The sequence below is a fragment of the Vanacampus margaritifer genome, chromosome 19 (assembly GCF_051991255.1).
Source record: "Vanacampus margaritifer isolate UIUO_Vmar chromosome 19, RoL_Vmar_1.0, whole genome shotgun sequence".
Taxonomy (NCBI): domain Eukaryota; kingdom Metazoa; phylum Chordata; class Actinopteri; order Syngnathiformes; family Syngnathidae; genus Vanacampus; species Vanacampus margaritifer.
In genome coordinates this window covers 3,869,993-3,942,081 of record NC_135450.1, presented here as the reverse complement: position 1 = coordinate 3,942,081, position 72,089 = coordinate 3,869,993, and the positions used below count along the sequence as shown (strand labels likewise).

The 72,089-nt window shown below is 38.4% G+C and overlaps 2 protein-coding genes across 2 annotated transcripts in view; one reads left to right on the top strand and one right to left on the bottom strand.

Annotated features, from left to right (window-relative positions):
- Positions 1–500, top strand: part of opn5 (opsin 5) — a 26,186-nt gene extending 25,686 nt beyond the window's left edge. The window contains exon 7 of the mRNA XM_077553663.1: positions 1–500. This exon is cut by the window's left edge and continues 3,602 nt beyond it. The gene's annotated coding sequence lies outside the window, so the exon portion shown is untranslated.
- Positions 501–17,793: 17,293 nt separating this feature from the next.
- ptchd4 (patched domain containing 4) lies at positions 17,794–58,036 on the bottom strand. Its single transcript, XM_077552116.1, has 3 exons — positions 57,176–58,036; positions 42,984–43,479; positions 17,794–19,880 (listed from the first exon to the last, which is right to left on the bottom strand). Exons 1-3 carry the CDS (start codon positions 57,773–57,775, stop codon positions 18,211–18,213), a joined length of 2,766 nt encoding a protein of 921 aa, XP_077408242.1. The 5' UTR covers positions 57,776–58,036; the 3' UTR covers positions 17,794–18,210.
- Positions 58,037–72,089: the final 14,053 nt, after the last annotated feature.

Genomic DNA, 72,089 nt, shown 5'->3' with positions numbered 1-72,089 from the left:
AACGTCATTTAACATCTTTGGCAGTAAAAGAGTTAACACCTGACTGCCACTGAGCCTCTTGTCGTATTGCTGTTTGCTTTGATTTCAACAAAACATAAGCAACAATTTCTGAGTTGTCATATATACAGTGGTACATGATTAATGTTAAATATTTTTGTTTTATGTGGTAGCTATGTAGGAATGATACTGCACTTTTCTGTGACATCATGTCACAATGAATATGAATTACAAGAAAATTCCTTGATGTCATTAACTCTGTTGTGCTTTGACCTGTATTTAAGTTTCAGTAACACCATCTGATTATTACGCAAAATATGCAAAACCTGCTTAAATTTAGAGTGATAGTTAAAATCACTCTAACAACAGACGAAGCAGCCTCCTACTTTCTGATGTCACTGTAGCTCATCAGTGTCCTTTATCATTTTAGAAGTTTTTATCGCAAAGTAAATTGTGAAAATGTTACATGTTTTTACGAAATAAAGAAATTATTTACTGACTAATGCTTGAGTGTCAGCATTTTCTTTCTCATTGTCTCAGTTATTCACCACCATAAATTTTCACTCTGTAAAAAAATTATAATAGGACCACTTATTTTTTGTGCTTTTCTTACACAACCCAGGGGTATGGTAGCCATCAGGAAGTTTGAGAGTTTTCTGGACGGCCGGTCTATTCCAGGGCAAAAATCGTCATTGTTATTATACACAGGTGCGTGTTATTCACAGGATTTCACCATATACTATTGTGTACTAATAGACAGTGGTGGCAAATCCAGGTCCAGAAAAAAAAAACCTTGAAACAGTTTGGCTTTAGCCCCTGACACTAGCTAGCTAGCTCCCCAGCAGGTAAACAAGCACCATGGGAGCTAGCTAGGGAGCTAACTAGCTAGCACCTGGGGCTAAAGCCAAAATGTGGCAGGGTTTTTACTTTCTGGACCTGGATTTGCTACCTCTGCTAATAGAGCACAGATGTCTCCCAGGTTTCAACAGTCCGATTCTTGTTGTGCACATTCAGATATATTCAACTTCTATGTCAACTAATGGTTGGAAATGCATTGCTGTGTGAAAAATCATTTTCTTTATTAAATATTTTGTTAAGTTCTCGGATGCGCATTGATAGTAAAGTGACGCAGCTTTACTGCAAGCCAGAGCCGCTGGCACTCTGCTGCAAGCGAGCCAAAAGCATGATTATGGACTATGTGTTACACTTAAGAGCTATTTTCTGGAGTTGCTGAATAAAATACGCCTCTCATCTAAAGATCAACTGGCTTGGGCTCACTCCAACTGACAAGACCGCATCCATTCGGCTCTTGGCTCTCACAGAGTTGTCTTCACACGAGGCGTCCAGCGTGTCAACAGCTGCTACCGGCACTTTCGACGAAAATAAGCCAAACTTGCCACACCCGCAGCACTATTCGGGTGAGATCGGGCCAGTGTGGAGAATTTCTCCACCAATGCAGTTTTATTTTTTATTAGCAGCCTCGTACATTTTTTTCAGTATGCCATAGGGGAGAGAGTCCACAGGGCTCCACTTGGGCTTTTGTCAATTCTAGTGCCTTCCACCAGGCAGTCACGGTGGCGGAAATCATTGGGTTTTTAAAACAATTATGACGCTTAATCGATGTTGTAATAAAGAGTAAATCTCGAAGTCTGAGGTTATTACAATCCTTCTGTTCTAGTTCCAACCAACAGTTAGTGTCTCTGTTGGGTTGTGCCCATAGAACGATATATTGTAGCTGGTTAGCTATATAGTAGTACATAAAATTTGGTGCCTCTAGACCACCTTTGGATTTACTTTTCTGAAGAGTAGATAGACTAATCTGGGCCATTTCAAATATACACTGACCATAAAAACCTGGAGCACATCAGGTCCGCCCAAAGGTTGAATTCTCGTCAAGCCCGGTGGGCGACTTTACTAACCCGATTCGACTTCATGATTACGTACTGCCCCGGGTCCCGCAATGCCAAACCGGATGCATTGTCCCGAATGTTTGGGCCCCCGGAGGACAACCTGACGCCCAAACCCATTGTTCCAGCCGACCGGGTTGTCGGGGCCCTGCAATGGGAGGTCGAGCAGAAGATGGTTTGCGCCTCGAAGGACGGGTACGTTCCTGAAGGTTGCCCAACCTGGAAACTATTTGTTCCAACCCCAATCCACTCAGAGGTTCTACAATGGGGTCATTCGTCCAGGCTTGCTTGTCACCCAGGAGGCAGCCGTCTCATCGCATGAAGATTTTGGTGGCCAGGACTTCTAAAGGACGTACGCAATTTCCTCGCAGCATGTACAGTGTGTGCCCGCTGTAAGCCGTCCCACCTAACTCCGGCGGGCCTGCTCAAACCACTGCCCATACCCTCGTGCCCTTGGTCCCACGTGGCTTTGGACTTTGTAACCGGCCTCTCGCTATCCCAAGGGAAGACGGTCATCCTGAACGTAGTCGATAAGTTCTCCAAGATAGCCCACTTAGTCGCTTTAACAAATAAGCCCACAGCTCTGGAGACAGCCAAGATCCTGGTGAGGGAGATGTTCCGGCTCCATGTCATCCCGCTGGACCTGGTCTCGGACCGCGGTCCCCAATTTTTCTCCAGAGTATGGAAGGCCTTCTGCAAGTCTATGGGAGCCACAGTCAGCCTATCTTCAAGTTACCACTCCCAGACAAACGGGCAGGTACTGGAGGCAGCCCTGCGGTGTGTCTGTCAGTAACATCCTGCCTCATGGTCCACACATCTGCCGTTGGTAAAATATTCCCACAACTCCCTGGTCTGCTCCACCACTGGATTGTCGCTCTTCCATGTTGCCAACGGCTATCAGAGAAGCGTCAGTGCCTTCGGGGTTGGGGGATAATGTTGTGATTCCTTGTCTATGTCACCCGCTTAACTTTTTGATTTGCTTTCCTCACTTGCCTTGACGACGGCGCTGAGCAGAGCCGCCGCACCTGCGGCGTGTTATTAGTTGGCTTTATAAGCCGAGCAGCTGCGGACAGGTGACGTTGAAGTATTCTCCTTGCTGCTTACGACGACTTCTAAGTCCTGGTCTTGCCAAGTATACTCGCTTCGTATTGTTACCCGTTTAGTTTAGTATTTTCCGCAACAGCTTAGACCTCTTGCGCGCTCTTTGATACTTTGATTAGCACGTTTTTAGTTAATCTTATTGTATATTGTTACCTTTTGTGCTAGTGTCCATGGCTCGTCACGTGCGCTTTCGTTTAACTTTTTTTACGTTTTACTATGATACATTGTCCCGTGTGTTTTTGCCACGCTCCTTATTTTATGTAATGAATCTTGTCGAACTTTTTCTGTAAATATAATTGTGGTCTGCTCTCTGTGATCCAACACACGCGCACACACAAACACCTGACAGCATATATTTGTGGGGACGGGGATCAAGTAGTATTTTACAGTTTTTAAAATTTGCAAATTTCACAAGTTACTTCATGTTAAAAATTAATTATATATATATATATATATATAATGTTAACCGTGTTTATTATTATTGTTATTTTCATTATTTTTATTATTATTAATCAGCCAATTCATTACTTTTTTCCTACCAAATTTTGGAGATCACATTGGCCTTAAAAAAAAAAAGAAAAAGAAAAGAAACATCAGTCAATCCTTAGGGTTTCTTTTGACCAGATTTTCAATAGGCAATATCAACAACAACAAAATGTGTCTGCTGATTTTAGCCCTCCCTGACCCCCAAACAAATCCCCTGCCCTTCCTCTGAAACTAGAAAGGCAGAATGTTTGTCACACATTAAAACATACAAATTCAGATTAATGATTAATTTTTAATTTTAGTTGCAGGTCGACCGTTATTGTTTTCACACTGGCGGGCACAATGTTGCTTTCATTAAGCTCTGCATTGCCTCACAGAACTACCCTTAATGACAATTTGCAGCAATGTCTCCACAAATCTGCAGAGTGTGAGATTAGAAATCAGTGGCTGGAGAATGTTAAAACACATAATTAAATCGGATGAAAAGCAATGTTGTTTGTTTAGAAATTAATCCAGCTGGATATCATTTTAGGTTTAGTTGTGCCATATTTTCTTTGCAGGTAAAAGATCAGTGGTAGAAACCTGGGATTAGCATACAAAATCTGCTAGCAAGTAGGTTAGGTTTACAGTCTATTACCATGGTGACTAAAAAAAAATCAAAATCTAAAATTGTCTAATCTGTTGGCAACAAATTATTGCATGCAGTTCCCCACCTCATCCAGTAGATGTCGTCGCTTATCTTTCATTCAATAACAAATTCACGTCCGTATACTGCACGCAACAAACATTATGACCACTTGTGTAATATTATCATACACAAACACGTGTATCAAATATTGGGTTAGATAGCATTGCTCACTTTGATTGATATAGTTGGAAATATATGTCTTCTATATATGTCATCAAACAGGGGTGACGGTTTAACTCAACGTAACTCAGTTTCTACAGCACTTTATCAACAACCACAGTTGTAACATAGAATTGTACAAACAAACATAAGACACAATCATTAAAATATTTCAATATTAAATAAATAAATAACTCCGTTGATTATTTATTCTATCAAATACTCTGGATATCGAGCAATAGGCTACTTGGATCATTGACATATAATCTGTTCGACTCAATAGAAAAAAAATGTTTACATGTTTACAGTTTCAAGATGGGATGTAAAAATAAACAAACATGATGTGGTTGGATAAGTGTGCACACCCTCTTATAACTGGGTATGTGGCTGTGTTCCTAATTACTGCGTTCAAGTTCATGTTAAATGGGAGACACATGCCACCATTCAAAGTTCCTCTGATTAAACCCAAATAAAGTTCAGTTGTTCCAGAAGGCTTTTCCTGATTTATTTTTTCTTTTGGCAGAAGTACTGACTACTATTTAGAAGTATTTATAATTCCCTCTGCAGAACTGCAACGGTGTCTCATTAAACATGGAGTTTTGCTGATAACTTATTGACCTCTGTAAGAGAATCCAAAAAGCAGTACAGTAAACCCTCCCTCCATTGTCTGTTTCAGGTTTGTCTTCTTGCTATTTTTCCAGATTATTATTTTTAGCATTACTATTATTATTTTGTACTGTTAACAATTTTGTTGTGGTTCGTGTTAATTTTGGGTTTAATTTCACCGTTGACCACAAGATGGCAGCACAATTTTGTTTTTCACTGTGTAAAGATGAAAAAAGAAGGAGGAAATTGGCCAAGAGCATTTCAAGATCAGCCTGGTGTGTGCTGAAATCCTGTAATCCTGCTTTTTATGCCTACAAAAAGTGACAGCAGTAAATCATTTTCATAATATTCGTCTTTGGCCATTAATAATGATGTATATTATGAAATGATAAGTGAAGTTTAAAAATACATTGGATGTTTGCTGTTAAACTTGCTATTGCTTTTTCTCAATATATTATGATTTCAAAGATGTTTGTATTATTTTAAAAGTGTGTTTCAAGATAGGAAAAAAACAAGTGCTGGCTAGGAAATCCTCAAATAGGGTATTTCTACATCACAGATTTCACTTATTGTGCGAGTGGTCTGGAATCTTAACTTGATATTGTTATGACTGAACCAGCATTTAGCTGTTCTCCCCATCATCTGGCAGATAAATTCTTTATAATGCCAAACCAGAAAACAAACAAACAATTTGAGCATCAAATGCAAAACATTAATTTGAGAAATACTGTATACAGGTTCCGTTCTGTTCCTACACTGGCGATGTAACCTGAATTCCGACTTAAGTCGGATTTCACTGTTAAATTTGATATTTACATCAAAATACTTTGTACAGTAATTAAAAAAAAACATTTATGCGCGACCCATAAGACGCCAAAACTAATATTTAGTGTTTCTGCACGGACATTCATTGCTGACGGGCGGCAGAGCAGACCTAATTCAAGCTTAAACACAGAAATGTGACGCGCCTGATGTTGAGCCGACCGCCTGATGGACGTCTGTTGCTGGAGGTAACAACAGCACAACTTTAAAATGGCGTTATTACTGTGGGAAACGAAGGTGCTGTGGACAAGGCACGGACGCCGTAAAAGTAAAACGACGTAGGTCGCGTGCGACGTAGCTCGAGGACTCTCTGTAGTTTAATTTAGTTTATTAGGCAATACTTTTTGTGACCTTTTCTTTTTTTAAGTCTTAAATTCTATAAATACTCCATATATTGAAAACAAAAAAAACTAGTAATACTACAACTAATAAAGACTAAACAAAATTGAAGCATGTTTAAAAATAAGTCTAACAAACCTGTGTTATGTGTTGGTTTTCAGCTGTTTCTGATTTCTCCCTTGCAATTGCTGGGGAAACAGCTGGAGGGCGGATCTTGCCGACACACCTGCTGTCCATTAAGTCATCAGGCCAAACTAAAAGTTTGGCAGCAACAGAGTCGGGTTATTGATCCGTAACGCTACTCACCATACCTGACGTTTTGATACTTTGCTACCTTTCGAGCGGCAATCTTTCTTGGTGTGGTGGACACCACTAGTAATAATTAGACTAGTAGCGTTTTTCTTTAATCTACTTTGTATGCTACACTACTCTCTGTTTTATCCGCCCTCCGGCGTGATCTTGTGTTTTCTTGTTTTTGCCCACGACGCACACCTTTTTGTCGTCGTCGCCTTTTGTTGAGCAACCTTTTGTCCACGTGCTGTGCGCTTTTTGTTGGTTCATTAAAATTGAGTGACTTTCGCCCTGGCTGGGTCTGCTCTTTTCTTTTGGGGTCCAAAAAACACTACCCAATCGTGACAACCTGCTCTAAAAACGTATTTAAACTCACTGAAATGGAGACTCCTTAAACGTTTAAAAGCCTTTCTGCAGCTAATGTTAATCTTCCTAATGCCTGATTTGGCTGAGTAATTTATCAGGGTATACCCGATCAATAGACCTCTATTGGTCATTGGAGACGGAATATTTAATCTTAATGAAATTTTCTGAATGGCAGGCTATTTAACTGTAATCTTCCTAATGCCATTGTCCCCAATGTGAAATGCTGCTTAGACAAGGTAATGCCAACTCTGGACTATTGAAAGGGATATGAATAAACATAGTTTACTAGTTTTATTAGCCAAAAAAAGAATACAAAACTACAAATGTAAAGTCAGATATTAATACACTTTGGAAACATAATTCTTTAAGACGATGAAACTGTCTCAGGTAAGACGTGTGTTATCGCCAGCTTTTTTTGGCTTCATTGTAGATGCAAGTAGGACATCTAGTGGTAGATGCATATAACACACGGCATCCAAATGTACTAAAAACTCAAGACCACGTTCGTGTGTCTGTGCACTGTATATATTTAATATTTGTATATGATAATATTTAACAATTTCAAGTTAATTTATACATTTATTACATACATTTATACTCCTCAGATCTCGAAGAGGGTTTCAAGTTTATATCTCATCATCCTCTAAAGTTTTGGAGGTAAATAAGCATTGGTTGCTATCTTACTGATAGGCTGACTTCGGTGTGGTTTAATGTTGTGTGCGGAGCTATAAAGACATATTGAGCTACATATGGGATATTATTTTCTACAGAGCAATAGTAAGCTATACAGATACCTCTAGCATAGGTAGAGTAGTTTGATGTGTATATGCTCCAATACTAGTCACTGTTATGCATCACAAAACTTTCTACTAAGCATAAAACAAAGACTAAGGGTCTGACTTTGTGTTTGATTAAATGCATACTTTGAAAGACATCTTAAGCTAACAACAATACCCAGTATTTATCTCTCCTGTCAAAGAAGTAATCAATCTATGAGTATGTTTATTGCTATCTTTACTATTGTAGTTGTAATTTGTAGGGTGTTTGTGAAGAATTGCGTTGTACCAAGTAGAGAGGTGGGTCTGTTGTCGGAAGAGTTAAAAAAAAAAATATGAACAGATCATAGTAAGATGTCAGGAAGCTCTTCACCATAGCAAGTTACAGCCACAGTAGGTAATGGTAACGAGGCAGATCGAGTAAGAGACGTATCCTGGATCACATTAGATTGTACTAGATAATTGTTGTTGGTTTTATGTTTTTCAATCGTGTTCGAATTATTAAAAGATACTTTAAAGGTGGAGAAAGAGTGAAAGAAATAATCAAATGGAAGTAATTATCGTCGCAGCCCTCAGCAGGGAATCCAGTCGCCGTTCAAAAAGCGAAGAAAAGCTTTCACAGTCAACATGAGAAAAGAGAGGAAACATGCTAGAGTGATTACGTCCTTCTTATACTTCTATATTTGTCGGATGTGTGAAGAACAAAGCAGATGTTCTATGTAGCCTGCTAATTAGGGGGAAGAGCAGCTCTGATTAGGCGTATACACTCGTTTGCTGATCACATCTGCACCATGTACAGAGATCATTAAAAGGAAAGCACGTTAAAAAGGAAGAGCAGTGAGAAAGGGGAGGAGGAGGAGGTGAGAAGCAGAAAAGGTTGACAAGAGGAAGCACATATAATCCATTGCAGAGAGTCAGAGACGCAACATGATTAAGAAGCGACAGGAGACAAAAATATCCCAGGCCAAGGGATCCTGGTGCAATAACGTAGCAACGGATCACAACATGACAGCAGCAACTCCTGCTGTCACTCTGTCTGTACAGGAAGTTCAACATTTTCGGGAGATTATAAAAAATGACACAAGGACATCAGCATGTACTGTAAGATTTCCAGTGTCAAACAAGTGTCGATCAAAGTGATGGCACAGATACACACAGGGGTTATCTTAGCGCAAGCTAGCTGCTACAACAAGCATGACACGGATGGATGTAAAACTTAACCAAGAGTGGAAAAAACACCCTGTGTTCTGCTGTTGGCTAGTTTACAGCAAGGGATCCTGGAAATCAAAGTAAGTTATTTCCAAATTAAAAAGGTAAATCTTTCGTTCTGGATTGTATGAACTCAAGTTGATTCTCATTACATTGCAATTCACTGCTTTTAGAAACTGTCATTTGCAATAATATTGTCAGAACAAACAAACACAAATAAGGCCATCCCGTCTCTAAACATGAAAAACGACAGCACCACAACACCACTTAATCCCAGGGAGAAATGTCATCAATTCTCTTTCACTTGTTCTAATTAAAATCTCCTTCTGACCATTGATTGAGTCTGTTCTTACAACCATACTGGAACACTACACAATGTTGAACAAAGCTAAATTATTTCTTGTATATATTTTTTTCATTCAAAGAACAATGTTATTCTATATATGTACTTTGTCAATTGCTTCGGTTGTCTTAATGAAATTAAATGATCAAAAAGGTATGCCTTCTGGTGAGTGCTTTTCTACTTTGAACGCATTTTTGTAAAACTTGCTTTTATTTATTAAACAAACAATAATGTGCCTACAGAAAACATAATATGAGAACTCCAACCTTTTAAAACACAATATACTGTGTAAGACCCAAACAGAAAGACTGGTATCCACTTATGGTGTCAAATATAGATACTGTATGTAAACACAATAAGTTATATTGAACTGTAAACTTGTTATATTACCTTATTTTCGATGAATATTTCCTTATTTGATGTTGTTTTACATTTGTCACTTTGCATCTGTCAATGATGAGTGCAAGCCACAACTGGTCCTTATACGATGTCCTTGAAACAGGTAAGTCAAACATCAAAATTGTGTTAGCATAATTTTGGAGATTAAGATACGGTCCAGCTGTAAAAGAATAGCGGTTCAAGTGATTATATTCTCAATTTAACCAGGCTCAAACAGTAGTCTAGTTATACTAAGATAAAACGCTGGGGAGAACCGACAAAAAGCTGAGTGTAAAATGTACGTCTGGTATTGTGTACTGTGTACAAAGGTTTACTATGCATGTGGAATGGAATAAAGTGTTTTACATTGATATTATTCTTGTTTTAATTGGTATTTAATTATGTGGGTCTGTTTTTACTGCCAGAAACATGAATAGGCAGTTGAAACAACAGTTTGACCTACTTTCCATATTTTTCATAATATTGTATAATATATTATTCATAGTGATGGAGTTGAATAATCAAAGTTTTTAATGACACCAAATGTTGATGAAAGGTGACTGTTGATGGGGTGAAAAGCTCATTCCGATCATCATGTGCCCATATGGCTAACAAGTGACCTGAAGTAGGGGGTCCGAAATGGTCATTTTGTCCCGTTGCTATATTTGGAGCCTTCCTGTGCCCCCACTAAAGGCCTAAGTGCCTTTAAGCGCTCTAAATACAGAGTAGAGTCCCCAAATATGATGAGAAATAAGTTGAAAACCCACCAAAACAAAACATTTCCAGGATATGGACATCCAAAATGTCCAAAAATTAATTGCGTCATAAAAAACAAAAAAAAGAAGAAGCACTTTTAAAGGGTTAATATCGCTAAAAATATTACACCTATGCTCTTTGTAAGTGCTTCTGCAAGACAGAATACATACATAACAATTTCCAGGTCTGTACCTACCTTAAAACATAAGACAAATTTGGTCCAAAATATAATGTGCAATTCCAGCATCCCCAAAGTGGGCGTGGCACCCAAACTTTGAGGGGTCAAATTTCGGATTCTTTCTTTTGATAATCACTAATGAATTATAAATTGAAGAGGTGTCACTGGGGAGGTTCTGGTGATTTGTGTGAATTGACACTGAATGACCCTTCTATAGTCCACAATAATCTCCTTTGTTTTAGTTGTATTCAGGATCAAATTGTTGTCACTCCACCTCATCACGGTATGGAGATAAACCCCACCACAGTGCTACTGTCCGCTAATTTTATCATTCTGTTATAGTGGTGGATGGGAGCACTGTCATGAGTATTGAGGGTAAACATCAGGGTACTCAGCAGGCAGCCCTGGGGGGAGCCAGTGCTGAAGATAATGGCAGAGGAAAGATGGGGGCCTACTTTCATCCTCCGTCAGGTCCGTCAGGAAATCCAGAAAATCCAGACGCAGGTCAAGTGAGGCACTCCAAGGCCTGACAGTTTACTCACCAATCTGCTGGAGAGGATGGTGTTAAACGACAAGCTGAAGAGAAGCCTGGTGTTGCTCCCAGAGATATATCCCATTGCTCCCAGCAATGTAGAGCTGTAGCCACAGCGTCCCCTGCGGACTTGTTAGCTCTGGTGTGGGTCAAATCCAGTGGGCAGAAAGGAAATGATGTGGGAACCAGTTTTTCAAAGCATAGGGCTGATGGTGGAGGACTTCTGGCAGGGTGGGACCATAGCCTGGCTTGAGAACCAGTTTAACAATATTTCAATAATGATTAATATAATATATATAATTAACACTCCCAGCCATTTTCCCTGAAGCAACCCCCTTTGCTCACGGGTGTTTTACTGGATTTTGACTGATTTTGCAAGGCCAACAGAATATTGTGTTCTATTGCTATTAAAACATGGACCACCAAAACAAAGATGAGTCTCTTCTTTCATCAGGAAAAAATTTGTATCTGTTTCCGTTTTGAAGCAATTAGCATTAAAATATAGCTAAGTTTTCATCAATATACACAAACCTGGTGAAAACCTGGCAACTTGTTGCAACATGGCCCTGACTGATCTTTTATACTCTGCTGCCACTTGCTGGTCGTATTTTGTAATAACTACCATTGCTTTAAGCAACCTCTTCATGCCAGAAGCTGCATCAAAGCCTTATGTATGCTCTTGCTTAAAAAACAATTTAAAAAAAACAACAACAACGTATAAATACGTTTTGGGGAGTGAAGGGCAAAGTATAAAAACTTTAATTTACATGTTTTTGGGTTTGAATGAGTTCAAGCAAATTATGAAGGCAGGTTTGCTGGGGTCAAATTTGTTTTGATAAAGAAAATAAATCAAAACAATTTATCCTGATCAGCCATCTTTGTTGGTTACACACAGGAAAGCTTTGAGGTTGCAACTGGGACAATCTAAGTAGGATAAATTTGACTTTTTGGACATTATAAATTTTGTATGTTGAGTTTTCCTTGTGCCTTGTTTGCCATTTTGTTTTTTATTTTGTTTGGGTTGTCGAATTCTCACTGTTACGCTGTACTGTAATTCCTTTGGTTGGGAAAATAAGCCCAGATAGAGGACAAAATGGAGTCAATACACGCAAACAAACAAAATGTTGGCCATTGTGTCCTATTTAAATGTGAATGAACAACATTGACAATATGTGCAAGGAATAAGATCTAGTAACTGGTAACATTCCACTGTTTATTACTGGTCTACTGTGATCATCTTTTCTCCCATTTTCTTTTTTTTAAGAAAATCATGTCAAAAATCTTTCTATAGTATATATTTTCTTAGAAAATATACAAAATAGTATAGTACATTTATTTTACACATGTAATATCCTCTGGCTTTTGTTTAGGATCATACATGACTCATTTTCATATTTTCGCAGCTCATGGTGTTACACAATATGCATCGAAAGAACATACATACATCAGAAAAGATTTTGCAAAGAATATAAAACAAGTTCCATACATGCATACATACAATGCAGTGCCATGCAAACACAGTCAATTTGTCATCACCTTCCCACTTTTTTTCCCAAACACTTCATGCCTTCTTGCTATACATATATGACATGTCGTCCATCAAGTGCCGTTCAACTGCTGCTACTGCTCGGGGCAAAGTTTGACTGATGACAGGTAGAAGTGAGAATTCAACACTGACTTGTCAGAAGAACCTTTTCCATTGCCGAGCTGTCATTTGTAACTAGAAACCTATAGTTGTTAAATTTACAGACAACTTTCTATACCGTCACATATTTCACACAGTCCCGTGCAATGTTGATCCATCATGAGCAGAACACACACACACGCGCACACACACACGCACGCATAGATGACTGCCTATGTGTGAACCATTCTGTTTGTCATCAACACTGCAAGGAAAGCTCCTTCATGACGAAACCTGAAAAAAAAGTTGTAATTCTACCATGAGTGTCTGACATACATTTGACAGAATTATAACTAGTACGTACATTACCGTCTTTTTTTGGACGATCAGGTGCATTGTATGATTATGCGCAATATTAATGAACGGGCCTTTAAAGTGGAAGTCAACCTTAAACATTTCTTGACAATAATATGTTATATGTAACCTCACTAGTCTAAACATAACATTCTGATTAATATGACATTTGTGGAATATGAGTTATGAAACAAAATCCAGCCGTTTTTTATCCATCTCAGATGGCGGCCATTTTGCCACTTGCTGCCGACGGAAGATTACATCACAGTTACTTAGGGCTCGAGCAACGACCAATCGCAGCTCACCACACCAAAATGGCCGCCCCCTGAGATGGATCAAAATGGCTGGATTTTGCTGCTTAAATTAGATTCAACTAACGCAATATTAACCAGACTACTATATTTAGTGGGGTTGCATAGAACATATTATTGTCAAGATTTAAAAAAAAAAATGGGGGGGAGAGGGGTGTTTGACTACACTTCCCCTTAAAAAAACATATGTAAGGCGTACCAGTTTATAGAAAAAAAAGGTTTGAACATTGCTATATCCGCCAGTTGTGTTATTACTTTGGCTAAAACTCAATGCTGTATTGGTTGACAGTTCAAAAGCAATAAACATACATAAGGCGCACTGTCAATTTTCTTTCTTTTTCTTTTTTTAATTAAATGATTTTAAGCACTCCTTATGGTCTGAAAAATATGGTAATAATTGTTCCCAAAATTCATAGTGGGAGATCTAAATAATAAGAGTCAATTTTTCTTTCAATGAGACTCAGATGAGGAGCTAACATTGATGTGGCAAACATGCAGAATTATTTATTTACTAAACCAGCGTAACTTAAGACAACCTTTCACATTCCTCATCTTCAAGAAACTGTGAAGTTCCTTGCCTGCATTTTGATTCCAATATTATTTTATGCCACTATTAATTGCAAATTAAAAGAGTATTGAGGAGGTAGCTTACTAGTCCATCACAGTGGAAATACAAGTAAACAGTAAACAATTAAATAAAACAAAAGCAAAAAACAAATGCAGCCACACTTTTGCAATTGAGCAATCAAAGCTGTGTTTTGTTCCCTGTATCTTGTTTTATGCATCTTCTCTAGCAGGCTATATTGAGGAACCTTACCTATAGGCCTATACATGTTAACAAAAACTTTAAATTACATCATTTCCTCATCAGTTTCATGGACCATCAAGACCATTTGTGAGGAAATTGTATTTATAACTTTGCATTACCTGATTTTGGTGGTCGTGGGGGTAAGCATAATACAATAGTGACACAGCAAATAATTTGTCAGAATACTAGACAAATTAAGTTTTAGATGGAGTCTAAGCTTGTCTATTGTCTAGAATCTTAGCGCGTAAATGCGTATTTAGGCAGTTTGTTGCTTGGCTGTCTAATTTTAGAACATACTGGGCTACCGGAAACAAGCTTGGAAAGTCAACATTTACACAAAAGAGGCTAAAATGCTACAACTGTCTGCTGGGAACCTCAGAAGAGGGTACAACATTTGTAAAATTGTATGTGACTCCAATCAAATGACTATTTTTATTATTATTATTACTATACAATTCTGAAATCCATTGTTTGTTAAACAAAAATTGTTAATTGCAAATTAATTGTGAGTAATTATTTTCAATCAGTGAAAGTAAGAAACATGGCCAGGTTATTATCATTATTTATTAATGTATGTATTTATTAAATAAATGAATTTATTTTTTAACATATATATTTGGAAGTAATTTTGTGCAATGGAAATCTCCATAATTGTAGTTTATCATAAGATTCAAAGACATGACCTTATTGGCACTGCTTTTCTAAAGCCTGCTGCATAATTTGTGACACAACTTTTCTAACTGCTGAGTATCATCAGTTACTTAAAATTTCAGGGGGAAAAAACAATTCCTTTTCAGGGCCATATAAATAAGTTCAGTCATTGTAAGTCACACTCACAATGGTTTCATTAATAATGTCATAGTGTATATAGTTGATAGTTGTTTCAGTTTTATTGGTCCAAACTAAGAGCTAGTTTATGTTTACTTAGGTAAAATGCACAGCAAACTTTAATGAAGCAGAGTCAATTAGCAAATCTAATTTAAATTGGTACAAGTCACTGCAAGTCCTTTGTCCAAAACTTCACCAAACCTTAACTGACTAAAAATAAATTTGCCTCCCGCTAAAATATTTGTGTGCTACTTATACAAAAAAGTTTAAATGTTGAAGAAAACACTGTGGTAATTAAGTTAAGTATTTGATGAATAAAGCATTAAATGCACATGCAGTGATTTGGCTATACGTAATGTGTTTCTAATAAATATTTTATAAACCATCCAGCTGTGACCTCAAGACGTCAATTGAGAAAATATTTAAGGAAATAAAAAAGTCCTTCAATGGTGAAACATACATTCACGAGCCAATTCATAAGAAACAATGTATTTATTTATTTTAATGAAATATGTTGTGGGTGGGGAGGATAATTGGCATCTTTATTTTACAACTGAATTATTGATTTGGCAATGTGTGGCTTTATATATTTTTCGAATCAAGTTTGTGATAAGGTATTGAGTGTTTTCTCCTCAACATTTATTTTATATTTAATACAGAGAAATGAAACATCTTGCCTGCTAATCATTGTACACTCCCCTCCAAAAATATTGGAACAGTAAACCCAATCCTTTAATTTTTACTGGAGACTAAAACACTTGGGTTTGATGTCAAAATAAAATGTGAGAAAAGAGATCAACATTTCAGCTTTTTTGCTTTTGATACAATAATAACAAGATTGCACTGTTGTGTGAGCAAAGAACTGTAGTGAAACATGTCACTCATACCCAGTAGTGCACTAATACATGCTAATGCAAAGCAAAAAAAAAAAAAAACCTCACTCACGTCATTGTGACGATGATGGAAGAGTGGGGAGAAAAGAAGTCACATGAAAAAGATGTGGATTCAAACCAAAGTTGTACAGTAATACCCCCCCCCCCCCTCAAAAAAAAGAAGCTAAATCGAACTTGCTCTCGTCTAATATTCATCTTGTGATGACGAAGAAAGCAATGAACTCACTGTACTAATACTTGGGGAGTGGAGTGCTGTTTTGTTTTGACTTCCTGTTTTAGTTCTCTATCCAGTCCGTCATTCAAATAGCCTAACAGGCATGACTGGTCAACATGATTTTGTGGCTGAACTCTGCCTAGAACTCGGCCAGGAAAGCGTGTGACACAAAATCCAAGAAACAGAATCCATGCAGTGCTGTATCTTTGTGTTTGGAAGACTCTGTCGTAACGTTATGTTTCTTGACATGACATTTTATCAGCATGGGAAAAGTCTATACTAATTGGCAGCGAAAGAGATGGTGTCTGCTCCAAGGATTGGAATGCAACAGTGAGTATGTTTACATATCATCAATATTTGGGTTAAGGGCAAAATTCTGTTTTCTGAAAGATTTGTTGAGTAGACTATATATGGTAATGTAATAAGCACTCGTCAAAACTGTGATGCATGGACGCCTTAGTGACACTAACAGAAGTCATTTCCGATTTTAATTTTTGACCGTCGATATAATAAATTATTTTCATATCACTCACCTCCTGGCTCCAAAAGTGTATTGCTGCGCTGCGTTAAACTTTTCACCCTTTTTTTGTTTATCTCTGCTTCTATTTTTTCCGGTAGGTAGCACATAAAAGTACTTTCTGTACTCAAAAAAACAAGATGCCAATGCTTCGTTCAGTCGAGGTACCTCGAAACGTGTTTATATGACGAAGAATTTGGATTACAAAAGGGGTAAATCAGGGGTCTTATTTGGGTTTTTGCGCTTTAACATGACATTTCAAAACCCAAATGTATTAATGGCAATGTTCAGGTTTTAAAAGGATGATGAACTTGTTGTAAACATAGTCAATTATCTGACTTTGATAAGGCCTGGCAATAGGGCAACTTTACAATGGTATTCTGCAAAAGTAAAATGTAAATAAGTTTTTCAAATGTAGGCACGCCTAATAACTTGTCAAAAAACTGTTAATAAAAGTTGTGGAAGAGATTTGGTTTTCTGGTATCTATCGTAAGCCATGAAGCTTTGTGTTATTAGCATATGGAGGCCACTGTTACGCAGAGTTCACAATGACTAGAATACGGATACGGAGCGGTTTCTGTACGGCATCCGTACGGTGTGCAATTCACACCGAAAAAAGGCACACGTGACACCACAAGATCACGGGTTCATGCTGAAGAGTTGAGTTCACACGAAAACAACTGTGTATATATAGCGCTAATTGTAAACAATAGCCACGCTTGCCTGTCGTTCACATCGATATGCTTTTTGGACATTATTTCTGGGACTTCTACCATTGCTCTTCTACCATTGATTGGTAAGTACTAGATTTTGTTTATTTTGAGCTAGTTTTTTGTCTTTTAAATGTCCAACTCTTATCAAGCCAGTTAGCTAGCTCCCCCTTCCCTAAAAATAAATAAATAAATAAATAAAATAAAAAAAAATAAAAAAAAAAAAATAAAAAAAACGAGTTTGCAAAGGAAATATACCGGATCTATCTTGATGAAGACGCCTGACTTCCTTTCCGGCTTATGTGATTTCTCTAGCTTCATGAAAATTTGCATGTGGAAACCGGAAAAAATAGAAACCTTGCGCAGCCCCGCATCTGCACCTGGTGGGAATTGACACACGCACTCAAATGCTTTCTTTTTCTTGCGGCGTCCGTACAGATGCCGTTCCGCATCCGTTACGCAGTCAGTGTGAACTTGGCGTTAGTACCCCAAACTTTTCAGTTGATGCAACACAGGCAAGTCATCAGTTGACAGGCACAGACAAATCAACTTATGTCATTTTCACTTATTGTGTATTAAACACAGCTTCACGTGCTTAAATGGATCAACCACCCTTGTTTTATTTGTAGTTTCCTAAGGATTACATTTCCACTAGCCTGTTTGCGCTATCTTGGCTTAACAGACTGCTTGACATCTCACTCTTGTAGGTAAGAGCTGCAGGAGATCTGACTTTTACTATTTCAATAGAGCAATCAAGTATATATTTATAATTAGCATACAGTTCTGGTAACCTAGTTTCACATATACTGTACCTAGTAGTAGAACTATGAATATGCTTGTGGTTGACACTGTCAGGACTTGCAATGTACTGAAAGTTTGGCCAATGAGACTGCGCTCTACTATGGACTGCTTAGCGGCGATATCGCCACACAGGTGACAGACATCTTCACTGCCCTGTTGTCTAATTACGTTGCGTAATTCAACTAATATTCACTGCGAAAATGACAGTAAAACTACTCAGACATTTGTCACATGATCAGGATTCTCTCGAACGTCTATGCACTCGATCTCCTCCCGTTCTCTTTCCCTCTCCCGCTCCCGCTCCCTTTCTTTCCGCTTAGCCCGTTTCTTTTTCTTGTGTCTCTTCTTAGACGGCGGGAAGAAGGTAAGGAAGACGGGCAGGATGACGAAGCAGTGGAGCACGGTGCAGCCGGCCGTGAGGAGCGAGCATTTGAACAGCGTGTAGGTCAGATTGGAAGGCACAAACACTAAAGGTATGATCCCAATCACAAAGCAAGATGTGTTCTGCAGAATGGCCGCACCGTGCTCCTCCAGTGCCAACTTGATGCACTGTGTCCTTGTGTGCTCGGAGGCCAGCACAAAAGTGTACAAGTGTGGCGCACAGTGATCCATGGCGAAGTTTAGGGTATAAATAAGGCACAGGATTGAGATGCTGTCCATACCGACACTCCAAAGAGTCATCAAACCTAAGACGCCCAGCTCCACTGACGTAACCGTGAGGATGAGCCAAAAGTTCCCTAAGGGGTTAATGACAAGGAAGAAAGTAAGGATAAGAATGGTGAGTACACTAAAGCCTGAGGTTAGGATTGGAGAGATGACAGAGGAACTGTAGCGGTCCATGAACACAAACGTGGGATTGAAGGCAATGAATTTGATGCTGTTTATCAGCATCAGTGGGCGCAGCTTCTCTAGAAGCTCCACCACCTCCTCACGCTTCTTTTCTGTGGTCCGTGCCACCAAATACATGCGCGAGGCAATGATATCGTACTCATGGGTGTCACGGTTTTTAGAGAATATGATGTCCTCTGTGAAATGCTCGTACTCAGGGCTTCGCAGGAATGAGCCTTTGAGGATATTGATGAAGTCACTCTTGGTTGACGCGCTGACGTTCACCACACGCAGGTAGTGGAAGAAGTTGTCAATCCAAGAGATCTTGTTGAAGCCGTGACTAAGTGTCTTCAAATGCTCCTGTACTGTGGAGTTCCAATACTCAATGGGCTCATAAATGTAAAAACCAATCACAGGACTGTAATTGCTGAAGTATTTCTGCTGAGTCAGCGCATATGAAACGCTCGGAGAGTTACTCGCCAGAAGGTTTACAATGTTTGAACCATCACTGATTTGTAAACATCCCATGAATGAGAACGAAGCATAGATGAGATAGAGAATAACCACAAAGGGCTTGACATAGGTATTGGTAATCCACTCGGTGTAGTGTTCACGAAGGAAGTGCTGGATGAAGTGGTTCTGGTAAGGGACACTATCATGGTGCGTAGAGAGGTCATGACCATCACTCATCATGGTTTTGAACCAAGTGGGCTGCCGGTCCAAATACTCCACTGAGGGAATTTTACAACAGAAAACACTGTGGTAGCGGTTCTGCTCCAGTTGTCCAGCGAACACCAAGCAGGAGCCGTAGAATGAGAAAACGTAGAAGTAGTTGACCAGGATGGCGACGCACATGCTCTGGCAGAAAATCTTCACAGACTCAATATTGGTAAAAGGGCTTGCTCCCATGCCAAATGTGATGATGTAGAGCGAGCTGGTCATTGTGTAGCACACCATCACATCGGCGAAAGCATCGGCGACGCGCTCCTTAAAAGGCAGGTTTTCCCTTGTTCTCCTCCAGCCTGCCAGCAGCTCGAATACACCTTTGGTTCCGTGACCTGTAGAACACATGAACGAGAGACCAGTACGTCATTAGAGTGGTCAAGACTGAACAGAACATTATCAGTCACACTTTTCAAACTTCTCCCATCTGGCAGATGCTAAAGCAATGTCACAGCCAGAAGACTTGAAAGATAGCTTTATTTTTTATTTTATTTTTTTCTGAGAGCTCAGTATTGTTCATTCGGTAATTTTGCCGATTTGACATGTCATCATCATTGCTCCATTGACTTGAAAGATAGCTTCTACCCAAACATCATCATACTGCTGAACAAATGACATCACAATCTGTCAACCACACTGTGCAATATTTTTCTTTTGTAATCCATCTCACTTATATGTTTACACTGTGCAATACCTTTACAATCTGCAATACTTGGACTACACTTCCTATACTACTATAACTGTCAAACTTGAATACACGGTGCTTTTGGAAATTTGTCATTGTGGCCGAGATGAGAATTGGCCATTAAAAATGAATGCCTAATTAGAATTTTCTGATTTAAGTGTGCTATTGGCCTCTGACTCCATTGTAGAACAAAGGGAGTTTGCAAACTTGGATGCTGGACCAGAAAGGCAAACTCTCCTTAGTTAGCTTAGCACTAGCTAGCTGGTACGAAACACACACAATGTATGGATGACACAGATGGATTTAAAACTTTATCAAAGCACCCTGGAGGTTAAAGCAAGTTACAGTATATAAAAATTATATATATATATATTTCTCATTCTACGGCTCCTGCTTGATATATATATATATATATATATATATATATATATATATAAGGAAAAGCTACATTACCTCATTGGCTACATACCGTCTTAGTACACATGATATGTTTTCAAAAAAGTTAATATAAGGCTTACTAAAGCAATTTAGATAACATGTGGTGTAAGTGCAGTCTATTTAGCACTTACCATTATGATTAAATTAGTTTTTTTTTCTTTTTTCCATCTTTTTGGACTATGACGTGTACAATTAGAACTCATACAAATTGATTTGTATTTAGTGGTTAAATGTTAATCGAACTGTAATCGCAGATTTTGGGTACGAGTCAAGAAACTAGTTTAGATGACGTACATTGCATAGCCCCCCTTTCCTTTGGTATTGGTCTTCCTTTATTTACAATTGTTATTTAATATGTGTCTAATATACTTTGAATAAGGGGATGGGGACTAGTAAAGTCAGATGTGCTACTGTTTTTACTCTGCATATGACAAAAAAGCATCTTCAATCTTTGTATCGTATATATTGCTTTAGAAAACGGATCATAATATTGTGGAACTGCGGAATCTCACAGTCTCAACGGTTGTACAGTTTTAAGCGGAAATAGCTTCCATGTATTAACACATTATAGGGCTGGTAAACATAAAAATGTGCAGTTGGTTGTCTGGCCCGTGTGGCTGGAGAAACGGGTTGTGGCAAACAAGAGAAGCAGCTGAAACAAAATGAGGAGCAGAATATATGCCTGCGAGGCAAGCTGCTGCTCAATGCTAATCAGCTTTGAAGCTCACTGGAAATTTTCTGAATCTATGAATGTTGAATGATGCACAACCAGAATGGCTGCAAGATGACAAAGGCTTGGGAAGGAAAGTGAAGTAAAATAAGGTGGGACAGTGAGTATAAGCTGAGGTTCAGCAATTAATTATATGGCCTACAGCACATTAAAACAATATACACCTGCTTATAATATAGCACGGGTGGGAACATTTTTATATTTAAGTCCCATATTTTATATTAAAAAAAGATAAATGGATGGCTAGATGGCCAAGATCATTCATATATGTCTTGAAAAAAATGTTCAAACCTTTGTGAAAGATGTATTTTTTATCACTAATTTCTTAATTGTATTAGTTAAAGCTACTGAACACAGACAATTCCATTTCCATTCGCTACTGCCACCTGTGGTCAAAAAATGAAACTACACACTTTTTTCTTCACGTACACATCGCGCACATGACGTCAAATCCGCAGACAGAGGGTGGGAAATTCGAACCTGAATCAAGTCTGAAAACTTTTGGCCAGATGCTTGCAGGAGTACCTATTGTGAACAGCCAAGGTGTCATAAATGGTCAAATAAAAAGGCTAATGTAAAGATATTTTTGTGCAAATATCTATATAGAGCAGCTTTGAGGACATGTAATGTAAGTATATGGGAATTTGTCAATTGTATCTTTTTTGTATCCTCTATTTTTTTTTTATTAATTACAATAAATAACCAAGAGTGACATAGCATCCAACACCTGGGGCCTCATTTATAAAGCTTGCGTATAATTAAAATGAGGCCAAAACTTTGCGTACAAACATTTTTCCGCCAAAGTTGGTATTTATAGAAAACAAACTGAACGTGAAACTTTACGCGCCGCCACGTCAAGTCTGGACCTACCGTACGCAATCTGCACATTCTGAAGACATGGGAAAACAGTGACACAAACAGCTTTGTGGTGCATTTCGATTCCTCAAACGCCGTGTATGCTGGATGTTGGGTCACATTAATGTTTGTTTTGCTCCAGACCTGCTCCGATGACACGAGTACGCCTCGGAGCAGAAAGCACATGAATGAACTTAATTAAACATTTTAAACGCTCGTCTTCTCTCATTGATCACCTATCTTGAAAAAGCCTCATGCAATAAATCATATTAATGACAACTAATGTGGACAAATACTGCACGCATTACATTATCGCGTCGCGCAACAATTTACGCGCCTACAGTAATTTCACCCGCCCATCGGCACAAATGTTATTGCAGCATAAAAGGCTACATAAAACTCTTATATTGACACAAGACCATAGGGATATAAATGAGCTAGAATACAGTCAGGTACAAACCTCTTTGCTATGAAGCTTGACGCGTTGTCCTGCAAATAAATAAATAAAGGAAAGTACTGCGTCAATAAAGTCTGTCATAAGCAGTCCACACAGCCGTGGTGATGTTCAATGAAGATCCGTAAGCAACACATTGGTAATAATAATAGATACTTACAATAATAACAATAATGGGGCGGCCTATTGATCACCTAATTTTTGCCTCTGCAGTGACAACTCAATTTCCCTATAGTGCATTAAGTAAAGACAATAAGATTAGTGAAATTATTTCTTTATGCTCACCTTTGTAACATACCATATTATTATTATATTTCCTTTTTTTTCCCCTTTTTTTTTTCTTCTTTTTTGCAACTGTGCACCCTGCGGCCAATAATCACGGCTTTCCGTGACTCGAACTCTGCAATGAGGGTTTCACAATGTACATCTTTGTATTTTTTTCAAATATTTTTTTATTATTATTATTCTCACAAAAATTCAATTTAGCCTACATCATGGTGAAGTTAGCCTTCTTTCTTACCTTTCCCTGTCCGCCATTTATTGTTTTGATTTGATGATCGCCGTCGCGTGCTGCTTATGAATACGCAAATCCATTAATGAGTAGATTTGCATTTCCTAATATGGAGGGAAATAGGCAGACTTAGGGCGGGGAATGGCGTTGAATCAGCTGCACACACCGGTTGGGACGTGTGGCATTTATGAAGGGAAATTGCGTGCAGGTGTGCGTATGTGTCTACGCATGGTTTTATAAATCTAAATTTTTTTCTGCATACGTTAAGTTTGGGTTTCGTTTGTAAGTACTTTTGTACGTTTTATGAATGAGGCCCCAGATTTTTCAGTTACAATAATTTACATCTTTTATAAATGGTAACATGCCATATATTATATTGAAGCTTGGACATTTGCAAAGTTAAAATGTGGACGTAACAAAGAGGTATGCCTTGCATTTCTCGAGTTGAATGCAAACAAACTTGCAAAATTCCAAAAATCGGCCTTGTCCAGCTCTCATTCCATACTTGAACCTTCTAAGCTAACTAGCTCACGTCAACATCGACCATGTGGGCCTGTAGCAATGTTCTTGTTAGTAATGTTCTCAAAACAAGAAGATAGGACATCAACTTTCTAACCCGGATAGAGGTAGAGGTTTGGGTTATGTCCAGTCTGGACACTCAATGAGGGAAGTGGTGAGAATTTTTTCAGGGGGTTAGTGTTAGGGTTAACCCTATTCCTATCTCTATCTTATAAAACATACACACTACATGAGCCTGGTGTTAGTGTTACTTAGCCTGAACCATGAAATATATGAGAGAAAATTCTGATTCTTTGTAAATCGAGTATTTATTGGTCCTTTTGAACACACATTTAAAAAATATATAATTTCCACATATTACTTTTGATTTGTGTCAGATTTGATACATCCGGTCAAAATGATTTAAATTCATACATTTATAACTGTCAAAAATATAATAATAAACAGACATAGCAAGCAGATTAGTATTTCCAAAAATAAGAAAGAACATTTTGCACTATTAATAAGCATAGTTGTCTCTCCTTTGTCAATTGGGGCGATCTTGTGATGTCAGCTGGGTGATACTGCCCTCTAACGGATTGTCCGTGCAATGCATGTGTCAAATCATATACATCATAATGTTTTAATGGGGGAAGAAAACATTATACTCATGAAATAGAGGGCTCAAAATGTCGTGTACTTTATATGATACGTTTGGCTTTATAGGGCTCATTTCGATCTTAACCTCATTTTTGTTAAATCCATAATTTACTATCATATATCGAGATGGCTACTACACTCAAGTCTGTCTACCATTGGTCGTGGAGAATTTTGTGGCATTTATAGAGAGGAACATGGTCTTCGCTGATGCTGAAGAACTGAATGCAGTGAACACATAAACGGACCTTTTAAACTGTATGGATTGGCTTCCTGAAAGCAGCTACTGAAGTTGATGTCTGTAGTATTTCATCAAGAAATCTTTCTTGAACTAGAATACAGAGTTTACTTGCCAAATTAAATATCGTGCTATTGACTGATGTTGAAACTGCTTTCAAAAGAGTTCGGAATTTGTTCAGCAATTTAGTCGCACAATTGCTTTGTTTGTTCCCTGCGTCGTGATGAAGTGACTAATAATGGCCTTCATACCCAGCTGCAAAGCCCTATCACCTCCCCCCCTTTCCCTTGTGCAAGGGACAGCCTGTGCTGTCTGGCAGCCTCTGCAGCAGTTAGTCAGCAAGCCGGCTTGGCTAAAGAGTGAGAGAAAGATAAGAAACTATAGCTCAGTATGAAAGGACGCAGAGACACGAGGCATTGTATCTCAAGCCTGTCCCACTCGCAGGTTCAGGGCTCAATGGATTGTAGGAGGGCACTTTGTCAACGGCTGTCTACCAGGCTATTTTATCTTGAGACGAGTTGTGTGTGCGCGCACATGTGTTCAATAATCCCACAGCCTGATCACGGCACTCTGATAATGGAAGCCTTGGCTGCATTTGCCCTGCCGTCCTCCCTTGGCCCACACCAAAATGCCACAGAGTCATTAAACTAAATCACTTCACTGAAACCTTTGTGGCTCTCACACCCCAAAAACACATCCATCACATGGCAAGAGAGCGTGTCAGCTCCTCCCACCCACCATACAGTCTTCCAATCAGGATGACTGCAGGAATGACAGCCCAGACAATATTGCAAGGGGGATGTTGGACTGCAGACAAGATCGAAACTCAATAAAAGCACACAAGGAAAGTGAAAGTGAGGACGAACGCTTGGGAGGACAAAATCAATCTTCAAATAAAAATCAATATTTGGGAGAGAACGCTTCTTATGAATGCCATTCCTCTGGCCTTTTATCACAATGGACCAACTTTTAAATGTGCAAAAACTTTACCTGCCTTCAATTATGATTTAAGTCTTTTCAAGTATTTTTAAAACCATGTTTTTGAAAATCTTGTGTATGCTCTTTTAGTAAGCAATTTTTCATTTCTTTACTTTGCTTTTAAATAGTTTTATAACTGCGTAACTACTATGTAACTTCATACTAATTATGGTATGCAAAGCACATTGAGTGACGTTAGCAAAATAGAGTTTGTTTTTGTATGTTGTGACATTTCAGCTAGTCTCGTCAAAAAGGTTTAGGCTGAGTATAGAAAATGGTTATTTCTAACTATCCTTGATAGACGATACCTGCTGAATACCTGAGACTGTTATTACCGTGAGCACATTTTGCCTCCATTCTGTTGTATCCAACTTGATGTGTCTGTCTTTGTCATCTTCTTCTGTCGGTGCTTGTCAAAACTCTTACCCAAAAAGCTAAGCAAAACAAACTGTATTCGGTTTCTTTGCACCTTGTGGCACAACAACTGTACAATTGCACTGATATTCTCTGAAAAAAAAAATCTATATCATGGATATATCACTGTAAAACTGCAAATGTGTAAGTGTGACACAAAAAGAAACAAGGGTACAAAGTAAAGGCAAAAACAGTATAAAGGTAATCGAGCTGTTGTGATGTGTTATATATATATATATATTCACACCCGCTGATTTTGACTATTAAAGAGTATGACATGCAATTAATGTCTGTATTGTTTACTGTCAACTGATACATACCTACATTTTGCAGGCTTATACACTATTTTGTTTCAGTTCTCGTGATGTAATCCTGACTAAAAAGTCCAATAACCGTGGCAGTCAAAGTCTCACTTATTGAGTCTTTCACACCTAAAAAGAAATGTTTTGTGAGTGTTCTTAATTTATTTCCAGCGTTGATGGATACTTTGAATCTGCAACAGGTTTTAAAATGACGAAAACTGTTTCAAAAAATTATTATAGTTTAATTAACAACTGTCATTGAGAGATGAGGGTCTATTATCACAATTGAACCATAATAAAATAACTTTTTATTCAAGCTCATGGATTTGATTGATTCCTTACAAGCAGGGCTGCCCAACCTTTTATGACTTGTTTTTCATGCAGCCAACCTCCCGAGATCGACCAGTTCAATGTCAACATTGCAAAGACACACACCTTTTCCAGCCTGGAGTAACTAGTGCCGGCGTCCACTATGCACATACCTCCACAAGAACCAACACCAGGCAGTGACAACACAGATGCAAACAATAATAAATAAATAAATAAATAAATAAATAAATAAATAAATAAATAAATAAACACACCCACCTCCTGTATTGCTCCTCTGTAGATATGAGATAATATAAAAGATAAGCTTGTACACGTTTTGATTATGTTTACTTCCGGAACTGTATTCGGTTTCTTTGCACCTTGTGGTACACACGATGCTGTGAGTGAAGTCGTCTATTCTTCTGCGCATGCGGGTCATTTTGGGGACGCGTTTAGTTCACATATAAGACAGATTGAGGTCGCAATGAATATGTAATGTGAATGAATACACGCACACACGCACACACAAAAACAGATTTCACCAAAAAAATCTTAATTGAGCATTACAACCTTCTCTCTCTCTCTCTCTCTCTCTCTTTCAGTTAATTCTGGCTCTTGTGTCTGTGAGCATTTCAGCACGTACAGTACACAGCAAATCGGTCGGTGTCATTTCCAGTGTTCGATCAAATAAGCAGTAAACAGTGTCATTTTAACACTGTTAGGATAAAAAGTTACACTGTCAGAGTAATTTTCCTTGAGTGTTGGGGTGGATGTTGGGTGTAACCTGAATAGCACTTCCTTGAGTGAAGGGCTTAAAGTGAAAAAAAAATCCTCAGCCTGAACTTTTCCTGGGGAGCAATGGAGCAGTGTCCAACGTGGTTCGACCGACATCAAGCCATTAATTACTATTCGATTAGTGTCCATCGATGTACTGGGCATTTGGGAAACTTATGAAATTTCCCGATTGCCAGTCCTCCCCAAGTGTCAGGTCATCTCTTTCATTATTCATTTATATTATGTATAGTATAGAATAGCACTGCGGGTTGCAGTCCACTCTAGTGTTGCAGCTATGGAATATTTGGGTATTAAAATATCCTATGGAAAATTCTATTGAATAATCAGGTATTTGGATAAAAATAATATTTTCACATGGTGAACGAATAATTATGAATACAGAAGACATTAAAAATATATTTCCACTTACTATGACTCTTATATTACTTGGTATGGGGAAACTGTTTACTTCGCTGTATTTGTCATTGCGCTATTGGCTCTGGCGCCGGAAATCCGGCACCGTGCCGGAGAAACTTTCTAAATTTTCAGCGCAGTGCCAACATTTCAATAGCGATCCATCCCGTTTCTGATGACTGAGCCCCCAATTGCCCCTGATGCCGTGTCATCAGTAGTCAACATGTAAAGCGCTTTGAGGGCCTTGTAAGGAGGAAAAATGCAACATAAATGAAGTACCCTTTACAGTACAGAGTAAAGTGTAGTTTGAGTTAAATTTGTAATACTGACACTAGTGCAATACACTCATAATTGTTTAAACACCAGAGTTAAGTGTCATTTGGCATAATTAAAAGTTTAACACTGACACTACTGTAGAGTACTTTCAACACTACTCAGTGTTTACTAGTGTACATTTTTAACACTATAGAGTGCTGGACTAACACTGGTTAAGAGTGAAAAAAGTAACACTTTGCAAAGTGTAAGATTTACACTCAGTGTGGACATATATAAACTCTTTTCTAGTGTTAGATTTAATACTCTCTGTGTTAATCTAACACTGGCGATTTTACTGTGTACCTTTGGTAATCCACACATTTCTGTGCAAGAAAACTTTATTCAGTATAGCTAGCAAGCAGAAGATAATGAAAGTGGTGGAGGGAGCAAAAAAAAAAAACGCAAGGCAAGTGATGGTAGTGTTTGTGGCTTGAATCACCAGGCAATCTCCATGGAAACAAAGGTTGTCTTTATTAAAAAGTTGGACAGTGGTGAGAAGATGGCTGATGTTGTTCGTCATAATGTCTTCCATCTAAGCAGTCTCACTTGAACTCTCCACTCAATAACCTTTTCATCCACCTCTTCTTCCTCTACCGTCTATGTAAAGAGTATTTATTTTTTATTATGGTATACTGTATTAAAAATGTTATTTAATTTAATCAATTAATGTAATGAATTTTTGTATGGACTACATACTCTACTATCTATACAGTATTTATTGTTTATAATTATATTTCTATTTTTTTTAAATGTAATAAAATTTTATTTTGAAACAAAATTTAATGTGTCTCGACTTACTAACAAATTTTGACTTATTGCCTCTTGGAATTCATTGTGTTTGTGAGTTAAGAACTACCTGTATCCTAATATACTGTAGTATTTTTCCTCAAAATTGCATTAAATTAATGGCAATTTTGAATTTTTTATAATTTCTAGTTCCTGATCGAGCACCGGTACCTTAAAAACAAGGCCATGTATCATCCCAATCTGATACCTGGTATCGATACACGCTCATCCCTACCTTTTATTAAGGATTTATACCACAAGCGATCGTTTTTTTCATAGTCACAATAAAACAATAAGCAAGTGTTATATATGCTTCTAAATGGAAATGTCCCGTTTGCTTTTGTGTGAATATCCTACATCAAGATGAACGCTGCAGTACCTTCAACTACGGGAGTCAATAAAAAGGTGTGTTGAGGATTATTTATTATTAATGGCACATGCTGCAGGAAGTGAGGTCTCAAAAGGGTTGAATATCGCTAAAAATAGCATCTAGGAGTGACAAAGTGTTGCATTTTTAAAGGGTCAGGAATAATCATTGCCAATCAAACTTATTACAAATGTATATTTAGCTCCACTGGGCTATTTTTATATGCTTTGTGTCAATATTTCACTCTGAAGTCAGCTCATATTGAAGATGAAGACAAAACAGCATCATTCTTCTTTTGCTGTTCAATCACGACATTTTTTATTTATTTATTATTCTTCCCAATGTGTTGAAGAACTTCCTCTACTCTATGGTCAAAACATGATTCATTTGTAGATTAACAACAGAGAGTGCAACCAAATTCATCAATACATTAAATGATCTAATAAACAAGTATACAAAGTCTTGGACTACCAGACCTAAAAAGTACTCTCTTCTATGGTTCAAAAGTAACATTTGGCGTCTTATAAAAAGGCGCGAACCTACAAACCAGGGACAATTTTGATCATCTAATCTATACCGGCCTCAGAAATAAGTGAGCTGCGCAAAGCAAAAACGAACTATTTACAAAAACGATTAGAGAAGCTAATGGCAACACATCCAAATTATGGCATCACACAAAAAAACTGAATAATTCAAGTAAAAAAATAAAAATAAAAAATCAAATTATAAGATTTCTTAAAATTGATGGTATTAGCATTAATGATAATCAGTCAATTGCAAATAAATTTAACATTCTTTGTGGAATCAGTCCAGGACTTAGTAAATAATTTCAAGAGTATGCCATCATCTCAAAGTGAAGTTCAGTTCAACAGTAGTAACTTTTTCCAAATTAAAGAAGTCTCACACGACAAAATTAGGAAAATTATTGTAAGTCTAAAAAATTCTCTGTCAAAAGATTATCATAACCTAAATTTAGAGTTAGTAAAAATGCACTTAAATACCTCACTAAATCCTATTACTCATGTTATAAACCTTTCCACAGAGCTGAAAAATTGCTGCAATTACACCAGTTTTCAAATCAAGGACCAAGCCAGTAACTACAGGCCTATTGCCATCCTTCCGGTAGTATCAAAAGTACTGGAGAAAATGGTGGCAGAACTTTTAATTACTAATTACAGTACAGAAACTGCCAACATTTACCTACTGGAACAAAAAAAATGTTCTTTGGACAAAGGTAATGTAGTAGGAGCTAAAAAAAAAAAAGGCCTTTGACACTGTGGACCAAAAATTGCAGCAATTTAAAATGTCACCTCCAGCTCTTATGTGGATCAAGTCCTACCTGGAAGGTAGATAACAGTGTGTTAAGGTGGGAGACGTCAGGTCTATTCTACTTTCAAATTATCTGGGAGTGCCTTAAGTTTCCATTTTGGGTCCTTTATTGTTCACAATGTACATAAACGACCTTCCAGACTGTTGCAGGAGTGTTAACTGCCAGCTTTATGCGGACAACACTGTAATTCATGCCTTACGCAACATCTCACAATGGCTTGAACAATCCCGTCTAACTTTAAACGTAAAAAAAAAAAACATTTGCAATGTGTTTCTCTATCAGTAAGAGATCTTCAAATGGTGCCTTTGAGGTTTATTTAGAGCAGGGGTGCTCAAGTTCGGTCCTCGAGAGCCCCTATCCAGCCTGTTTTCCATGTTTCTCTCCACTAACACACCTGATTCATCATCAGGATCGTTATCAGGCTTCTGCAAAGCTTGCTGATTAGTTGATCATTAGATTCAGCTGTGCTGCAGGAGGGAAACATGGAAAACAGGCTGGATAGGGGCTCTTGAAGACCAAACTTGAACACCCCTGCTTTAGAGCATGAACCAATTATTGAGGTACATGAAACAAAATATCTGAGTGTTGTTTGGGATAAACATCTGAAGTTTCAAAATCATGTAAACTACGTTTGCAAAAAGGTTAAGTCAAATCTAAATTGAGCTTCGACTGACCACCAGAGCCTCAATAAGTAGGGACTGTGAGCTCCCGAAGTTTAGGACAACTTTTGGACAGTCTCGCTTCTGCTATCAGGGAACTAACTAATCTATGGAATGCTCTCCCCGTTGAACTTAAATTGGAGACAAATAAAAGTGTCTTCAATAAAAAACTGAAACAGTGGCGGAAGTTGGACCAAAACTGCTCTCGTTGAATGAGAGAGATTAGTTAGCACTATTAACTGTACAGGAGATGTACTCGTGTACTATTAATGTATATTGTTGGAAATTGATTTGTGATTTTAATGACTCATTTTACATGACTGCCAATGAAAATGAGCTTGACTTAACTAACTTGGTCACATTACATTTGTCCCTTTCAAATAAATACATTTAATTCAATTCAATTCAGACGGCAACCAATGGATGATTCTGTGTGTCACAGTATATTCTTATCCATCCATGACAATTGAGACCACTCAACACAAAACCGGCAAGTACTCAGTACGCCATTCTCAAATTACAATTGGACTCATTGAACTAAAAGTTGTGATGCTGATCACTGTAACAACATCCATCGACAGACGGCCATAAAATCCTTGCAAAATCCTTCATTAAGTTGAGTGGCTTGGAACTATAGGCTTGATTTAGAAACGGTGTCCTTGAATAACCAACTGAACCCCTAATCACTAGATGTGCTGGATGGAACCTTGCATCACATTCGTAACCATCTGTGTATGAATTATTTGTGTGAAAAGGTGAATGAGACAAAGTTGTAGAGCACCTTGAAATGCACCCTATTTAATATGTACCAGTAAACACTCAGCATGGCCTCTTTTTTTTTTCAGTGAGTGGGTGCAGGAGGTGCGTTTTTAAAAACATTATTTGTGTTCATCTATAAGTGCATCCATAGGTGGCGCTATACAATTCTTACTTCTAACACCATTTTAGCTTTGTTCAGAAATCAAGAATAAACGGTTTCAATTAGTTTTTGTAGAAACTCCCAAGCATTTCAAAACCAAATGCAAATTTCGTGTAGGATGGCGTCGTCAATATAAATTTTTACATGAGCTAAAAATACACAAACACACACATACACTGGTCAATCCACCACAGTGTTTGACCTTGCGGCCGCCTAATGTCAACCATGGAGGTTAATGTTGAATTTTTTTCCTCCAGGACAGAGGTCTGCAACCTTTACTGTAAAAAAAAAAAAAAAAAAAGTGCTGTCAAAGTTAAAGCTTTAACTCTGCAAGTAACTGCTGTTAAAGCTTTAACTCTAGAGTTAAAGCTTTAAAAAGTTAACTTTGACAGCACTACAAAAAATCTTGTCTGGAACCGCAAAACCTTTACTTTGAACATTGTGATGAATGAAGCAGTGTTAGTCTAATGTACTGAGAATTAGAGCTGCAAAATATTTTTTGGTGTGTGTAATTTTGAAGACTTTGTTTTTCATACATTTTTAGACTTTTTTGCCTTTGTCAAATTTCTGACATTCTTTATGAAGATATTATGGCCATTTTCTGTTTCTCTTACTCCTTTTTTGGACATCTAATGGCTATTTGTTAACATTTGTTTCTACCTTTTTGTTATCAATTTTCTGATAATTTTTGGCAATTTTGTGGATATTTTATGGTAATTTCGGGGTTTTCTTTTCTGCCTTTAAAAAAATAATAATTATCTGACCTTTTTTTAAACAATATTGTATACATTTTCTTCTTTTGTTTTCTTTTTGTCTTTAAAAAAAATGAATTTTCGGACATTTTTTTTTTACAATTCCATAGATGTTGTATGGTAATTTTCTGCCTTTCTTTTTTTGTTTTTGGGCATTTTATGATTATTTTCTTTTCTGCCTTTTTCCCAAAATAAATTTTCGGACTTTTTTTGTGTGTGGCTAATTTGTGTACACTATATATTTTTTTCTTTTTTCTTTTCTTTTCCTCTTCCTTTATGGACAGTTTATGGTTACTTCTTAGATTTTTTTTTTAATTTTAATTTTATTTTTTTTCATCTACCCTTCGTCTCTCTTTTTCTGACAACTTACAAATTTGGACATTTTTTGAATATTTAATTATCCATCGTATCCATAGTCATTTAACTCTTTGACTGCCAGACGTTTTCAGAAACGGGATGTCGCCAGTGCCAGCCGATTTAAGCATTTTGACTGATCTTTCAAGGTCCACAGAAAATGTTGTGTTTGGACTATGGAAACACATATACTACCAAATGAAAGATTGAACTCTCATCTTTCATCAGAAAAGAAAGTATGTTTCTACCTTATTCCGTTCTTCAGTAATCAACAATAGAAAATGGTTAGTTTCACCAAAATGCTCTGTTTTGAAACAAAAAGCGGAGAAAAAGAGCTTTTTGTGAAACTATGTTATTTCATGCACTCTAGTGAATTGTACACTTCTTTTTGTCCATGAATGATGCCACAAACAACTAAATAGTGCTTTACTTCTGTAAAACGCTATCACCAACAATGAAAAAGTGTTTTTTGGTTGCAAAATACGTTTATTTCCATTCAACAGTGTAACAATTTGACAAAACAATTTCGCAAACTATTTACAAATGTGTGCAACTGTGGTACTATTTACAATTATGTGGATGTTTCAAATACTGTTTTTCTTTTTGTAACGCTCCCATGCGTGCAAGGAGACGCAGCAGGATTTGCAAAACAGATTAGTTTCACTTGCGATGGCTCCTTTCGCATGCAGATGTTACACTTTCATGACGGCCTTTTTTTCCGGGGAATAGCAAGTAGCTGACTGTACCCACTACTCCGATGAATATGCATTGGACTCGGGGCACTCTTCGTCGTCCGATTGAACGTCCGCCTGAGCGTGCTCGGTTGTGCTCCGCGTTTTCCGGTGTTAGCATCGCTAGCCGGTGAACCTTTATGACGTCGTCATAGCCGCCGCGTCAACGCTTGCAACTTCAGCGTCAACCTCGGAGTCACCATCATCATCATCGATGATGATCATCGTCGTTATCAATGTGTTCTTTAGCGTTGGTCGATGCTTTTCGTCTTTGAAAAAAACTGCTCAAGCGTGAGCTGCTTGCAACCTGTCGCCATGTTCTCTTCCCTTCCCCAGCCATTGTCCCCTCTAGCTCCGCCTCACGTCTTCTACTGACGCCTACCCAATCTTGTCAAAAGAGAGTCATTGCTGCCATCTAGGGGCCAAAAATAGTCATTAGGCTAACTAGATCTGCTTGAAACTTTCACCACAGCTGGCCAAGGCTTTCCTCCACCCGTTTCCAAAAAAAAAATAAAATAAAATTGGAGAACGTCTCATTTACATATTGGATACAGTATTTTACAAAATTCTCTCCTTTTTGTTCCACATTAATACACATTCCTCTCTCAATACCTTCATTCAGGTATGGCTGAGCACATGACTGAATGAGTTTGGCAACACTTTCAGCAAAGTGTACATGTGACAAGCAGACACATTACTCCCACAGCTCATATTCTTAAACCAAATATACGCCGCATTAATGTTTTTTGATCATGCACTCATTGCACTATACTAATCCTCCCTTCATACTTTTTAGTAGCTGGAAAAAAGGGATCACTGAAAATGAACAGTATTTATAGTGAGATTTTGCCAGACAAATCAATGTTGAGCTTATTGCGAAGCCTTGTAGAAATACACACAAGTAATACACAGCTCATAAGGCTGAAGAAAAAGTCAAAGAAGTTGAATGCCAAGACTGCACCACATAAACAAATTTTAATGGCTACCTTATTAGTATTTGCTTTACTCTAACTGATAATAACAAAACATAAGTAATAAATAAGAAGAAACAGTCACAATATACTTCGGAGGCCTGAACAGAGAACTTGAGATGCATTAAATGACTTTGTGTTGCACCTGGGGAGAAATATTGCAAAACACGTACTAAACCCAGCAAGACTCCAAATCTAAGGAAGTGCTTCTGTTGTAATTGAGTGTTTTTCTGTAAACAGAAATATGTTGTGCCAATGTGCCATAAAAATTGGACTATTTCTGTGATGTAGGTGTGAGCATTGCAAATATGATAAGCTGTGAATAACAACAGTTTGCTACTGATACGAAATTGTAGGCTGTGTGTTATACATGCTCAACACAAGAAACGTCACTGTTGGTATAGTTTGGATGTTAGACACGGTAGAGAATTAGGTACCAAAAACAGATGACTGGTTGCATGCAGAACAAAATGACACTTGCCACTCCATTCATTTTATTTTGACAAAGAGGAAAAGAAGAGAAGAGAGAAGTGTATATTTCGGTTCTTTCAATTATTTAGGTATGTATGTCTACATACAATTTGGGGGCCCGCCATCCATAGCCCACAATGCTACTTACTACTAATGAACTAGTTTTTATACAGAGCTGTTCTAGATATGCAAAAACAATATTTACAGTAAAAAGTAAAATAGTAACATAGCTACCGTATATGTAAGGCCTCATAAATAAAGATTGAGTTTCAGAAGCAGAAATGATTTCCTCCAGTTTGTGCTCTGTGTGTCAAGGTCTGATTTGTGAACATCTCACATTATTGAATAATTATGATCCTCAAGCAAACACTGCTTTAAAGATTGTCAGCTTAATACTGATTGCTCTTGTTTTGGTTCTGCTCAGGGCAGGGTTGGATCTATTCAAGAAGGATACACGGTTATAGGCTACCACTAAATCATGAAAAAGCCGAAAATATTTGCTTTATCCACTTTAATTAACAGATAAGTCAAAGTAACTAATACAGTATAGTCACAAAGTTGACTGATAGCTTGATGAATTGTTTTTAGCGTGTATCATTAAACTAAACAATGCAAAGTGGCCCTTGCATTGTTCAATTTCTCTGTATAAGGCCCTTGGAGGAATAGTTCTGGACCCCCCTGCCATAATGTATCAGAGATACAAGATCAATATACAGTATGCAAAGGTCTTGATTGAATGAAGGGTACCGTATATTTTCCCAAACCCTGCGTCATCAAATTACAAATTGTTGGACTTAGGGGCATTTGGCTAAAGATGGTTAGACTTACTAAACAATTGTAGGGAAAACACTTCTATCACATTCCCTTTTGTGCCTGTCTGTCCTAATTTACCTTCCGATTACACAGTCTCAGTCAGTATCTCCTGGATAGTTATTTTGTGTAGAGATCATGAACTAAGCACATTCAATTTATATTCCTGAAAAATCATACGGCTAACTTTGTGCATGTAGATAAAACGGTTGTTTCAAATATCTTGTCTCTTCGAGCGGTTTAAGGCCTCAATGCGTTTCCGTACTAAAATAAAGTGCAATTGTACATACACTACAGTAGGTGGCAGTGGCGCTCTCATTGCCAGAGAAACACAAACAAAGAAAATGGGATTTACTCACACCGAGCAATTCAAAAACAAACTCAGTGTGTTTTGCAAATACAAAACATTATTCACAAACGAATGCATTGTCATGTTTCGGTTCTGTGGGAGGTTAAATTTTTATTTGTTATGGGTGTTCTTGTTGTTTTTGTCTGTGGTTAGTGTTTTTTGTCTTGTGTTCCTGGTTTCTTCCCTTGTCTCGTTATGTCTAACCACGTCCACCTGTGTTTGTCTTCCCTTCCCCAGGTGTGTCTCTTTTTTTTCTTTTTCTTTTTAGAGAGAGCTCAGAATTGTTCATTTGGTAATCTTACTGATTCAACATGCTATCATTGCTCTCTCTTTTGTGTGTGTGTGCATATGTACGTGCGTGTGAGTTTGTGCTCATTAATTTACCTGAAACCTATGAAAAATCACATACCCTTCACCTAAACCGAAGACTCCAGAATCCCGCTAGAGTCGTGAAGTTGTCAGGAGATCCGAGTAAGGATCAAAAAAAAGAAAGAAAAGTGAAATCCAGCACCGACCAGACACCACCTACTACGCACAGGGTTACAAACCAGAATCTTTCACCAACCCCAGAAACATCTAAATTCCAACAAATTAGAGAGACCTCAAGAGACCAAAGGAAAGACTTAAGAAAGGAAGGAAGGCTAGATGAAGCAGAGTGAGATCCACAGACATCAGCCTCCACTGATTCAGCGACTAGAGGAAGAAACAGATTGTGTTTAAATTTTGGTAGATGCTGGTGTGGTGGATCTGGCATGCATGAAAACCTCCACCAAAGAAGGGAGCCGTCGACCCTGACCAGGACAGGGCAAGCACAACCCTCCACGACCCCCCAGGCTGCGACAGCGCCAGGGCACAACCCCCGGGGCCCGCGGGGGCCACCGGCCGGAGAGCAAACCCAGGAGCCCGGAGCGCCCCCCACCTCAACACGGCCCGCTCACCAAGCCCAACGCAGCAGAACGGGGCACGGCAGGCCCACCAGGCACCCCACCCACAACCACCACCCACTACAACCCAGCCCCTGCCGGCCCCAAAATCCCCAGACACACTCCCCCACGCCCAGCCACCCACCCCCACCCTCAGCCACCCGTAACACCAGCATGTTTTACGCATACAAAAAAACATTTCTTCAATTACAAAAAAATATGTTTCAAAATTTGCTTCTCCAACTGGTCACGGAATCAGTGGAGGCTGGTGTTTGTGGATTTCACTCTGCTTAATCTATCCTTTTTTCTTCCTTCCTTTAGTCTTTCCTCTGTTCTCTTGAGGTCTAGCTAATCTGTTGGAATTGAGATGTTTCTGAAGGTTGGTGAAAAATTCTGGTTTTGTAACTGTCAGTGGTAGGTGGTGTCTGGTTGGTGCTGGATTTCTCTTTGTTTCATCGTTCTTTCCTTTGATCCTTCCTCTGGTCTCCTGACAGCTTCACGACTCTGGCAGGACTCTGAAGTATCCGGTTAAGGTGAAGGGTTTTTGATTTTTAACAGGTTACAGGTGAATTAAAGAGCACAAACTCACACGCACGCACGCACACACACACACTCACATACAAACACATGCCCACGCACAAAAAAAAGAGCGATAATGATGACATGTTGACTCGAGAAGGCTGCCAAATGAATAATACTGAGCTCTACCAAAAAATTATTTAAGTACAAACTAAAATCTTTCACGTACGAAAAAATATCCGTACAAACAAAAATGTTCTTGTGCAAGCACAAATGACTCACACAACTATGAGGACTAACTGAAATGTCTCCCTGTGTTGTGTCCCAAAAACATTCCCCCATCACATATTGCTGTGGCTGCAGGCTAAATCATTAACACAAAAGTAGAAGCTGTTTTCAGTAAACTGGGCCAAATTCAAGATGTTCTGAATAGCTAGACCTTGGTGGGATTTTTCATAACTAATAAAATAGGGAAATATATGTACAGTGAAGTCTCCGCATGGGGTGCCACATTAGTAGATTGGGCCCTCGAGTGAGAAAAAAAAGTCGGTATCCATTTCATTTGGCAACCTTGATGTGACGTTGATACAGTGATAGGAGGAGTATGTGTCAGTCAGGGCCTCCAGGGAGGAGAGTGGACATCTGCTGTCTCTAAGGTCCTGTCACATAAAATTATAGACTTAATCAAGTCCTCTCCATCTCTTTGCCCGTCTCCTCCTGTATTGCCTCCTCTCTCCCTTTCTGTCACTATAATGTCTTTTTCATGCCTAATTCAATTTTTTTTTCTAATACATATTTTCCCCTTTGCTCCTTTCTCCTTTTTTTGTGTATAAAATAAAACCATTATCAGTAGGATGATTGGTTTTGTCTATTAATAAACAATTCCAGTGGTAGTTGACCAAAGGGCTTTGATGAAGAAGTGTGCCAAAATCACAATTTGGATTCCCATGGCCAGCATCGCATCGCTGTATGATGTCTGTCTGATGTTTATAATAGTTTGTCATAAGACAAGTGGGGAAATGAATATGGATGAGGAGGAGTGAATGAGCGCCCCTACCATTGCATTTCCACCAAATCATCGCTGGGTACACTACATATTACCAATCAACAATTCCATTCGCACCTATTGACAGCATTTTTGTACCCGAGAAACCCCAAACAAGTATGGCTTGAACACAAAGGGAGCCTAAAATTGAGAAACCAACTAGAAACTGTGAAGTCACCTTCTTGCCCATCAGCTATCCTTCATTGCAAATTGTTTTGCTTTTACTAAATTACGAATGATTTTAGGAGAAGAAAGAATTGTGAATGACAATGCGCCGCTCTGAACAATTTGTATCATTGTGACACCTAGCAATTTCATCAGCAAACTTGTATTTGATACTAATAAAACAAATCTTTTATAGCTCAGACAGCAAGTGTAAAAATGAAAAGAAAATTGGAAACACTGACATGAATCCTGATTGTTATTCGGATTCTTTATATTTCTTACTTTTTTTTTTTTTTCAGGAAAGCTCAGTATTGTTCATTCGATTTGACATCATCATTGCTCTCGTTTTTTTTTTTTTTTTAAAAACAAACAAATCAATTAAATTTTTTTTAATAAATGTTATTTTTTTAATTTATTTTTTTAAACATATATACATATATATATATACATATACACACACATATATATATATATATATATATATATATATATATATATATTTATTTATTTTTTTTGTATGTGGATGAGTATGTGTATGTGCGTGTGTGTGTGTGTGTGCGTGCGTGCGTGCGAGCGTGTGTGTATTCATCAGTTCACCTAAAGCCCATTAAAAAGAATCCCATACTAATAATATAATATAATAATAAATTGCCAAATGCAGAAACATCAATGTAAGTTATCACGATGTAGTGGCTCTCGCTAACAGACGGAATTAAGTAACCGGAATTAGGTTAAAAAATTCTATATACGGAGACCATGTTTCTATAAATTTTGATATTTGGTTTTTATTTGAGGCAGATATTTTTTCAATTAAAATGTGATTTATGAGGAGGTTAGACCATTGGTCGATATTCAGAGTTTGTTTATTTTTCCAGTTAACAAGAATTGTTTTTTTAGCGATAGTAAGGGCTACAAGTGTAGATTGAAATTGTTTATGTGGTAAGTCAGTTGTTGTTAGGTCACCTAGCAAACACAAGTTTGGAGATAAAGGTATCCTACAGTCCAAAATAGCGGAAAGTTTTTCTAAGACTTTAGTCCAGAAATACATAACCGGAGTACATAACCATAAAGCATGAACATAAGTGTCTGTAGTGTTTTGTAAGCATTGGAGACAAATGTCGGAGTCTGAGAGTCCCATTTTCTTCATCATATATTGAGTAATGTATGTTCTGTGAATAATTTTATATTGGATAAATTGTAAATTTGTGTGTTTTGTCATTTTAAATGCGTTTTCACAAACTTGAATCCAAAAGTCAGGTTCCGGTGCTATAGACAAGTCTGTCTCCCATTTCGAGATGGGTAAAGACATTTTATCAGTATATGAAAGTAACTTATATATTTTTGAAAGTTTTTTTGTTGTTGTCGGAGAAAGCTTGTTAATATCTTTAGCTAAAACAGGCGGTTGGAGCGTACCCCGAAGTGTTGGAATTTTTTTCTTTATCATATTTTTAACTTGTAGATAATGTAAAAAATTTCCGTTTTTTATATTGTATTTTTGGAGCAAGGATGTATATGATATAAACATATTATCTGAGAAGAGATGGTGGAGATGTGTAATTCCTTTCTGCTCCCACACAGCTAAATGAAACGGTTGGTTGTTAAGTTGAAAGTCGGGGTTATGCCATAGGGGAGAAAGTCCACAGGGCTCCACTTGGGCTTTTGTCAATTCTAGTGCCTTCCACCAGGCAGTCACGGTGGCGGAAATCATTGGGTTTTTAAAACAATTATGACGCTTAATCGATGTTGTAATAAAGAGTAAATCTCGAAGTCTGAGGTTATTACAATCCTTCTGTTCTAGTTCCAACCAACAGTTAGTGTCTCTGTTGGGTTGTGCCCATAGAACGATATATTGTAGCTGGTTAGCTACAGTATATAGTAGTACATAAAATTTGGTGCCTCTAGACCACCTTTGTATTTGCTTTTCTGAAGAGTAGATAGACTAATCTTTGCTTTTTTTTTATTCCAGTAAAATTTTGTTACGGCTGAGTCCAACAACTGGAACCATTTAGCTGTAGGTTCAAATGGAATCATTGAGAAAAAATAGTTTATTTTAGGTAAAACTTTCATTTTAATGGTGGCTATTCGTCCAATTAGAGAAATAGGAAGATTATTCCAGCGCTCCAAGTCACTATAAATGTTATCCAGAAGTGGAGAAAAGTTTAAATGAATTAAATCAGTTAATTTAGGTGAGATTTTTATGCCTAAGTATTTTAAATTACCTATAGGAAATGAGTAGTGTGGGTCCTGGCTTGCAGGGTTCCATGAATTTTCTGTAATAGGTAGAAGTGTTGATTTTGTCCAGTTAATAGAATAATCTGATAACTGTGAGAATTTAGTTATTAAATTAAATACTTCCCCTAGCGAAGTAGCCGGCTTTTCTAAATAAAGTAAGATGTCATCGGCATATAGATTAATTTTATGTTCTGTTACCCCAGAGTGAATTCCTTGAATCCTTCTTTCCTGGCGTATGGCTAATGCAAGTGGCTCAATAAATATTGCAAATAATAAAGGGGATAGTGGGCATCCCTGTCTTGTGCCTCTCTGTAAAGTAAAGCTCTGAGATATAATCCCATTAGTAGTAACTGTAGCTTTTTCGAGAATCATATAATACTGATACCCAGTGGATAAATGATTTCCCAAAGCCAAATTTATTTAAAACAGCAAAGAGGAAGGACCAGTTAACTTTGTCGAAAGCTTTTTCTGCATCCAATGATATAATAACTGCCTTTTTATCATGCCGCTGTGACATGCTAATAAGGTTAAAGAGTCTCCTAATATTATTAGTAGAGTACCGATCTTTAATAAAGCCTGTTTGGTCGCTATGAATAATTGTCGAGATTACTGTTTCTAGTCTAGATGTGAAAGCCTTAGTGATAATTTTAATATCAGTATTAATTAGTGAAATCGGACGTATATATTTCTTACTTATTATAGCACTTTATTTGGCCCGCTTTTTTGTCCAGCAAATACTCCGACTGTCCATGGGCAAATGTGTCCATGGCCATTCCACTAAGTATTATAAATGTTGAACAACTGACTATCATATGGGAAAATGATTCAAATGATTAAACACATGTACCCGCATTCAACTCCGATAGCGTTCAGTTTTATACAACTATTTTCAATTTAAATAGTCCGCAGAGTGCAATGACTTTAAACAAGTCAGTTAGCTCAATGGTTAAGAAAATGCCTTTCACCGTGAAGAAAGTGGTTCAAATCCCAATTTGACTAGACTTTAGTCCAAGTGTAATTTTGAATAATAATCATTGTCTATTTTTATTTAACATCCATTATATTCAATGTCATTCTTTTTTTTCTTCTACATTCTTCTGTTCTATATTCTAACGTTCAAATTCAACGCAAGCTTTATTGTACTGCATTTTTCAATACAATTACATACAATGACACAGATTTTTTTCTTAAGGCAACAGTGGTCCAGTGGATAACAAAAGGGACTGGTAAGTGGTGTACTTTGGGTTCAAATTCTGCTTGGAGCACATTTTAGTAAAACTTCAATGTCCAATTATTTAACATCCATTATATTCAATGTCAATTGACATTATAGTTATAATAAAGCATTCCACATGCATTCAAATATTAGCATGAAGCTTTCAGCATTCACACGCTATTTCTCCAAAGTCTAGTTTATATTATTATCCCCTCAATCAACCATTAAATCAGCATAAATTAAAACCAAACACGCTCCTATACTCACCGATCGCAAAGAATGGAATCCCCAGGAGTGTCGAATTGAATTTTCCATCTGATATGAAAAAGATCCCCGCGGCTGTCACGTTGGCAATGCAGATGGTCAAAACCCCCAGGAGCCCCAGAAAGGGTTTCCCCCGCAAACAGTCTCGCATGGAGCTGGATATGGTGGCGGCCAGAAGTACCAGCACCATGCTAACCAACACCTCCCCCTTGGCTAGCACACCTGTCTGATGGAAGTCTCGCCACAAGCTGAAGGAGGTGAGCGAGTGGATGTGGAGTTGGTCTGGTCCGTGAGGAGCTTCGGCAGTAGAAAGCCGATTGACCAGGGCGCAGAACTCGTTCTCCCAGCGCTCTGCAATGGCATCCTGCACCACAGGTCCGTTGTTGCGGAGGTAGTAGGTGATCTGGACAGCGCGGGCGAACTTAACTTGTTGGTCCCGGCTGTTAGGTGAGAAGGACACGCCTCCCAGCTGATGACCGATGAAGGACACTCGACCATCCTGTTAAAAAAACATGGTAGTTAGCGTTCACCAAACTGCTGAATTATATTTCACTGCTTTTCTGAACAGCAAATTCTAACAGTTAAAGAGCAGTAGAGCAGCAGGTGTCATCCCTTATTTCAGTTGTGCTGATTTACACATTTCTTAAAACCCAAAAACGTATTTATACATTTTTTAATGCTACAGAAGGCTTTAATACAGCTTCTGACATGAAGTGGTCGCTTAAAACAATGGTAGTTATTACAAAAAACGACCAGCAGATGGCAGCAGAGTATAAGAGATCAACCAGTGCCATGTTGCTACAAGCTCTTTTTGCTATTGTTTTCAGGTTTGTGAATAATGATGAATCTTAGCTATATTCTAATGCTAATTGCTGCAAAACGGAAACAGATACAAATGTACTTTTTTTTCCCCGATGAAAGAAGAGACTTGAATCTTTCTTTTGGTAGGTTCCGTGTTTTTATAGTAATACAATAGGATATTATGTGGACCTTGTAAAATCAGTCAACATCCAGTAAATCAGCAGGGAGCAAATGGGGTTGCTTCAGTAAAAATGTCTGGGTGTGAATGAGTTAAAGATGTGGACAGAAAGGCATGATATAATGTGAAACAATTTGATCACACAACCAGCAACAGCTAGGAATCATTCCAATAACACTCTGTCTAGAGTTCAATCAGGTGTTTGAAAACAGTACACACTTTGAGAGCGAGGTGACTGTTGGCTCATTTTTTGTCATGATTTAAAAAAAAATAAAAAATCTCCTGGGAAATCATACGTAACAAATGAATAAATAATGACATATTGTTGTAAGCCCAACTTATATTGCTCAACGGGATCTATCCTTTTTTCCCATGGGGCTCGGCTGGGATTGAACCCACACCCTGTGGGTTGTGTGTCCAGAGTGCTCACAGTTCAGGACCATATTTGGACGCTGAGGGAGTGAGTACATAAAACGACAATAATACACACATACAAACAACCCACCTTTCTTTTTTCCCTACATCCCTAGCGATAAACATGGGAGCGTTGCACTCCACCTCCCATTTGTCAGCCAATTAAGACATTTATAACACCCACCCATTCCCGGATACACTAAAAAATAGTACTCAATTTTATTTTTTGATAAAAAGTTTTTTTTCTAAACCAAATTACTGTGGAAGAAACAAACATTTAAAATGCTTAAAAAGCTTCATTTAATTTATTATAACATCTTGTTTATTAACACCAGTATAGCCGTTTCTTGCTATAGGCCAAGTAGGCGACTGCCTCAGGCCCCCAAGCCACCAGGGGGCCCCCAAGCTCTATGTGTAGTCTTACCTGAGGACGATAAAAATGTCCTGTCTTTATCTGTCTCTAATATTTGTTTATTACATGCCTTTAATGCTTAAAATTTTAAACCTAGGATATAAATAAAATAAACTGTGATGATAAGCAGTGGCTGGTGTTTTTGTGTCACACAGTTAGTGACGTAGAGCCTCTATGTCACTAATTGTGTGAGAATGATTGACAGCTACCCATCTACCTTTCCCATTAGAGTACTAAACAAAACAGACATTAATGGCATCAAAAAGAAGTTAACTCAGCGGCGCGAAAAAACGGAAGAAAAAGAAAACTGAAGAAAAAAAACGGTCAAAGGAGAAAGGTAAAGCACTTGTTGGTGATGGATAGTTGGGGGTGAAACTCCATCATTTTATTTTATTTTTAGCAAGTTTATTTGTTTTGCTAGCCAGCTCGCTAGCCTCCGGCATTTATTTATAGATGTTAACCTTCCCTTGGCCAGCCCCTAGTTTAACTAGTAAAATATGTAAATTATTGTAGAAAATGCTTAAAAATGACACATTTCAAAGCTTCATTCCTTGCTATCATGTATGAGCCTCAGCATTTCAGAAGTTCAATAAAGTTTCAGTGGATCTATCTTTTTCAACTGTGAAATTGTGTCGTCCTTTTCAAGTGTAATTTACACAAGTTGACCTTTCAAGTCTGTGTCATTGTTTTTGTCTGTAGTATTCAAAACAGTATTTTTAGAGTACCATTATTATTATTATTATTTACAAGAGAATAAAATACAGAATTGAAAATAAATAAATAATAAAAGCCTCTCATTGGTTGAGGAACAAACTCACGACCTTCAGCTTTGAAGACACACAACCACTCCTGTTTGTTTATTTCCGAGAGACCAAAAATATCATTTTTGGTCTCGGAGTCAGGAAGATTCCAGCTGACATGAGCGAGTATATATATATATATATATATATATATATATATATATATATATATATACCAATGGACATCTGAATTTAATATTTGTTATTTCAATGTTCTGTAAATTTTTGGTTGTCTGACACACAGTAAATGTTTGCTGAGGAAGCACCAATATCACTGTTGTGATTATTTCTCCTCGTACAACACGAAATGTGTCCATCAGCCGGTTTTGCTGCATTTCCAAAATAAATCCCTGCTTAGCAAGAACATCATCATGCTATTGCCATTCATTTGAATTAAAGATTTTTCTGAACGGTTAATGTGATCTTCAACGATGCTCTCGACTTGCTTTTATTACCGTGCACAGACATTGCCTTGCTTACAGTAAATGCCATCAGATTGCAATTCTGCCTCATCTGCTCTTCATATATTTACAGTTTACACTTTTTTTGCATTTTTCAAAAATAAAAATCTAGAATATTATTTTAATACTTTATGAAAACAAAATAAAGAAACTGATTGAACCTGACTATCTTTACAAAGGATAGATCTGTTTTGTATGTCTTCATTTTAGACATAAGTAACATAGTATGAGATAGAGCTGGGGGGTGGGGGGGTCGGTCAAATAAGACAACAACGTAAGTAGGTCAACACAAAGGTCCACCAGTCATGACTTGTCCAGACAGATAGGCATTTGTCTTGGATTCAGCCATTGGAATCGCAAAATATTTTTATTGAAACATGAAATAAAGTTTTTCAGATGATCAATTAGACATTGGCCACGCGGTAACTATGGCTACAAGGCAGCAAGCCATCTGATTGGTTAACCTGACCACGAAATTCAAGTCACGCAGTATTTTTCTTTCAATCATGTCAGCCAACAGCCGAGTTATAAAATTTGTTTTTACCAACCATTGAGAACTGACGTTAGTCACGCCATCTTCAAAACAAACAAACATGAAGCAACCTGCAGATTTTATAAGACAATTTTGGACAAATACGGCAACACGTCAAACTGCCGGTGTTTTTTTTTTTCTTCTTTAAAGCGGAAGTCAACCTTAAACAGTTTTGGACAATAATACGTTATATGTGACCTCACTCATCTAAACATAAAATTCTTATTAATATTTTTTTAAAAAAATTATATGAGTTATGAAGCAAAATCCAGCAGTTTTTATCCATCTCAGGGGGCGGCCATTTTGCCACTTTGCTGTTGACTGAAGATGACATCACAGTTGCTCAGGGCTCAGGCAATGACCAATCACAGCTCACCTGTTTTCTGAAGCTGCGCTGTGATTGGTTGTCACATGACACCTGAGCAATTGTGATGTCATTTTCGCTCTACAGAAAGTTGCAAAATGGCCGCCTTCTATATTGATAAAAAGTGCTGGATTCATATTCCACTAGCACAATACCAGAATACCATATTTTGACTGGTGAACCTGCTTAGAACATATTGTCAATAATTTCTTGGGGTGTTGACTTTCCCTTTAAGAGGCCAGCTCCAGGGGCCTCATGTATGAAGGGTGCGTACGCACAGAAACGTAGCGTACGCACCTTTCCACTCTCACGTTCAGATGTATCAAGAGTGAAATGAGCGTGGGAATGTGCGGCGCTTCATGGCACCTCCTTGGCTGGCGTACGCAAGTTTTTCTTGCTTTGGAGCCGTTGGCGAGTCGTAGATGTGATGCTGGTGGTCTTTTCGCCAGGTGATCGCTGTCAAAATATATGTAATATATTTAGATATCAGATTCATTTTACACCACGGGAGGGGGCGGTGAATGGCTGCATCCATGCAGTGAAAACGTAATCGTCTTTGTGGGGGTGTACGGCGGACGACATGTGCCTAGGTCGCATGGAAAGGGGGTGGAGGGGCATAGGTTTTCCGATCACAAATTGATCAATGACAAAATGATGCCCCTGGCCTTAAAGGTCCCATAGTATGAAAATGCACTTTTGTGGAGTTTTCTATCCACAATATGTATCCCGGCCTGTCCACAAATCAACCAGGTATGAGAAAAGTCCGTCCGCGACTTCTTTAGCTTTCTCCTCCTTTCTAAAATGTGTGCTTCAAACGGGCACTTACTGACTTAGTGACGTCAAAAAGACACAGAAGTGCATTCGACCCAGCCCTCTCGGGTTAGTGGCACCACCTCTGGTAAAGGTTTGTCACGCCCACTGAAATTCGAGACGCTGGCTGCTCTCTTTTTCTCTCTTTGCTCGCAAATGTGGAGAGGGGAAACAATGAACAGGAAAAAGTGATTGCTTCCTTCGTCCCAAGTCTTTGGGAAGACAGTGGATTCATTTTATTTTTGAAGGACGTGTACCGACATCATTTCTCAAAGGACTGTTTTGTTAGTGAAAGCCTGTAAACACGTTTAAACATAATGATCCAGTCCCAACACTGTGACACGACTGCAAACGGGAAAGATGTAAGTTTAACATTTTTGATTTAGCCTTCCTTCCTATCCTTTCTTTTCCTTTCTAATAAGAGATGAGCACCTTCTACCATATTGCTGTGCGTGTCGTGCGCGACTTCCAAGTTTAAACCTCCACGATCACGATCAGATCGGTGCTTCTTAAACACGTCATTCATCCGGTATCAGCGGCGGCGGAGGGTTGTCTTATATTATTGTATTAAATTTAACTTAAAGCCTCCACGATCACAATTTGATGTCCCTTCAGCATTCAGCCACTATCGTAATGGGACGGCCGTGATACTCCGACGACACTTTCATCACAGAGGTTGTTATTGACTTCCAAAAACAGCCTGCCAAAAATCATAGTTTCTCGGGCCTCCATTTTGTTTACAAGTGTCTCTAGCTCACATCGATTTTTTTTTTAATTTGTGCCTCATGCTTTATAATGTGATTATCTTATCATGCATCGTAATCATTCCCACCCCCGCAAGGCCTGTTCATACTAATTTGCAATTTTATGTACGGGTGTGGAGAGGGAGGAGTCTAGTACTCTAACATGTACGCATTGATTGAGATGTATGAAAGTAATGTGCTTGGATTCGTTCGTACGCATAGATTCGTACATCTGGATTTTTGTGTGCGTGCGACGTTTTCTGGATATGGACGTACGCCGTGTTTTAGTATGAAAGCCACGCAAGTCTTAGTACATGAGGCCCCAGGTCTCCACATATGTATATTAGAGGAAGAAAGTAACACAGTTCCCGGTTTCATAACTATTTTATATTTACAGTATTTCTTCTGTCTTAACGTTTACTCTTGATCTCATCTGGACTTGGAGTTGACCTTGTAGACTTGGACCTCTGTGACTCGAAATTGACTTGGACTCGATAAAGGTGGATGTGACTACAGCCTTGCTTTCAAGCATGATGTTTCCTGCACTGTCCACTCATTTGATTGCGATGATGGTGGTCGTGGCGGTCAGTGACTAAAAAAGCTACAATGTGGTACAAAATGTGTTCAAAAGAGGCACATGATGCCCTCGTTACTTTTAAACTCTTTTAAAAGGGCCCTATGCATTTTTTGAGGCTAATGCCTATTTTTGGCAGAAAAAAATACACATTACCGATTAATCGGCTGATTATTTAAAAAATATACATATAATGCATAAAATGTTCCCCCCCATTCTTTTTCAATGGGCGTCCCTTACGCACTAACTCTCTCTATTAAGATTTACTCTGCTTAGAATGACAAAGACATAGTATTACCTTATCAACAAAGTTACGATTGAATTCTATTAAAATAACTCGTTTTTCACACATTGGGAATAATTTGTGACTTTGCGTAGTGTTATCTTACCTGAAGGTATGTGTTCTCACAGCATGTGTGTGAATATTCGTTATTTGAAGGGAAAACACTCCCCAAGTCAATGCTAACTTTCCGTTAGTATTTGAATGGGATCCTCCCTTCGCTTTTAGCATTAGCGATAGGCTAGCGATGTTTTAAAAACGAAGCATCTTTGTATTTAAATATACAGTGAATGTTTTTCTTATTGGCGTGTTTAGTTTTACAGTTAACTCCAACTGGAATGTCATTGAACAGCTTAAAGAGCTCTTGGGGGACAACAAAATGACCAGAATAACATACACTACACACTTGCTAGTTGTTAATGCTACTCAAGCAAAAATGGTGCATTTTCACAGCGTTGGAAACGTCGGTTTTCTTCGATAAGATTTATAGCGTTTTAAGGGGGAAATAATCGGCCATTTGGATCAATTGGACGATTGTTTTGGCAGATGTTTGAAGGGCAATAATCGTCCGATTATAATCAGCGGCCGGTTAATCGGTCGGGTCCTATCAAAGAATACCGAATAAATAGCAATACTTGGTTGATACGTAAAGAGTTATCAATTAAAATGTGATTTTAATGTAAAATCTATAATTATTTGATGAAGAATAATCAATTGCAAAAATATTTAATAGTGACAGTCCAAGTAAGCAAATGCGCAATGTGAAATACGATCATTCAACTGTAAGCTATCGTAATGAAGCTGTAACATGGCGACATCCATACTTGTCTGACCTGCGCTGTAAATCTATAAAAATGCCCCAATGGCTATCAACAGATAATCACATACATACTGCCATATGTTCAGGTTGTTGCTGGAAAAGCAGTCAGCAAGCTTTAATTAACCATAAAAGTGGTTGCTTGTGGTGCGCATGCTGGATGAAACCACAGACCAACATCACACCTCACCTACCACATGTCATTTTGTTAAGAGGTTCTTCGTGCTTCCCATACTTAACTCGTTTTGTGTTTAATATAGACAAGCACGCCTTGGTTAGAAGAGTGTTTAAGAAAAAGCTGATGCAAATATTTAACAACATGAACCACCAAATACCTGTATATATATCCTGAATCATCAGACTTAAAGATAATGACAAAACGACAAAGATAACAGCATATCCATATTAAAGTTGAGCATGTTGCATTTTCACTAAGTACAAGTGTGTCTTCTATCTATCAACATGTCAAGGTTTTTGCACTATATTAATTTAGAGATATTTGTAACATTTGAAGTTAGTTATTGAGTCCTTTTTTTCTTTAAATGTATTTAATAGTAAACCATACATTTGTTTAAGGGTTGGCAAATGAGTTGGTATTCATCACTGTATTTACTTAACTGTGTGTGTGTGTCTTGTAAACCTGGCAACCCGGCCACCGCTATGCTACGAGACTGAGGTCACCTCATTGAGCAACTATTCACGGAGGGAGCTCCAAAGGTGATTACATTTGGATTCAATGATTATCTTTCTGAAATGTGGAAAAAGACCAGAGGTGGGCATTTTACAACATGTTGGCGGTCAGAAATGGACTCTCTGGGGTTCATGCATCACATTGGCAGCTGGTAAACTGCATTATGTAGCCGGCCGCGCATACGATGTGGGCAATTGGGAGACCGCCTTGCACCCACGACCGTGGGTTTAACTCCCATGCCCCACCAACACCTTACAACCTTAACCACTTAAAATTGTGCTCCGCAGTCAGGGGTGCTATTAAAATTATTTTTTAGATGAAAATGATAAAAATCTATTCAATGAATTGATTTCCACAATAATTCAGAGGGATTATCCCACACTGTTTTATTTACAATATGCTACAGAACGCCTCGATCCAATTCACCAAAATCATGCTGCCACCTGTGCTACTAATTAGACCTGCTTTTACCGAGTCTAAATTTAGTCAACTATTTGTGAAAAAAATTGCAGTTACGCTGACGAATGAACAAATAAAAGTTTTCACCCATCTTTAGGCCAAGCGCAGTCTACTTTTTGTGATTAAATTGGCTGCTGTTTTTACGCTGAGCACACAGGCACAGTCGCAACAAAATAGAGCCCTAAAAGTTCTGCAAGTGGTCTATAAGTAACTGAATGGTTTATGACCTATTTACATTCATGATATACTAATTGAAAATAAAAGTGCTGCCAAAGTTAGTGTTAACTAATTAATTAACCACAAAAAATTATCGCATTAATCATATATTAATGCCAATTAATCGCACTATTAATTTTGAGTGCAGATGATCCATTAGCTGACAGTGGATGTTTACGTTAAAGGGAGCACAGGTTGTGTTTGAGCAATAAACATGAACTTCATGTATTAAAGTAAAGCATTTAATAAATGATTGTGTATGACATTCAGAATATTTGTTCATGTTAAAATATTGGGGTCATTTTTTCCCCCATTTTAAATTATGCAAGTTATTAATTGATTAGAAAAAGAGCATAAAAAATAAAAAATAAAGAAAAAGAGGATGAGCGTGTGCAGTGGATCAAAAAATGTTGAAGACGTCCTCATAACATTAAATGTCGAAAGAATGAACACATTTGGTGGTAAAAAATTTTTGATAAAAGACTTTTTAATTAAGAGATTAAATGTGATTAATTGAAATTCTAAAATGTGATTAATCTGATTTAAAAATGGAATCGTTTGACAGCTCTAAAAGCCGTTAGGGCTGTGAGGTCTGCAGCCCAGAGTTCAAAGCAAACATGATGAGGCAGCATTTATCTGTTATGCTGCACGCAAATTGAATTAATTGTGATTTCAAATTGAGAGATTATTTAAAGTGTGTTTTGTTGCTTTTACATATAACCATGGTTGAATCATTATATTAACAGATAAGACTTTTAAAATGTTATTTAATGCATTTTTATTCATTCTGTGCAAATTGGCTGACCAGCATCATGCAACAAATTTTGTTTAATTTTGCCTGTGAACTTTGCCAAAGAATCAGTGCCTGAAGTAGAAATTTTATGGCACCGGAGTCCGAGTCAAGTCACTTGAATTTGAATGTTGGCTGATGGAACCAATACCCCAAACTGCATCAAGAACAAAACAACGTACACAATATACAAATTTGAGCAAATGTGATTTCTTGGATAGCAAGCAACACATTTACAGTACACTACATCGTTATTTAGAAGCTAAGTCTCTTAAGTCATTTAAATGTGTCAAATTTGTTAACCTGTCGCGCTTTCAACTCTTGCGCAATGCCGCTCGGCCAGCAAGATATTTTGCCATACTGTTTCCTCCTGCAGTCCGTGTGGCTTGCACACTTTTCATCTACAGTATGCGCATTCTCCCATCCAGACGTCTGACACACCCACCCTGCGTAAGGAGGGAACAAAAGAGGCGTGACTCATTGAAGTCTGAGGCTGGCTGTTAATCATGGAGCATGGAGTTTTCCTGAGACTTGCAGATCGGTGGGGCCCAACCTTCATTGTACTACACGTGTCACTGACAGAAGCAAATAAAAACAGATTAACCGTCATTCACTCTTATGCTCTTCCAGTCTCCTGAGGCTGGAGGGGAAACATCATATTGGCACATTTTAATTCAGAACAGTCACACCTCACTTGCCCTATAAAAACTCAAAAACCAGCAGAGCAGGTCATCTTCAGCGGTCAACTTTTTTTTTTTTTACTGTAAATTTATTTGTTATGGATGATTGTAGGGGAATTTAAAGTGCTCATTCAATGCTCATTCATGTGTACCAAAAAAAATCTTAAAATGGCTTGTCACGTTGCTACATGTATGTCTGAACCTGGCAACTGAGACAGAAGAACAATCACTACAATGATCTATTAAGTGTACCACTTCCTCGATGTATGAACTACAATCTAATGGCAAAGTTGTGTGAGAAGCACTCATCAAACTAGAAGTTACATTATATTTGAATTGGTTATTCAGATCCAATTTAAAAAAAAAAAAAAAGGTTTTTGCATGCTTAAAAAATAAAATATCAATTATTTTGCTAGTTTCTTTTTCACATAAACTTTTTTTTATTTTTTTACTAAAATTTAAACTGTCTTTACCCATAGATCTTGGTCTATGACTTTATACCCACTTTCAAATCTCTTTGTTTTTTTACTCGACATGAGACACTTAGTAATTTATTGATATTTATTTTATTTACTTTGTTATTTATTCACTTAACTACTTCTTGTGTTATTAATTTGTTAATATTTGTATTTACTTACCGACTTACGATATTCATTCATTTATTTTTGTTTTACCTGTCTTTACTGCATGTCTGATTTTTAATCCATGGACAACGATGGTGCTTTAAAGTGCTTTATAAATAAAGTTGAGTTGAGAGTATGAGACGAGGTGACGTGAGAATCCCAGTAGCGATTTTGCCGACTGAATCTGCACATTTGAGTACGGTACGCCTGGTTTGTTAAAATGTGATCAACACGGCAAGTGTGTCAGGCAATCAGCATCAAAGCAGTCGCCTTTCTAAAGAAATCCAATGGCCCTCGCAGTTGCGTAGCAGCGCTAGCCAATTAGCATTAGCGACGCTAGCCACATAAGTATTAGAGGCGCTTGGAGCTAGAAATGTAACTATAACAGCAATATGTGCAGATTTTATATTGTGATATTGTGATATTAAAACTGCCACAATATTGTCGTCGTCATGTCACGATATTAAAAGCAGCACATCTGTTACAAATGTCAAGTTGATTTCCATTTGTGCAGTTCTAGCACCCACAGGTGGTTAATTTTTTAGTGCAGTTTAATTTTCATACGGCATGTTCTGGCCTTTCTATGTTTGGTTATTGGTTTAAAATCCATGCTAATTGTCAGATGAAGGGAATGTATTATGCTTGTGAATCGAGTCAATATGTGGAGGAACTCAATTTGTGTGTGCATTAGCAAGTAAATGCCTCAATAATAAGTGTTATTAGAATTTGTGTTTTTTTTGTATTAGCTCTTTTTTTCTTTTCTTTTTTTACAATATCATGACCTTTTTTTAATATCGCCATCCATCCCCACAATATCGTGATAATTATCGTATCGTGAGGTTCATATCGTGATAATATCGTATCGTATCATATCGTTACATCCCTCCTTGCCGCTGCCGCAAAATGCTGGCAACAGGCACCGTATAATACAATTGTGAACAAAATTAAGTAGATTACCGTAATTATCGTTTGAACTTGGCTTCAAGATAACGTTGCGTTGTCAATTGTAGTTTGTGACAGCTGCCGGAAACAATTTCAAAATAAAAGCGTAACAAGGCAATGATAGCCATATATTATTGGTATAGTAACGTTTAATTTGAAGTTAGCCTCACCGCGTGTCATCATTCATAACATGTGTTGCTGCGACTGTCTTTCTGACAGTGTATGCTAAATAATTGGATCCATGAGGCGAAGTCCCTCGGAAAAAATAAAAATAGATCTCATGCTGCGCAGGGACGAGACATCTCGTGGCGCTTTAATCCCACGAGATCTTGTACGAAAACTCGTTCCATGCCTAATAAATAAAAATAAATAAATGTGTATGTACTCAGTAAATTTTGTGGAGTAAATTTTACTCCAAAAAGACTGTATTCGGTCCCTGCCTAAACTAGAATAAACTTTACACTTGAGAGTATTTTTTTTTTTTTTAAATCACTCAAGGGTTGATGAACGGTCACAGAACCTTCACATTGGGAGATGGCCAATCAACCCGCTTAGCCATGCAGGTCCAATTGTGTGTCAGTATGTTGCTCAAGTGATAGAGTGGTTTAGACTGGGACTGAATATAGTCTTTTTTCAGAGTAAAATTCACTCAATGAAATTTGCTGTGTATGTAAATAAAACACTATGCTTGAATGGTACAAGCTAAAAATAAAAATTTTAAATTAAAATAATACAGCATAAAACAACAACAACATACATTGTATGCTACTGGTTACAAGTTTAAAAGAAAAGCCAGCAGTAATCCATTTTACTACAGCTAATCAGGTGAATTTAGCTTATCAGGAGGATAAAATGTGGAGAAAAAACTTGATTACAGTTTCTGAATCTGCATGACAATTTGAGTTTTAATCAACATTAAAATCTAATTTGACAATTTTCCCCCCTAATTGTTTCCCACACAGTAAATTCTGTAGAGTGAATTTTACTGTAAACAGAGTCACTTTATGGGTCAATTTGATCCAACTTTCTGGGTTGTGTTATACATAATGACCCAATTTTTTGACCCAAGTAAAGGATCTGGCCAACATTTAGTTGTTTTATATTAAAATACCCATTTCTTGACTCAAAGTTGGGTCAAATAGACCCAAGTAGAAGATTGGTCCATTTTTGTCCCATAGTTGGGTTATATTTTACCCAACTGTTTTTAGAGCTTACAACTTCAGGTTGGGAGACGGCCAATCTACTCCTTGAGCCACGCAGCTCCTGCTGTGTGTTAGTATATTGCTCGTGTCAGCTGCAATCTTCATAACCCCAAGACCTCTCCTATTGGATAAAAGCAAAAAGTTGGAGTGGCATAGCTCAGGTGGTAGAGTGGCAGTTTTCCAAGATGAAGGTTGTGAGTTTGTTCCGCAACCCTTGTGTAACTTTTTTTTTTTTTAGTAAAATTGAGTCAAAATCTCTCCTTGCAAATTTACTTAGAATTTCTGAGTGAAAAATCTTATGAAAAGTTTTTTTTTTTTCATGGGATAGGCAAATTCTCTTGTACAAACTAAAAATACATTTAAGTACATTATACTCTGTTTAGAGTGGGACCAAATAAAATGTACTCTACATAATTTACTGTGCAGTGTTAATGAACCTACAAGAAGTGAAAAGAAAGAAATGTTTACATTCTTAGAAATTTGAGTGTGGACATTTTTACCCATTTGTGAGGTGAGGTCACTGATTTTAGTTCACATTTTTAGTTTTACCGAAGCGATTTATTTGAGAGACTGGGGCTCGAATGTTCCCCTGTAAGAACGCATCACAACTATTTGTCTTTACTGTTACAGCAAAATATTTTCCTCACCGTCTAAATCTAAAAGGAAAACAACATAAATCATGTACTAAGTTGAATTCAACCAAACTGCTGATTAATTATTTGGTTATGTACTGTACATATATGTCTATTTCAGCCAACGCATGCTGCCGAGTAGCACCGTTTCATTCATTCATATTTTTCCGTCTGAAGTGCCGTGAAGGGCACTACAAGTAAATCAAATTGAAAATGACTCCGGAAAAATGCACCTGAATCATGCAGCAAGTAGCACACTGCAACCTCACTGCTGCATTCCAAACAACTGGCTCTTCAAGGCAATTAGCAATTGTTGCAAATTGAGGCAGTAAGAGGTCACATGCAAGAAAAGATGGGAAATGAATTCCGAAGGAGTCTATTAGCAATTGCAGTCATGTCGTGCTGCATGTGTTGCCAGGAGATGGCAAGAGGGAACCACTGCATAAAAAAGAAAGAGGATATCCCTGTGTGTGTGTGTGCATGTTTTGTGTGCCTGTGCATGTGTGGAGCTCTCAACACCCAATGGAGCCAATCAATTCACCTGCACCAACACATGGGAGGGTGAAACCTCGCAAAGCTATTGCAGATGTCTGGTTAAACGGAGAGGGTTCCCCTCACATGCTGAATGTAGCAACTCACAGCCCACCATAGTGCAAATGCTGCATTCATTCAGAAATCATGGCAGAGTGCACGTCTATTTGCATTCTGCACCATCACAGGGACTCTTTTTCAGGAGTGGGCCTGCTTCGAACGCATGCAAGGGCTCGAGCTCACCTTTAACGTGGTGTTGGGGTAGCTGACGGGCACCTTGTGGAAAGTGCTATTGGAAAGCACCGCCTGTCTGATGTCTTCGAAGATGGTGATGATATCATCCAGCAGGCAGCGCTTGTCCCTGTGGCTCAGCACGCAGAGGTGCGCGAACGTGTAGTTGAATCCTTTATAATTGACTCGCAAATCCAACACCTGCTTGTGAACTTGCAGCACCTGATCGGCCACCTCCAGGATGTTCCCCCCGGACTTGGCCAGCAGTATCAGCCTGCCATATCTGCCCGGGGTGTGTAAATCCGAGTACAGCTTGTGCTTCGACTGGTCGATGTGAAACAAGCTGTTGGCCAGACTTCGTTCAATCTTTGCCAGGCTGTGCGTCGGGGCCACCAGCAACTCGAGGTCCGTCTCCGGCTTGAATCGGCTCAGCACCGTAGATCCAAAAATGATGGTGAGAACCGCGGGCACGGTGAGGAAGAAAACGGGGTGTCTGCTAACGAATAAGCCTAACCAGTAGAAGGAAGCCTTGAGCCCTCTGTGTATCACTTGCCGCAGCATCCTCCACAAAATCCAGCTCGCAGATGCCCCGTCTCCTCCGATGAAGCACATGTGACATCAGACCCTCGTTTCCCGGCGCGGTAAGAGAAATAACGCCATACACGCGCGCGCGCGCGCACATACACACACCTGGAAAGACAGCATTGCAGCAATTCGCTGCAAGACGCGCGCGGAGAGTCACAGCGACGGTCGGACAGTCACTAATTCATCCTTCAGAAGCCTCTCCAAGAGAACCCGACTTGTCTCATTTCAAGCCATTCCGCCTGTGCGTGTATATGCTAGGGGGTGGGGGGGCGTCAGAGAGCCGCGCGAGTCCACTTGACTGTAGCGACTGCACACCAGTGGCGAGTATGGCAAGTGCCATAGGCGAGTCGCGGCGGTGTGATATGTGCATGTGCATGTGCATGTGCGTGGCTCCTGTCTGCTTCCACACATGTTTCGCCAGCGGTGGAGGCTGATTTATCGTAAGCGCGTGACGCTGGAATGGTGGTGGTGGAGGAAGTGATGCCTGCAATTGTGGCGGCAACAGGCAACGCACGCGTGGTAAAATCACCTCTGCAGGTGGTAGGGGTAAGCCACATTGTGTATAGATTCGTGCTGGGTGGGTTGCACTTGCACAGGCCATGTGATGCTGAGAGGAAAAATAATTACACCCTTCATCCATGTACTTGTTTTGGTATGAATTGCATCATTCATTTATTCGACTATTGTGTAAGATGAGAAAAATAACTTAAAAGTCCTTTCAGAAATTGGGTGAATGCCCCCACCTCTCCCCTCCCATTGTAAATGATAGGAATAATCACATAATGTTTTTATTATGTTATGTATGTTATCTGATTGAACCAGAGCTTATCATGACATTGTTGTTTTCCCGCAGTCAATAATTATTACTGCAAAAAATATATAATAATAATAATAATGATGATGATGATAATAATTGGCTGGAGTGAGAGAGAGTCAGAGTTTCATGAAATAACACACTCATAATACGATTAAGCAGGATAAAGTCTGTTACTGTACTTTAGTAGTTTTTCAGTACTATGTACTTTCCTGAGTATTTATTTTTCAAACTACTTTTTACTTTTATCAGTTACATTTCAACATGAGTATATCTGTACTTTTTACTCGATACATTTTCAAAACAAGGTCGTTTTTGTTTTTAAATGCACGAAAACCATTGAAACATATTTGACCTGGAAGAAAAATGCAGCCCTCAATGTCTGCAGCCGCCAATCATACTACGCCACGGTTCTCTAAATCCCAACTTGCTCTATGACACACTATCACATGACGTGCAATTTGTCGTGTGCGGGGTGTTGATGAGGTTGCAGGAAGTTGTGAGGCAAAGTAGGTTTGCAGGAGTTCAATATAAAGATAGATTGATTTCCAAAAAGGAGGGCAAACAAGGAACTTGGAATGCTAACAAAAGACCAAAAGGAGATGCACAGTAACAAACAAAAGTCACAAGGCTAACCAGGGTATGGACAGGACAACTGACAAAGACTCAGGGATGTAAACGAATGATCCAATAAAGAGTGCAGGGAAGGAGGGAACTAAATAGGAGCAAACAAATGAGACAATGACAAACACCTGGACATGACACAAGGGGCAGTGGGTGCTGATTGGAAGACAAGGGGACCGACCGGGATGATGAACACAATGTCAACAGGGAGACATGACAACCAAAACCAAACTCAAACTACAACACAACTGGCTAGATTGGAACAACCCGTAAATATGAGGGCAATGCGTAGACCAGCAACATGAGCGAGTGATACTCAACACTGTCGACTCGATGCAGGGCTAGTCAAAAAAAGAAAAAAGAAAAAAAAGAAAAGGTTTTTAATCCTTCAAGACAAATAAACACACAAAAAAGTGTTATTATTAGGTAATGGCAGATTATATCAATACTCCAAATTCACTGATCTGAACATGGCCACACTGTAAAATGCTTTGTATTCAAAAGTGTGCAAAAAGCCAACCACACAGAATGTCGTTATTGTCGTCTGAGATAAAACACTTATTTACTGCTGTGGTGTCTGAATTGAGGCATTTCCATTTGATTGAACTACAATCAATGCTAATACTGCTGAGTGTTAACACGTCTGTCAGTCAACTCACTTATGTGGCCAACTGCTCATTTACTACAGTGCGGAATTAAATCTTATCCTTGACTTCAGATTGTAACGTCCTACCTCTAAACAATCCATTACAGTTTTGGACCTTTTGGCTAAAAGTTGAATGATATGAACATCAAACATTTTGAGAGGAAATTCACATGTTTTTTTTATTTTCACTATGTATTATTTCATCCAACCACCCATATTTTTTCTGCTTATCCAGGGTTGGGTCATGAGGGAAGGAGTTTATAAACCCTGGCCACTTTGTCCAGTTCTCACAGACCAGACAGCAGGTCCTGGGTGTTCCACAAGGATGTTCCCGAAACACTTCACCAAGGAGGCATCCTTACAAGATGGCCGAGCCACCTCATCTTGCTCCTCTCATTACATAGGAGGCATATCTTTTTTTCTGAGCTCCTCCTGGATGACCAAGCTTCTCACCTTATCTAAGGGATAATCCAGACTCCGCAGAACACGAGAATCAAAACAGGGCATAAGCGTCCAGCCGTAGTTCTTGATCCAGGAAAAAAGTATGGGTAACTGATGTTTGGACAATTTGGTTTGGCCTTGAATCACTCAGCTGACTCACAGTCGAGCTCCAATTAGCTAAATTAGCAATCATTTTCCTCGAGACGAGACGCCAACTTCTCTTCCGTAGCAGCCATTTTGCGAAGGAACTCAAGCATTGTATCCATCTTGCGATTGAGTTCGCCCGTCGCTTGTATATACAGTAGACCAAGCTAACAAGCACATTTTTTTTGAGTGGAACTGAACAGACACTACTGACACCTTTTCCAGTGGGATTGGCTTTACAAATCCAGTTCGGGTGTGGGTGGTCATCTTGCAACCCCGAGGCTGTGGGCTCAATCCCAGGCCATTGTGAACTTGTCGACGTATACTGAATCCCAGGTTGCTCCTGATGCTGCGTCATCAGTATGTGAATGAGTCATACTGTTGTCATAGCAAATCATGCAATGAACCAATTAAAAATGAATTTAATTGTTATATTCCTTCCTGTTTATTTTCAAACTCACGTTTGCGTTTTTATTCTCATCTGTTAGCAGGCGTGTTTTCATCATACAGGAACTAGAACTACTTTCTGCTTCTGTGTCTAAGAGTCATGGGAAATATAGTCCCACTACTGTGGTTACAAGTCAGACCCAATGCAAGCTGAGCTTTTCCGGCGGCAATGTCTAATCAAATGTTATAATGCGGGACCGAGATGAGGGAAACTGGTTGGATAATGGTGAGTGCCTTGGCTTGTTTAGCACTGTTGAACTGTCAGCCAAGGAAGCATTTAGCACTATTTTAAGTAATAATGCAACCACCAGATTCACTAGAGATTAAATTTGTTATAAATAGTTCCTGGTGAGAATTTTGAAAATCTGGTCAACCGAGTGAAGTACCAAGTACCATACCATTCAACTGCAAATGATCTTGTGAATACCCAGAAACATGCGCGAGTGTTAGTGGAATTTGCTAATAATACGTGATTGCCGGCCAGTCTAAACATTAACTTTACATTTTTAGTTATTGAAATGTATAACATACAGGTGTCCTGGGTTATGTTGTGCCAAAACATCCACAAAAAAATCTGAGTTTAATACATTTAATTACTGTAAGTATTTATCACTAATACGGTGAAAACGGTTTACTGTGTGCACCTTTTTTTCCAGCGCTCCTAAAAATTTAAGTTAGGGGCTACCGTGCTTTTAGGAATAAATGTATCCCAGTCAAGAAAGACTCCAAAGACTTACTTAACATGGATGTTTGTAAAAATGTGGGAGGAAGCGGAGAAAACTCACACAAGCACGAGGAGAACATGCAAATTTTATCCAGGAAGGCCAGACCTGAGATTGAAACCCTAAACCTCAAAACTGTGAGTCTACGTGCCTTCCACTCAACCACGCTTTACAGTCTGATTATATTAATATATATATATATATATATATATATATATATATATATATATATATATATATATATATATATATATATATATATATATATATAGGTCAGCGGCACTAGAGCAGGCTGCATTCAATTGCTGTATTAAATCTTTATGCAGATCATAGAGATCTAAATCAAGAGGACATGATGTGATATGTAAGGCTGTCATGACTATCTGATGTTTGTCTTGTTGTTTAACAATAAATCAAAAGACTTGGCTCGCTTGAGGTCACTTGGCTCAGGAGTAATCATCAAAATCTACAGCAGCCATATCAAGCAAGAGGTCAGGGAGGGGGTGGCGGTGGATCATTTAATAAATATGTTGACTCGAGAATAGATGGGTCAAAGGTTTGAATCCTGATGTGGGAAAGATACATTTTGGCTGGATATGTCCTCTGCTTCTCCATGACTATTGAAGAGCATTCCCTTCCCTGCAGGCTTGTGGATGTCATATGTCCAGGTCATTTTCATAATTTGATCATTAAAGACATAATTTCCTTTTGAAAACCAAATAATTTTGCTGATATGTGTATTTGAATTATTGGCAATCATCACATGGTCATAGCAGAGGAACAGACACAATATACTGTAAGATTTCCGAATAAAAAAAAGTTTGAGGTTACTCACACGACACAAGACCAAAACATCTATAGCAATACTAATGCCCAATCCCATTACTTCCTCTTCACCCTGCGCTAGTTGTCTCGTTTATCTCTCCCCTCTCCCTTCTACTTCTCTGGGGAGGCAAAGACAAAAAAAATCCTTCTAGGAATTATTAACGTACCATACTATTGCTATCTAATCCGCTACGTCATCATCTCGAGCTGCTGCAGCTGCGTGCTGGTTGTGACATAACAGACGCGACAATAGCGATCGTTTACCAAAACACGCAATTGCGCCAATTTCTGCCAAAGTATAGAAGATTCAATAAAACCTCTATCATTACTATGACATTCAATACATATTAACTTATTTACATTTACGTGTCTCCCCATGTTGTGTTATTTCCTGTTGTCGCCATTGATTCCGCTTCCGGTATTTTTAAAAACGGATATTTCCCTTCTCTGGGTGTCGAAAAAAAAATAGTGTCCACACCACCACGTTTGTAGAAAAGAAAACATCCACAGCTAACCTCATTAATGCGTTTTTAAGTACGTTCATAACAATTCCTTAAGGTGGCGACAGTTCCCCAAATCCTATCCAATCAGAGTACGCCTCCATCTGGCGACGCCACTTCCACAAATTGGGCCCAAAAGGAGATGTATGCCAAGCCTCTAGGTGGCAGTAGTTAGCCAAATACTGCTCATCTCTTGACGTCACTTCACCATACGTCAGACAAGCACGGACTGTCAGCCGCTGATCTGTATATATGTGGATCAGTGCTGTCAGCGTACACAAGACTTTATTTTTTTTTATTAATAAAAAAACAATATACTTGTAAACAGTCAATGAGTACATCATAAACGGAGGAAAAATAAGAGGATAAATACAAAATCTTAAAAAGCTTCACTTCTTTTTTAAACAACTTTTTTTTCCCACTCACTCACTCACCACACACACATATACAAACATGGTGTCCCCGGTGGGAAAGCGAATCCACGCCGCCTAAACCCCCGCTCCCCCTTTTTTTTTTTTTTTTTTTTTACAATTTCAGATATGTGATTGAGTGTTCGTGTGTAAAGGATGACGTAAAACTTTGTTTACTAACGAACACACGCGACCGCGGAGCCAAGAGAAATACGCAAATCTTCACTTTGGCCGGAGTTTTTAGAAACCTTCGTTTGTAATGAAAAAAATCCATGCGGACGTGTGGATGACAGGGCAAGCCGCAGATAAATATCTCCCGTTTGCAAAAACCCGGCTACGTGTATACATTGCCTCATTATTAATTTAGAGTAATTATGCTTTTATTAATACTAAATACATAAACCTGAAAATTATGCATTTCAAATAAACAGGCTTTATTAGTCTAATGAATATGCATCATACAAGGTATATTTGGTATGTTTGTGTTAAAATTATCTAAAAAAAAAAAAAAGGGAATTTGTCATGTGAAAAAATTACATAAATAAAATTAAATTAAATTAAGCTTTCTCAAATAGAAGCAAATGTGTTTTTCTTTCTTCCGGTCGCCATAATGTCTGGTCTCGACTGGCCTTGATAAAAATTCAAAACCAAGTAAAAATGGCCTCCATTCTGAGACAATAACTTTAAAAAGTGGTCCCAAGACCGAGATTGATCTCGAGAAATATAACACAATATTCAACTGCACTTGACTTTTTGACACCTCAGTATTCATTCGGCAGCCTTCCGGAGTCAACATGTGATCATCATCGCTCTCTTTTTTTTGTGTGTGTATGTGTGCGTGTGAATTTGTGTTCTTTAATCCACCTGAAACCTGTTAAAAATCCCAAACCTTTCACTTTAACCGGATACTTCAGAGTCCCACCAGTCGTGGAGTTGTCAGGAGACCAGAGGAAGGTTCAAAGAGAATAAAGATGAACAAAGTGAAATCTAGCACCAACCAGATACCATCTATCACCCACATAGTTACAAAACCAGAATCTTTCACCAACCCCAGAAACATCTAAATTCCAACCGACAAGGGAGACCTCAAGAGACCAGAGGAAAGAAGGACGCATAGATGAAGCATAGTGAGATCCACAAACACCAGCCTCCACTGATTCAGCGAACAGTGGGAGAAGCAAATTCTGTTTGAATTTCAGTAGATGTAGGTGTGGTCAAGAAGAAGTCACAAAAGACTGCGAGGACTCGATGTTATTTCGGAGCTTTGCCTGCATTGCGGATGTGCGCGACCTCATTTCAAAGCCTCGGACAGGACGAGATAAACACTTTTGATTGGGTAAGCGCCGAGAAACACAACAAAAAGTAGACGTGCGCTATAAGAATGACGGAAGGTGAAGCTGAGTTCAAGTCGACGAAGCAAACATTGGCCAATTCAGGAGGAAGTGGCAAATGATGCTTACGCACGAAATTGATTGCCACCTCCTCCCACTTGTATTTGTGTTTTTGAACGCATCTCGGCTGACTCCTACAATACAAAGTCAAACTACTTAACACAATTGGTTCAGCTCATCAAGCACCATGCGACTGATAGGAGACCAATGACAACGCTCATTGCTTACAATATGACAGCTCAGTGAGCTTAGTGGGAGAGTGTCTGCCCTCAGAATGGGAGGTCATGGGTTCAATCCCAGGCCGGGTCGTACCAAAGACTGTAAAAATGCCTCCATGCTTGACACCCAACATTGAGGGTTGGAATTGGGGGTTTCGATCACCGACTGATTCCTGTCCACGGCTGCTCACTGTTCCATCAGTGGATGGCTCAAATGCGGACAACAAATTTCACCCCACTTAGGTGTGTGTGACAATCAGTGGTACTTTCACCATTTGCTTGTCACAGTAACAACCCGAAGACGAATCGCAAACCCTAAAGCATGAGGAGGAAAGTCTTATTCGTAGGGATGTTCGATACGATACAACACTTCATACTATCTTCAGTACTCACCGATACAAATACCAAATACCAATGCCATTAGTACTTACAGTATGATACATAAAATTTCCCCAAAAAACAATGGCAGATAATAAAAACAAGACATATATATATATATATATATATATATATATATATATATATATATATATATATACAGTATATACTGTATATATATCCCAAATATAGCAAATTTCCTTAAAATTTAATGAAATTAATGACAATTATATTTTTTCAATTTGCTCATAAAAGTCATTTTGCACAGCGCACAATAAAATGTTTTTTTTTAAATCGATAAAATAAGATGAAAAAAAAAAGTCCCAATCAAAATATGTGTGTTGTGCAACTTCCTTTTAAGGAATACAGTGAAGTGCAAAGAATTCAATTCAATACAATAAGGCCTCAAGTGATTTAGTAATATCTACCATGTTAAGAATTCCATAAGTTGTTTAAAATAAAACCCAAAGGGAAACGACAAAGCCACATTGCAAATATAAAGTAGCATGTATAAGAGCTATAATTAGTGTCTGCTCACTGCACCATTCTATTTTTAGCACCGCAGCTTGACGACGTTACCGAGGCAATTAAGCATGCGGCAAGCGTAAACGAGGCAATTAAACATGGAGAAGTTATGTGAGCTACTGTACAAACATGTATCACACATTGAACCACAGATATAGGTGATATTACTCACAACAAGAGTACGTACTTATTCTCAGTAACGCACGCCGAAATAGCGCTGCCGGAAGTAATGAAATGAACAAGTGTTACCTCATAAGGAGGCACAGGAAACCAACGCGATGGAACAAAACTTTTGTTCCCCCCAATCTGAATGAGAGAATGTTAAGGAGTGTGATCATCAGCATTCAGAAAGTGGTGCTGGCGTGCATCCTGGAAAACTTCACCAACGAAAGATTGCACATTAGCAAAGACAAAATACTTCAAACAAAACAAAACTGTAGAGTCCATTGTGGAAGGAGCAGCGCCCACAAATGTCTTGTCAGGTCAATGGCAGCATGCCAGCAATGAAATCACCAGAGCTGGGCACTTGCGGCAATCGGCAATTCCCGTCGATGAAGACGCCCGCCTTTCACCGAGTGCTTCCGCATATTCGGCCAATGCGTTATGACGCCAAGCTTCGCAAAAATCAGAGCCACCGTAAAACTTAAAGATGCTTCAGTCGGTGTTCAGTCCGTGCATTTTTTCGAAGCTTTGCGTCATTGCGCACTCGCCGGAAGGTGGGCGATTAATGGAAGTGCCCAGCTCTGGAAATCATTAAACGTGAGAGAAAGATAGCAATTAAAAAATGGGATGTGACGATGCTTATTGGCTCAACGGCTCCGTCACTTCCTGTCAAAATCCTGTTGCTGACTGCTGAGCGCTTTCAAACGTTTCCGACCTTTGCTTTGGTGCGCCGTTCTGACTACTAGCTATGTAGCGATATCCAAACCTCACGATACGATATTATCACAATATCAACCTCACGATATGATCAGACACGGCGCTTGGCCCGTAGGGCATCAAATGGCTGGGGAGCATAAAAAAAAATCTAGCTTGTAAAAATATCATAATAATAATTATAATAATATCACTATGTAATATTTAAAATAAAAGTTCATAAAGCAGGATAATAAATACAAAGATAACGTAGGCTTATTTACGATTGATCTCCTGTGTGCCCGTCTCGTCGGTCTACCTTTGGTGCTCCCCCTCGCCATTACCTCGTAGTTTGCTCCATAAAGAGGATCGATATTATAAAATGATATGAAGTCAATATCGATATTGGATCGATGCTGGCACTATAATGTCGATCTAGTAGTTTAGTTTCAGTTTGGCTCTTTTATGCACTGCTGCGGTTTGGTCAAACTGATAACAGGCACTGTTGGGAGTTCCGGTGTTTGCACAATGATAACAGCTTCCAATGTATGCGTGATGCTGGAACACGACTTGATATGAAAGGTTAGCTGAAAGCAATCATCTATTGAAAGTCGTCTGTTCTGTTCTGTGGTACTTTCACCATCTATGTGAAAAGTTGAACGCTTGCCATTTGTATTTTTCATCAATTTTATGTTCAATGTACAACATGTAGCTCCCAATATCGGGGACAAAATGAAAATTAACATTACTGCAGCCAAAAGCAGCTGTTTTTGTTCCTACTTATGGTCCGAGAAGTTTGATAGCTGTTCCTCTTCCTCCATGCTGACAACCAGAGGCAGTTTCACTCTTGCAAATATGACAGTATTTTGTCAAAATGAGTCTGTTAATTCAAAGTTCCTTTAACGCCACTTATTTTTTTAACGCTCGATCGCCCCTTACCTGGAAAGCCTGTACTGAGTGAATTCCAGTCGCAATGCAGCAGATACATCCATGTCAAAATTTTGCGGTAATACATTTTATATGAATGCATATATTTGTGCAGACTGGGGTCAAGATGTATTTAACAATTTTCAAAATGTGCGAAATTTCACAAGTTACTTTATGTTAACGATTAGAAAGCTCTTAATTTGAAAAGAAAAATGCACTGAGCTGTGACCAACGTCTTACAAAGGCAATTATACCGTCTAGTGGTAATACGACTCAATCACACTTTTTTTTTTTTACAGTACAGTACATCTTTTTAATTTTAATTAAATTGCATGAACTATTATGGAATTACTTTATCAATGACTAAAAGATGCAGCCATGTTTAACATTTTTCCCACCTTTATGTTAGAGGTGCATTGTGCCGTTTAAAAAGGTACTATTAAAGCTTTTTCTACATCATGCATGCTCCACCAACGCCCAGATGAGTACGAAGAGCCCAGACTATTTTACTCTGACTGCACCTATCAGCTTTTATCTTTCCTTTATAGTAGAGTGTGCAGACCCTGCGCACTCCACAGTTTCTTTGGAGAGGGCAACTGTGGCTGTCGCTTTAAGATCATGCACGTAATCGCACATGCACCATGAACTAGCCTGACACAGATGCTGCAGTTACGCTTTGGGCCAGAGGTGGCAGTCGCGAGTAAAAAAGTGACAAACTGCACAAAGATCCTTTAAGAGTATGAAGGAATAGAATACATTTACATTCCATTGTACATTCATAACAGATGTAAAATTTGCGATTAATTGTGAATTAACTATTTAACTAGTATGATAAAAAAGAATAATAATAGCCTGACACCCCTATTTTTCCATCCAAGTAGCTGTTTTTTTTTTTGCCGTTGTCAATTGCTTTAAACACCAGTCGTTTCTGTTTACAAAACAAAATGCATAGCTTTTCCTATGAGTATCCAATCAACCATTCCACATTATATGTTACATCCTCATCTTCATCATCTGGGTACATTTCATACAAAAAGTTGTTGGTGATCTTTGCTCCTCTCTCGTCTTTTTTTTTTTTGCATTATTCAAATAGCAATTTTTAAGTCAAAGTTTTAAAGAGCATATTGCCCAAACTGCCATGGTAAAGATTTTTTTTCCACAAAAAGGAGGGAAGTCTCAGTGAAAAGTAAAATTGCTATAAAAGTGGATGTAAAAAACAAAAAAAAACACTGCAATGTCATCCAGATGGTGCTTCCAAAGTGTCTAATAACCTAGGGTGACCATATTACCCCCCCCCCCCCCACCCCCACCCCAAAAAAGAGGCCACTGAAATTGTAGTACCAGTCGCAGTTACACAGTGAACTTCACGTCCTATATGTCACGCAATGCCAACTGGACATTTTTATGAATTTATAAAACCCTCGGACTGCCGAACAGGATGTAAGAAAATGATCTGTCCTCTCAAATGCCGTCCCAAAATAGGACAGTTGGTCACCCAATAAGTAGACATTTCCCAAAGTGTGATGTGATTTTCAGAGGTGGGCGCATCAATCAATTTTGAGCGTCCGTCATCGGGCAATCGTCAACATTTGGGACACACTTGCGTCAACGTCAATTCGTCAATATTTCAAGCCAAACTATCAATCGTGTTTCATCATCAAAATGGGACGTCCGTCATTGACAGATTACCAAATTTATTGACAGATTGATGATTACATTGATGGACGAAAACCCCTTTGCTAAAATCTAAAGTTTCCCGTCAATCATCAATCTTCAACAAAATGGGTGTCCGTCATTGACGGATTGACGTACCTTCTTTCGTCACTATTCTCTGGTGATTTTGAGGTTTCAGCCAAACGCTAGACAGTGCGCCACCTTTGTGAACGCAAGGGGAACTGCTCTAGCCACAACGCAGCACCCCTGACGTCATGACGTGCAGTAGTTTTCCTTCTTCATTAGCTGACTTGTCACGACACACACACACACACTTGAAATTTCAAGCTGTGTGTGTGTGCGTGTGTGTGTGTGCGCGTCACTATCTGAAAGTGATTTTCTGCCTGAGTGGTTGTTTCCCTAATGCTGCCGATGCCTTGTAATCCTGTGGGAAGCTGCAAAGTTACCCCTCCCCACTAATCAGATCCATTCATCAGCAATACAGAACAACTCAAAGTACGCCCCTAGTGCATTTCAAACAGTAGTTGGGTTTCCATCCACCCATTTTTATCAGATTTTTCAAGAAATGCGAAAATAAAACTGAATGGAAACGCTAGAAATTTGAAAAAGGGCCCAAAAAAGTTTTTACGCTTGGAGGGGGTGGATTTTGAAGCATATCGAAAAAAGGAAAATGCAAAATTTGACTATGGTTTTGCGAATAAATGCAGACAAGACCGGATATTACGTCACACGTACGTTTTTAGTCACAAAGCAATGTCGGACGAGTAAAGTAAGGTATGTTTGGGGGGGACGACAAAACAGAAATCTTTTTGGAATTAATTAAAGAAGTGAATATTAATGCAATTTTAGATGGAAAACAGCAAAGAAACTCTACAGTTTATCAAAAATTACAAAAGAAACTCACACGACGTCATCGCACGGCGCAGTCGCTTCCTGTTCTTCTTCTTTTAAATTACTGGTGGATCACATCTCTATGGTGTATATGAGTCCTCTCTCAATATTCGCAAAAGTATAACAGATGGAAACGGGCATAAGTCGCATGTTCGTTTTGCGCATTTTCAGTAAATTTGCTTAAAAATTCTAAACATTTGGATGGAAACCTGACTAGTGACACAGAGTGGCAATCAGGGCTATCAACCTTTTTTCCGATGATTGTAATGTAAAATAATTTAAGAATTTCGCTGGCATTTTTTATGATTGTTGCAGGCTAATATGCCTGATTTTGCAGCCAATTTTTTGAGAAGTTGCGATAAAAGTTACAATTATTTTGCTGTTGCTCAAACACTTTCTGCAAATTTTAAGTGGATTTTTACAAGAAGAAACAGATATTTTCAAATACGTATAATCTTTAATGAAAATAAGTAGCATAACTTAACATATTTTCACTTTAAAGCGTAAAAATAATAATTTAGCTTACAAACTGAAAAGCCACAGTGTTTTGTTGTTTTTTTCCCCTCGGCTTGTAGCATATCTGAAGCCCGCAGAGAGATCAGGGCTGACTCTGCAGTCATCCACTCCAGCTTGCTGTCGTTATCTGCTTTCTTCGCCCATCATCCACATCTGAGTTCAGTCATTGAAATTGTCTTCCTTATGATTATTATTATGTTTTAATCTTATTGCCTTTTTATTGCTCTTCATACCGCTACCAATATTGTCTCTCTGGATTATATTTCACAAATTCCCCAAATGTTTCAATCTATTTATCCATTTTCAGTACCAATTATCCTGGCAGGGGCATTGGGGGGGTTGGAGTTAGGCTGTGGGCCTAATCCCAAATTCCGAGGGATACGATTTTGAATGCTAAAACGACCTTCACTGCCAAGAAAATTATGTTTTAGGTGGAACCTCAGGATTGATATTCTGAGAATTCGAAAGGTTATGTGTGGACATTTAAGGCCCTGTTATAGCAGATTTTGATTTGTATGCCATTTTTTCAAAAGTAACTAGAGAAGCGCACCCATGCACTGGGTTAATAATTGATATAGCAACTATATGAAGAGCACCAGAGCTAACACCTCAGCACTATGCATAGCATGCTTTAAGAATCTGAAGATGCAGTGCAAAAGAACTCCCTAAAGGATTGGATTTGAAGTTGAGCACGAGAGCTACAATTGCCCTTCTGGGTTTCTTCCACCACTCACCCACGTGAAATGATCTAAGGGAGAAAGCAAGTGCAAGAATAAAAAGACAAAAAACATAGTTGAAGGTAGTTTATACTTTAGATATAATTGGTTCCTATGCAATGAATGCAATGAAAAGTTGAAGTCTGATCATTGACCATGAGCAACAATCATTTTCTAAACTGAACACAAACATTGCAAAAAACAAATAAATAATACACTTTGCATTAACATCAGGGTGGTCAGAGGAGAGTAGTGCGCCCGAGTATGCCGTGCTTGACATTGCAGAAACAAAAATAGACTTGCTGGCATTGGTAGGTAAAATCCCTAGGTGATTAGTCACGCAATTCCAACCGGACATTTTCATTAATTTACAAAAACCCCGGACGCCCCAACAGGACGTAAGAAAGTGGTCTGCCCTCCGAGAGGAGGACACATTTGGTCACCCTACCATATACTATAAATGAATTGCCTTAAATTATTACCTTTTATAGCCTTGACAATGAGTACAATTAATATTGTAAATAAACATTTTAACCTTGCCTGTTGCCTTTATAAATACCTTAAAACAAAAATAAAACATACAGAAATACAGATTATTAGTCAATAAAACAGAATCTTGAGCAATAGCATTGCTAAATATTTACCAAGGAGCGTTAGCACACTCCAGTGGACGAAAA

Excerpts from the sequence above, each read along its gene's own strand:
- ptchd4 (XM_077552116.1), bottom strand. The coding sequence starts at position 57,775 with ATGTGCTTCATCGGAGGAGACGGGGCATCTGCGAGCTGGATTTTGTGG. Across the intron at positions 43,480-57,175 it reads ACCCCAACACCACGTTAAAG|GATGGTCGAGTGTCCTTCAT; the intron begins GTGAGCTCGAGC and ends TTTTTTTAACAG. Across the intron at positions 19,881-42,983 it reads GATTCCATTCTTTGCGATCG|GTCACGGAACCAAAGGTGTA; the intron begins GTGAGTATAGGA and ends TGTGTTCTACAG.